Source organism: Dasypus novemcinctus, chromosome 18, assembly GCF_030445035.2.
Source record: "Dasypus novemcinctus isolate mDasNov1 chromosome 18, mDasNov1.1.hap2, whole genome shotgun sequence".
NCBI lineage: Eukaryota > Metazoa > Chordata > Mammalia > Cingulata > Dasypodidae > Dasypus > Dasypus novemcinctus.
In genome coordinates, this window is record NC_080690.1 from 16907077 (window position 1) to 16979165 (window position 72089).

Here is a 72089-nt window from a genome sequence, read left to right on the forward strand (position 1 = left end):
GCAAAAGCAGTGAACAAAGCTCTAGATCTTATCCACCAGATCACTGTTCTTTCCACTGCGCCATGCCTTTCTACACTGCAATTTCTTCTCAGTTGTCACCTTGTTCTCGAGTCCTTTATTAATAAAAATGGAAAATGTTTAAGAAGGAAAAGGCATAGGACACAACTAGATGTGACAGTACTGGTATGGCAAGTATTACCAGCACTAGGAAATAAAAGGGAAAGAATTTTGTTTCTTTCCTTAGAATTTAAACTCTAGACTTCCCAAAATTCTTCCTTCAACTTCTTTTTTCTCTAGTTCAGAAAAGCTCTGTTTAAGAACTCCCTGAAGCTTTGATCCCATCTCTTCCCACCCCCTCCCAAACAATGCTATGTTAATGTTGCCTTTTCCTTCTACCTTCCCCCAATCCTAAAATTGATCAATCCCTGAAATTCTTTCCATAACCCAAAAATTTGTTTCCATATTTCTCAAAAGCTTGGCCCAAAAATGATGCCTCTATTTTTTCTCTCAGTCTCTCCTTAACTATGTATAATTTCTCCCTCACCCAGTATTTCATTATAATTACCCCCAATTGACCCAAATGATCTGTATTTTCCTAACAGACATTTTCAAATTAATACTGATCTTTTCTCAATTATAAAAATAATACATACTCACCTGTAATATCAGAAAGTTACAAAGATGAAAATTAAAATCACATAAAGTACAACCACCAAACGATAATTACAGCTAATCTTCGGATGTAATGCCTTCCCCTTTTCCTTCTGATTTTGCTAAATACACACATACATATTTCAACACTGAAAATAGGTTTCTTCCTTAACATTGATGGTAATCATTTCCCAATGTCATTAGACATTCTTTGAAAATATACTTTTTAATACCACATAGTATTCTATACTGCACAGGTAACTTAACTTAAACATTCTTGTGTAAGGAGTCCAAATTCAGCCTACTGCCTTTCCCTGTAACCCACAAGTAAACCCTGTGCTCGGGGTTAGATGTGTTAGCCCAGCTCCTAGGACAGGTTAAGTGGGGGCTGACTCTCTTCTCAGGAGTTCCTGGAGATAAAACATCCCCTACCCAATAAGTGGCCTGCCAGTACATTCCTTCCTCTTTTTCCCCAAACATCATATAAACAATTACTGGAGACTGGCTAAAGTATGTGTATCCTATTGCACCTGGCACACGGCCATTTCTATATCTGTTTCCAGGACGGAGGGAGTGAGAACTCTCACCTACAGCATACAATAGAGGGGTGAGTGTAGACCATCTATCTCCCTGTGTTTGCTACAGAGCGAGACCCATTGGCCATAGGGGACCAATGCCCACTAGTGAAAGTGACCTTAGTTTTAAACTTCTCTATGTGAGTTATTGTTGCTCCATCCAGTGCCCATATAAGTCACTTCTTCCTTGGCAACCCCAATACCTGTACGGAGAGGGTTGACCTCTTTTCGCTATCCTCAACAGGATAGGACTCCTCCCCTGACAATGGGGGTGTCCTAGACCCGACACTGAAAATCCAGGTTGTTTCCAATATTTATTATTATAAATATATTATGATGAACTTCTGTGCATGGGCACCTATGACTATATCTGATTGCTTTATTAGGGTGCAACTCGAGAAGAGACTATCCTGATTACAACATACAAAATTTTAAAAGTTCTAGATATATATTGCTAAAGCATTTTCTAGAAAGCCTATTAATTCAGTCAATCCCAGAAATCTACTCCTGTTTCTTATAATTTACCAACAATGAATATAATTTAATTAAATAACAAAAATATCTCTCATTACTGTTTTAATTGGTATTTCATTGTCTTTTACTGAAGGTGAACATTTTTCACACTGATTAAAATGTATACTTCTTATGTGGATAACCACTTATATATCCTTTGCCAATTTTTCTACACTAGTGACCTTCTATTTACTGAATCCTGTGATATGGCACCCTTGACTAGTATATCCCCTCACCATTTTTTTTTTGAGGTAGCAATATGCCCAGCTAAAAACTACATTTCCCACCCTCTCTTGCAGTAGGGATGACCATTTGATACAGTGCCAGGAAAAGTGATATAAAAAGAAGCTACTGGGTACGGCTTCTGGAAATGTCAACTCTGCGGAAATGGGTCTTCTGTCCTTTGCCATTTCCTATCTGTCTGCCCAGAACCCAGTCTGATTTCTCATCCCAATTAACCTATACAAAAAGACTAATTTTTTATTGTCAGCTAAGATCACAACTTCAGGATTGTCTGCTGCCTATAGAATGAAATCCAGATTCCTTTGATCAAGGATCTCCACAATATGCTTTATCCCCTCTATTCACGAGGCACATTATACTTCAAACTCTCCACTTCCAAAATATGCTTTCCTTGGTTAGAGATCATCTGGTTGAATGATCAAAGACTCATTGAAAGGATGCAAGAGAATCTCATGTATTGATCCCAGATGCAGGAGGTAATTCTGGGCGTCACAGCAAACAGGAAGTCACCTGGAAGCTATTCTGCTGAATTTTTTAAAACCTTGCTACTCCAAGTATGGTCTGGGATCCAGAAACAGCAACATCACCTGGGAACTTATTAGAAATACAGAATCTTGGCACTGTAACAGACTTCCTGAATTACAATCTGCATATTTACAATACCCCAAGGTGATTTGTGTGCACATCAGTATTTGAGAAGTATTGAATTAGAACACTTCCTCCTTTCCACCTTACTTTGCTATGGACAATTGTATCCTCCTCCAAAAATAAAAATAAAAATAAGAACTAGTATATAATTCAGCACACACTATAAGTGAGGCTCTTGATGTGTATTATCTCATTTAATCCTCAATGTGTTACTTTATTTAATCCTCAACCCATGGGACAAGTACAATGACTTAACTAGTAGAATCCCATTTTCAGAGATGAGGAGCTCAAAGTCACACACCCAAGAGGTGGCATAGTCGGGATATGAACTCAGGAAAGTCTACTCCAACAACTGCTCTTAACTGCCAGGCTTGTCTACCTTTCTGTGTGAAAAGACTGCTGATTCTGTAGCCTCTACATTAAGTGGATAATGCTTTGAAAGTAGAAAAGACCCCCAAAATTCATGAATCCATTAATACCATCTGAGAAAGGTAAGACTCGAAAATTAGGATTGAAAAGCGTTAGAATGAGGTATTTGAAAAAAGATCTGTTCTTGATATTAGAAAGAAACCACGAACTGCTAAAACAGATAGGGCTTATGAGGTCTCAATTGTACGTATTTCTATAAATAACCAAATAGTAAATTTTACTCTGTACAGCTGGTCAAAAAACGTGGCAGATTTTATGCTGCTAAAATTGGCTTTCTTCCTAAAGAGTTAAACTTTCCAGCACAATGAGCAATAGTGTCTCTCTTACCAGTCCAGAGGTCTTGGGGGCCTATTTCTGTTCCAGCTGCTGGTGGAAATGGGCCCCACAGTTCACCTCCTCCTTCCAGTTGTGAGATCACAGTAGGTTTAAGAAGTGGAAATCCTGGTTCAGAAGAAGGAAATAGCAGAGGTAGGTGAATAATCCCCCACAGATGAGTTCCTAAGCCTCTGTTCATAGTATCAGCAACAGCAAGAGACAGTGAGAGTCCCAGGGGCAGCACTCATGAATGAGGATCAAGCAAGGGGATGGGAGGGGAAGAGTTTGGGAAGAGCCCAGACTGCAGACCCAGAGGCAGGGCCAATCAGGAAGATTCTATCAAAGGGAGACCACTTTTTAGCCATGAAATATTCTTTGCCTAAAATATTCTTAGGGCACAATGTCCTGAGATATTCTTAGGATACACTGACATCCTTAGAAAGACTCAAGAGATACAGGTAAGATGAGGGGGAACCTGAAGGTGCCACTGTAGAATAGGAAGTTACTTTTTCCCACACTGTGTCCAAATCACAGCTTCTACAGGGTGGAGTGAATGTAAACACCAGTCCCAATAAAGTCCTCTTTTGGCCCAAAAGTACTCCCAGAAAACCCTGAGTCTAAGGGATTTGGAATCTCAGCCCCTGGGGCTCCCACTCAGTAAAGGATCACCAGAGACCCAGCCTGCAACCTATAAGGGGGAAGGAAGTCAGAAAACCCCAAATGGCAGAGTTTGGGTCCCAGGGGGAGAGAGGCCTTACCCAGGGAGACCACATTCCCATAATTCTCCAGCATCACTTCCCTGTACAGGGCCCTCTGTGCAGGGGACAGGCCATCCCATTCCGTCCGGTTGAAGTATACAGCCACATCCTCAAAGGTCACCAACTTCTGAAACAACAGGTTCCTGCTGCCCTAGGGCCAATTCCATGGCTCAGGCCCTAAGTGAGGGGCAGAGGGAAGTATAAGGGCCTGGGGAGGGAGCTTTTCAACAGGATGAAATTAATAACAATGGAAAGATTTGAGAAAAGGCAACTGAAAAGTGAACCAGGGACTATCCAACTTCCTTCACAGCAGAGAAGGCTCATGCCATTTTTGTACTTGTAAAAGATAACATAAATTGGGAAAAAGAAAAGAAAAAATTCCTGTAACCAAATTTCCCTAAAGGAACTTCATTATTTTAGACAGGCCACTTTCCCTGACCACTCCCTCACTGGCAGGCATGTTTCAGGACTACCCAGCAGCAGTTCCCACTTCATCTCCTGAAGTCTTGGCTTACCCACCCTGCTCCCCTGTGCCTTCCTTCCACAACCCATACCTTGTACTCACCTTCAACCTTCAAACCACCCCCAAAGAACTGTCATGCTTCCACCTCATCCAGGCACCAACTGCTGCCTGATTCCCATCACAGACCTCCAACAAGAGGCATGAAGGAGCAATGTTGCCTAGGGCAGCCTGTTCTGCTTCCTGGTGGGTATCCCTGAAAACCTAACATTTTCTGGAACCCTCTCAATTTAAACCTAATCCTTTCCAACTTCACCCAGGACTGTTTCTCCAAGAAGGCTTGAGGAAGAAGGGAGTTCGGCCTTCTTGCTGGCCAGCTCCACTGCTACATTTGTGGCTTCTCTTTGTATTGCTAAGCTATGTCAGCACAGGCTGTCACTCAGGGGTCCCAGGCCCAACTCTTCCCTCTGGGAAGCTCCAGCCTCTGCCAGGTTCTCTGCCTTTGGTAATGACCTTAGGGATTCAACTGCAGGGATTTGCCTCTCAACTTCTCTCTGCCAGGATTTGTCTTGCTTAATTCTTCTGATCTCCACATTTGAACAATTCTAGTCCAACTTCTGGGCATTTCTATGAGTCACTCTCTGTGTCACCCAGGATAGGTCAAGTAACTTCTTTACACAAAATCAAATTTCTTCCCAAGTTGGGTAGCACCTCCCCCTGAATTCATATTTCAGCTGATGTTGCCACCATCCATTCAGGAAACCTCAGCTAGAAACCTGGAAACCATTTACGACTATTCCATCTCCCTATCCCCAGCCCCAACCCTTCGACTCTACATCTTCAAGACTTTTATGTCTTAAACATTACTTGAACCTGATGCCTCTGTCTTAGCAACTTCTTTGATGTAAGCATATATCACTTGGACCAGTGAATTCTTGCTGAAGTGGTCAGCAAGTGGAGATTTTGGATCCTCCCCACCCCCAAATTATTACATACACAGTTGCCACAAACCTGACCCAGTTAACTTCACTGGTTCCATAGATGCCATATGGCTGAGCAGTCAAGAACCACAGTAACTGGGTGACCCCGGGCACATTACTCAACTCCCCTTTGCCTTTGCTTCTTTATTGGTAGGATCAGCACAACTTCACACTCATCCCAGAGGGGAGCTGTCAGGATTGAACCACCCATGCAGAGTGCTTAGTATAGCATCTGCAACATAGTAAGCCTCAAACTGCTTACTGGTGTTACAGGTATTACTGGTGTTACTGTTACTAGAATTACTCCCAACCTGTAGTCCATGGATGAGCTTCAGGGAATCCATGAGGTCCTTGAAATTGTATGGAAAATTTGGTTTGCAAGTTTATTTTTCCGGGATAAGTATTCAAAGCTCTTAGCAGAGACCTAAAGTCTGAGCTACTACACCCCAAGCCTCTCAAGGACATAACAGGACTTCCCTGCCTTTTTCCTCCCTTGACCCACTCCTTGTTGGCTTCTCCCCTTTCTCTGAGTCAGAGTCACAGCCATCTTTTATGCTGCTCTGTTCCTGCCATCCTCATTCACCTACATCCCCATCATGGAGAATCCATTCTCCTCCATGTATGTCTGTGCATGGGACATTCTACATGGACAGCTTCTACCTGGCTCCCTCTGTTGGGGAAGTGCCCCATCTCAGCACAGAAACTTCTGCTTTCTGGGCACGCTCTCCTGCTGCCTCCGTCTCCTCCCTGTCCTTAGTTTCTGGCTGCCCATACCTCCACATCACCTCTTTCCATAACTCCAGTCTTGCATGTGGAAGCAAGGAGGCCCCTTCCAGCTTTCATTCACAGGCTAACTGCTTTCCCACTCAGTTTTCCTCAATTTGAAACTGTTTAGAGGAAGAGCTGAAGGACTCACAGCTTACCTGGGGCCAGGCTGTGAGAAGCATGGCTGCCATCACCTGGTCTTCCTCTTAAGAAGGGCAGAGGCTGAGGGAAAAACAGAGAAGTGTGAGCAAGTCACCTCTGCTAGGAAAAATACATCCCCATCCCAGATGACCCAAGATGCAGGTGGCCCACATCCAAATAGTAGTGAGAATGGGAAATGCCGAGGGCAGAAGGGAGCAAGCTATTCACTGGCTCAGCCCCTAGGACTCTTCCCAGCTATAACAATGATGCTCAACCACCAGGAACCCTAAGATTTTACAATTCTGACACATACCATTCCTACAGAAGTGTATATAAAATGTATGCAGAGACTAAAGAATAATAAAACAAAGACTCACATATCTACAACTCATCTCAAAAAGACAGAACATTACCAAAATCTTTAACCTATTTCTCTAAACAAGAAACAACCTCAGGGCTGCAGATCCCAGGGAGGCAGCACAGGAGAAGGGGGAGGTTGCTTGTCTCATCCTGTCCCATTCCCTCACCGAGCTCTGAGTGTCCTCACCAGTCTACCTACCTTCATGGCGATCTTAGGAGAGCAGCCTCCTGCACAGCTCAGGCTCCCCTTGAGGAAGCCAGACTGGAAGGGAGGTACCAGGTTGCCCCCTCATACTTTTCAGTCTTCTGATAGTGGAGAAACCAAGGTCTGGAATTCTGACTCTGCTCCCTGGTCACTAAAGCATCTATGGTGCCATCACCCAAACTGCCTTGTGCATTATATTAAAAAACACATGGACTGGTTAGTTTCTATAATTAGTAAGTTTCTTTGGGGTGATACTCTGAGACTATGCAAATACCCTGTTTCTCATCCTTTCACCCACTAATTTTTTTTTACACCCACTAATTTTAAAACCCATTCATGATTCTTATATGCAACAATTGTTAACTATAGAGCTTGCCAAAAGGTGGTTTTCTTTCTCTACATTAATTAGTTGGAATTCTATTGTAAAGAGCTGTTCCTTCTCTCCCATCTATTTATTTATATCAGTATAAACTCATAAATAACTTGTTTAATTCAATGGGTTAAAATCCAATACTACCATTCCTTATTGTGTATCAAACTGTTTTAGATTTGGCATCTGGGAGTTCCTTCAGGTTGGATCCTGTGTCCTCTGAACATGTTCCCACTGGTTTTCGAACATTTGCTTTCTTTCTGTTACTAGATGTTCCAGGCTCATCTTGTACTTTCCATCCTCAGCCCTGGAATCAGCTATTTTTCCAAGGAGTCCCAGGTACTTATATTGGAGAATGATACTTAGAAACCAAGATCAGGGTGTCAGGTGTGCTCATTGCAACTAGGTGTCAAGTTTCTTCCAGGTCCTCTCAGCAGACAGATGGTAAATATATGGATGTATATACTTATGTACATGCATAAACAAACATCAATATTATTTTTATATGTGTAGATCTGTATATATTAAAAACCATAAGTTCATACTGATATCTCCAAATCTAAACTATCATCACACGGTTCATTCTAACTTACCCTCTTTCCTCATTTTAATTCTTTTCCCAACAGTGAGAAACTTGGCCCTCATTATCTACATGATAGCTACTAATTTGCTCAGTCTGAGAATGCACATTAAGTAGTTTGAAAATTGCTATTACCCCTATGAAAAACAAATTTACTAACTAGAGTACAATGTTTTTTTTAAAAAATTTTTTGGACTACAATATTTGGGTACAGATCTTTTTGTCTTTAGCTTAATAGTATTTAATCAAAATGCTAATTTCCAGAGTTACTTTGTTACTTTTGTTCTCACTTCTTCAGTGTGGCTATATTATTCATTTGTGGAATAGTAAGGCTCATTTGCTTTTATTTGTATTCCATTTTGGGTCATTCCTTTCATCCTCACCCTGTCCTGGCTGATTTTATTTACTTCTTTATTGGGATATGTGAAACATTACTATGGTTATAAAAGTCAAAACTACATAAAAAAGGTTTAATCAGAGAAGTATTATTCCCTCTTCATCCCTTCTAACCCCATTTCCTTCCATGCCATTCCCATTTACCTATTCCTTTTACCTAATTTCCACCCTCATCTGAGGTAGCCACTCTTATTAGCTTCTGTTTATCTTTTTTGTACTTTTTTTTTGCACAAAACAGTAGAAACACGTATTTTTCTTATATTCTTTTGTTATTCCCTTTTTTCCTTATACCCTGAATAAAATATATTCTGGAAATCATGCCATATCAGTTAACAGAGATAAATTTTTTTAAAATAGCATCTTCAGGCTATTCATTCATATAAAAATATAACATGCCAGTTATGAAACATAGTAGTAAAATGTGCCCCACCCATGAACACACCACACAACTTCAGAAGGAGACCACTGCCAGTATTACTTCATCTAGTTGTGCACACTCCCCATCCCCAACCCAACTTGGGCCTCCCATCCCTAGAAGTAAGAGCTGTCGGGAATTTTGCATTAATCTAGTCTTACTTTAAAAAAAATAATTTTATCACAAATGCATATATCTGTAAACAATGTGTTCAATTTTGATCATTTTGGACCTTTAGAAAATTGGCATCATATCGTTTATATAGTCATCTGGGACTTGCATAACTTAACATTGTTTCTAATTTAATCCATGTTCTGGTGTGTGCTGTGCTTCATTCACTTTTGCTACTGTGTAATGTTCCATTATAAAAACCATAGAAAGGTTAATATCTATTCTCAATGGATATACTGGTTGTTTCTAATGTTTAGCTACTAAAAGAATGCTGATAATGAATATTTCTATACATAGCTCCTACATATGAGAGTCTTCAGAATTAGAAGTGTATGTTGAATTTTGCCAAATACCTTTGACATCTATTGAGATGGACAGCATGTTTCTCTTTCTTTGATTTGTTAATGTAGAAAATTATCTATAATTTTAGATAATTTATAATTATCTAAAATCTATAATTCCTAATATTGAACTTTACTTGCATTCATGGAATGATCCCATTTGGTCTTAATGAATTACTTGTGTCTATTCTTTAATATTCAGAATTTTCACATCAGTATTCATAAACGAGACTGGTTTCTAACTTTCTATCAGTCTTGTGCTGGCACCATAAAAAGAATTGGGAAATTTATTTTGCTGTGCTCTGCTGCAGTTTAAGTAGTGTTAGAATTAGTAATTTCTTAAAGATTTGCCCATAACACATATGGACTTAGTGTTTTGTAAGGATTTGCAGTTTACTGGCTGTCTCCGTTTAGTTAAATAAAGGTAATCAGGAATTACATAGAAAATCTATACTATAACTGATTGGGTTGATCTATTAGATTCAAATGGAATTATAAATTCTCCCATTATGTAAGTGTTCTTTTTAAACATCCATAGGATATGTTTTTTACTTGACCCTCTAGCCATGAAAAAAATTTAAAAATCCATAAAGCAGAAATAAATAGATGAGATTCTCTAAGTACCAAGCAGTAAGATCAGAAATCATGAATAAAGAAATTTTAAAAACAAAAACAAAAAAACCCCACAATTGATGAATGGCTATAAAATAGTATAAAACACAAAATATTAAAGTTTCTAGAATGCAACTGACTATTTAGAGGAAAATTTATGGCTTTGCAGGCTTTAATTGCCAAATCAGAAAGAGTGAAAATCAATGAATAAATCCTCAAGAAGAGGGAAAAAAAGGCTCTTGTAGTCTGGCTTCCCCCAGAAGCACAACATGGGGCAAAGATTTACATGTAGGTAGTTTATTTGGGAATGTGATCCCAGGGGCAGAACAAGAGACAAGGTGAGAGAAACAGTGAAGAGGGACAGCCAATACAAGGATGCATTGTCAGGTTGGCCACACTGCAGGCAACTGGCATTCTGTCTTGCAGGATCTTTGAGGAACCTTAAGAGTCTCTTGGCAAAGTACTGGAAAGACATATGGGGAGAACACTTATCCAGTGCCCTCGTTCCCTTTGGTCAGGAGTGGCTGGAAACAGGATTATCTGCATAATCTCAAAAAGTATCACCTCAAAAGAAATTTACTAATTGCAAAGGGAAAAATTGTAACTTTACAGTGGAAAAAGCACCTGAACCAAGGGATCCGAATTAATATCACCAGTAATGAGAATTATCAATACCATATACTCTGATATGATGTGCTGAGAACACATCATCGCTTCTACTGTATTATTGCTAAAAATACATGACCCAAATTTGTTTATGAGGAAACACTAGGCAAAACTAAAAGTAGGAACATTAAAAAAAAAAAAAAAAAAAAGACATCTAGCTACTTTTCAACAGTGCCCAAGTAATGAAACGCAAAGACTGAAGAATTGCTCCAAAGTGGAGAAGACTTTACAGACATAAGAATTTAATGCAATCTGGGATCCTGGCTTAGAACTTGAACCAGAAAATGAAAATTAGTAAAACTGAATAGGGTCTAAAGATTAGTTAATTGCATATTGCACCTATATTCATTTCTAGTTTTGTTAATTGTTCTATAGTTACATAAGATATTAACATTCCAGGAAGCTAGAAAAAAGAAATACAGGAATTCTTTGTACTATTTTTGCAATGTTTTTGTAAGTCTGAAAGGATCCTAAATCAAAAAGGTAAAAAAAAAAGTTTCAGATTTAGAACAATTCATTTAGTGTGTTCAACAAACACTGAGTGCACAATGCATATGCCATGAACTGTTCTAGGAGGAGATACTGAGTGAATAATGAAAAAGAACTCTCAGTAAAACTGGAATCAATGGATACTTTCTCAATAGAATAAAGAAATGCATACATATGGACACACACATATGCTTCAAACCAAAAGAGAACTGCAAAATTTTCATTATTTGTACATATGGCTGCATACCCTGAAACATATACATACACACACACACACACACAAGCAAATGGAAACCTAATAGAAATAATAAAGTTAAATGCAGTCGATGCCATGTTATAAAAATAATATGAATATATGAATATTTTACTACTATATCAAAAGTAACCAATTAGAAATCGTATGGAAGTGGGTGTAAGCTCAGGTAACTGAGCTCCCGACTACCACACTGGAGATCCAGGGTTCAGTTCCTGGTGCCTCCTAAAAAGAGAAGACCAGCACACAACAGACACAGCAGACACAAAGGGTGAGGGTTGGGGAGAAACATACAAATAAATATTTTTAAAAAAAGAAATTGTAACAGAGGTAAAAGAAAACAAGACATACAAATATACCTAAAAGAAATGTACAGTTCCCACATGAGAAAACCCTAAACCCACTAAGAAACAAAAGAAGCCATGAACTAATAGCTACTTCTTTTTTTTTTTTTTTTTTTTTTTTTTAAAGATTTATTTATTTATTTAATTTCCCCCCCTCCCCTGGTTGTCTGTTCTTGGTGTCTATTTGCTGCGTCTTATTTCTTTGTCCGCTTCTGTTGTCGTCAGCAGCACGGGAAGTGTGGGCGGCGCCATTCCTGGGCAGGCTGCTCTTTCTTTTCACGCTGGGCGGCCCTCCTCACGGGCGCACTCCTTGCACGTGGGGCTCCCCCACGCGGGGGACACCCTTGCGTGGCACGGCACTCCTTGCGTGCATCAGCACTGCGCATGGCCAGCTCCACACGGGTCAAGGAGGCCCGGGGTTTGAACCGCGGACCTCCCATATGGTAGACGGACGCCCTAACCACTGGGCCAAAGTCCGTTTCCCAATAGCTACTTCTTATACGTTGCCCTTGGACAGAAAGACTCAACACTGTAAAGATGTTAATCCTCCTTAAATTAAAATGCAATCTCAAATAAGGTTTTTCTAGAAACTTAACAAAGTGATTCTAAAGTTCACCTAGAGAAATAACCAGACAAGAACCACCAGGAAAATTAAAAATATTTTTGAATTGCAGTAGTATGGTTCTAGCAGGGAAACACACCACTGGTACACCAAAAGAGTCTAGCATATATCACTTTGTGGCTTTATACAGTAATCTTTTTTTTTTTTAATGTTAGCAGGAAGTGAAAAAGTGTAAGTAGCAAGCATAGGCAATGCTTCCAAAAAGTTTTGAAGAGTTGAAAATGAGAAAGATGGCATGCTATCTAGAGATACTGGCTTACATAATAGGGTCCTGGAACTTTTTTTAAAAGGGAAAAGTGGGAAATAATATATAAACTAAGGGGAAGGATTCTGTAAAGAGGCAGTTATAAATGAGAGAGAATAACTAATAAATCACTATCTTCGAGGAGATAAGGGGGAAAACGAAATCCTGAGACCAGGGAAACAGAAGAGTGCCTTAGTTCTAGGCCAGGGATGAAAGCATGAAGTAAAATAGTTAATTACAGCCTACATTGCCTGTAAGTAAGAGATCATGTGATTACGGGAAGAAAAGGTGGGAGAATAGTGACATTTTCAGAAAAGAATGGAAACGAACTAAAAATACACAAAGGGCTGTCCTAGAGGCCAAGTGGTTGGCTGTCGTGGTCTCTGTACTGCACCCGGAATACTCATGCGAGTGTTCCAATCTCCCCCGAGGAATGGCTTGTGGAAAAGCCAAGTCATTCCTGTCACCCCAAAGACCGAACGAGACAGAGCCGAATTACCTTTTACAGCTCACATCGCTAGGAGACAGTGCCCTCCAAAATCCAGGTTGCTTCTGCTCCCGGGTTACTGGGAGGGTCTCTACTTTCTTCGCTCCGTATCGGCCTAGATTCATGACCCTAGGTCAAGAGCCAGGGAGTACACCGTCCAAACTTGAAATGCTTAGGTAAAAGCCTCTTAACATGGCAAAAGACGGGTAATATCACCTCAGGCCGCTTCACTCCTGCAAATATTCCACCCTTTAGCTGCACCGACACTTCTTCCCAAAAGGCTATCAGCATTTTCCCTTAACAGATCAAGCGCTAAATGCTCAGTGCCGTGGCTGTGACGGTTAATAGACTTCGCTTTTCACTGGATCGAACCTATTCTGTTATGCCCAAAGTCTGCGTCGAAGAGGAGCGGAAGAGAACCCCGGGTCCCCACCCGGTCCCTCCCGTAGGCTCGGCCTCCCGGCAGGGCCAGAAAAAAAATACGCAACCTCCCCAAAGACGAGGGCGCGTTCTACCAGCACCCACAGCCTTGCGGCCAGGGTGCTGCCACGCCGCCCACAGCCCCACACTCACCAACGCAGCAAGCGTCTCCACGGCGCGACCGGAAGTGCGTCACCGGCCGCCGGCCGCACCTCTCTAGGCGCTGGGCCGTCGTCTCTCGGTGTATTCTCATCCCTTAACCCTCGATCAGTTCCCCTGGTCCCCTTTCGCCCGTCATCTGTCACCCTTGGATCTGACCCGAGAGGATCTTTCGCCCTCGGAGTAGGCTGGGAAATGCAAAAACCAGAGCAGAGCTTCGGGCGCAACCCGGAGAGTAGCGGCGGGAATCGGTTCTTAGTAAAGCTGCAGGCGCAGCCAGTCTCTGGACTGGCTGTCAGATCCAATGCCCCTTTTTTTGTAACAAATATTTTGTAATGTCCACTTAATTCTCCTGTAATGAAATTAATAGTAGCTTAGAAAACCATAGATAATATACACTACCTATATTTTTTTTAAAATGTGCCTTAACTGTAACAAAGAAAAACTAAAAGGAAAATATATTATAATAAAAACATATTTTGACATGTAAAAGTTAGATCATTTCTGTTGTAGGAGGTCTAATGAAGTGGTCAAATATCTGTCCTTACACAGCCAAGTCTGGAGACCAAATAGGCTTTCCACATGTAAACTTCTTAGCTTGGCACACTGCACATAGTAGGGGTTCAATTATTTACATATTTTTCCTTTTATTAAAGGAATTTGTTTTTGGAAACAAAGACAAAATCCTGGACTATTAACAGCCCTGGAGTGACAGGAAAAACATTTTTAAAAACCCTTTTGAAATTAAACCCTGAGTATCAATGTTGGTTCATCAGTTTTAACAAATGTACTAAATGAATGCAAGTGGTTAATATGGAGGACACTGGGAGGGGTGGTGTGGGAGGAAAGAGGTATACTGGAACTCTGTAATATCTGCTCAATTTTTCTGTAAACCTAAAACTGTTCTAAAAACTAAATTCTATTAAAGAGATTTAAAGAAATATTAAAATCTGTGAAAAAGGAAAAAATACACCCTTCAACAAATATTCATAGGATTCCTACTTAATACAAGCCTTCAATTACAAAACCACAAGGAAACAACCCACTGTTACAGAAGGCCAACAGGAACAAAAACCAAGAAATATGACTGTCCCCTTAAAGAAGTACAGATAATTCCTTATATAAATCATAATGAATCAGGAACAAGATTCTTTCAAAAGAGACAAGTCAGGGGACTTGTCTTCTGCTATAATGGAGTAACAGAGACTAGGTTTAATTCCTAGAAAATGAATAAATTATATAAAATTATATTTCAACTGAAAACAACTGTTTTCAGGCATTGGAAAACATGCAGTACAGAATAGGACTGAGAGAAGAGAAAAACAAAATGAGCCTCATGATCACTGTCTTTCTGCCTGCAGACTCTGGAGCATTACGGAAGAACGTAAAACCGAGCAGCTCAATGGTTTCACAAAGTTAAGTAGGATCAAAGTTCAGGAAGGCTGAAGCAGCTCAAAGTCCCAGGGCAGAGAAAAAATATATTTAGAAAAAGTTCAAGAAATCTGCATAGGGATCCAAAATAGTATTTGCTGTATACTGATAGGCATTTATAGAGCAAAACCCCATGAAGCCATGCAAAAAATGCTTGGAGAGGTATGGCTTGCATAGTTCCCAGAGCTTACAAAAGTCCTTGAGTGTTATTCAGCCAGGGTGAAGAATCCTCTTGATCACTTGGGCATTCAGTAGAAATCCTAGAAGAGCTATGCCTTAGTTGTAAGGCTAAACTATCCCTAGAGTAAAGGCTACTCTAGACCTCTCCTAAAAAGAAAAGAAAAAAATAGCTTACAAACAAGCCTGATAAGGATCAAACTAAACTACAAGTAATATAACTGACTACAAAATAAAGCCCAAGACTTTTTAAAGAAAAACAATAAAAATCCAGACCCTCAATAAGGTAAAATTCTGTGTCCAGCTCCAATAAACATTTGCAAGGCATTCCAAGAAGCAGAGAAAGTAATCCATAATAGGAAAAAAATCAGACAATAGGAAAAGAAATAGAAATGATGGAGATAATAGAATATATCAAACAATGATCTTTGAAAGTTTTATCTATGTTCAAGTATTTAAAAGAAAATATGAACATAGCAAGGAGAAAGTGTAAGATATTAACAAAAACTAAGTGTATCTTCACAATGTCTAAAGTGAAAATTTCACTGGATGAGATTAACAGCAGATTTGATACCAAGGAAGAAAATATTAGTGAATTTGAAGCAATAGAAACTATTGAAAATAAAGCATACCTTTCACTTCTTATTAAGATGGGGTAAGATAAACCAGATTTACCCTACTGCTTGAAGCTACCAAAAGAATGAACAAAATATATGACCAAATGGTTTGTAAGACCTTGAACTTCAGGCAATAGTGGTCAGTGATTCTTGAAAGACAAGAACCAAATAAGGTGAGTTCTACAAATGCCTCCGCTTATTGCCCTGAGAGAGTTTCCAAGATGTGGTACAGAGAGAATTAACTAAGGCAGAATCTCGAAAAGTTCAAGAGATGAAGCCAAAAGTGAAAGAGACCAAGATGACTAGCCCCCACAGGACAGAAAACTGGACAGGACAGAGTAGCACATGTAGAGAACTCCAGAAATCTACAGAGAGTTCCCTCTAGTATTCAGCTGAGTACTGAGATCAAGTGCATGTATATGAGAAAACTACCCACAACCAGGGAAAGAAGACCCAAAAGGATTAAAGGTAAACATGTGCGGCACATACGCAGGGCCAACAGACTGGAAATCCTCAAGTTAGGTAACATACACAGAAGTCTCTTGTTTCAGCAGTAGGGAATAATTAGCCCTAGGCTGGCCACTGCTCCAATATTACCTTTTAAAATCTTAAAAGCAGGACCCAAAACAGTTTTCTAGGTTCTTAACTTCATCTAAGAACAAAGATCAAGAATCATTTTAGGAACATAAAAATACTAAGCACCCAAAAGATAAAATTTACAATGTCTAGAATCTAACTGAAAATTACCAGGCAAGCAAAGAATCAGGACAATATGACTCCTAAACAGAAGATCAATTAATGTCAAAATCAATTTTGACATTAAATCTAGAGATGAAAACTATAATATATGATGGAAAATACACTGGATAGCAAGAAAAACAAAGGTATCCAAATTGGAAAAGAGTAAAACATTCCCTATTTTCAGATGACATGATCCTACATATAGAAATCCCAAAAGAATCTACAAGAAAACTACTAGAGCTAACTTAAAAATTCAGTAAAGTGGCAGGTATTACAAGATCAACATGCAAAAATCAGTGGTTTTCTATACACCAGCAATCTACAATCCAAAAAAAAGGAATCCGTTCCATTTAAATAGCAACTAAAAGAATAAAGTATCTAGGAATAAATTTAACCAAAGATGTGAAGGAACTGTACATGGAAAATTACAAAATATTGTTGAAAGAAATTCTAAAGAAAACCTAAATAAATGGAAAGACATTCCTTTTTCATTTCTCTGGGATAACTGTTCCCAGAGTGCTGCCTTTAGGGGATAACCATTACCAGGCAAAAGGGAGTCAGAAGTCCAGAAAAATACCAGTGCCTTACACTTACGTGTGTTTAGAATTGCTGAAAACAGGCAACCTATGGTGCTGTCCAAGGTGCTAGCTTTACATCATTAATTTGGTTATGGAACTCTCCAAGGTTCTGGGGTCTGATCTCAAAACCATCGTTCGCCAGCTGTATTTTAACCCTGGTCTCTGGGCACTTGTCTCAACCTACCTTTCTCTGAACCCAGATGGCCTAAACTTGACCCATACCACCTAGTCCCCCGGCCCCTGCTTGTATCTGCCTATTACCCTCACTTAAAATCCATAAAATTCCAAGAATTTACTGCACACCCAAATGGTCAGGGAAGGCTTTGAGGAAGTTTTCTTAGATCATAAAGATTTATATAAAGAGTAACCATATACACATAAGCATACACACACACACACGCACACACAAATACAGGGTTTGAAAGTTGAAGGCAGAGATTAGTATTCCTGTTGGTAATAATAAAAATAACAAATTACCTCAACATAACTTAAACATGACAAAACTGCACACTTTAAACATACTAAAAGTGTAATAAAATTGGATAATTCATATACTCTAATTTTATTTGGCTACCTTGAATCTTGCATGCAGGTGTACTGAGTTATAAAGGCACCTTTCACTTCAAAACATACTACAAAGCTACAGTAGTGAAAACAGCATGGTACTGGCATAAGGAGAGACACACAGACCAATGGAATCGAATTGAAAGTTCAGATATAGAACCTCATGTATATAGCCATATAATATTCGATAAAGCCACCAAACACTCTCAACTGGGAGAGAATGGCCTATTCAACAAATGGTGCCTGGAGAACTGGATAGCCATATGTAGAAGAATGAAAAAGGATTACCATCTCACACCTTATACAAAGATCAACTCAAGATGGATCAAAGACCTAAATATAAGAGCCAAGACCATAAAGACCTTAGAAAGCAGTGTAGGGAAACATCTACAGGACCTTGTAATAGGAAATGGCTTCATGAATATCACACCAAAAGCACGAGCAGCAAAAGAACAAATAGATAAATGGGACTACCTCAGAATTAAAGCCTTCTGCACCTCAAAGGAGTTTGTCAAGAAAGTAAAAAGGGAACCCACACAATGGGAGAAAATATTTGGCAACCATATATCTGATAAGAGACTTATAACTTGCATATATAAAGAACTCATATATCTTGAAAACAAAAAGATAAACAACCCATTTAAAAAATGGGAAAAAGACTTAAACAGACACTTCTCCAAAGAAGAAATACAAATGGCTAAAAAGCACATGAAAAAATGCTCCAAATCTCTAGCTATCAGGGAAATGCAAATCAAAACTACAATGAGATACCATCTTACTCCCATAAGATTGGCAGCTATGAAAAAAACAGTAGAATACAAATGCTGGAGAGGATGTGAAGAAAGGGGAACACTCATCCATTGCTGGTGGGAATGCAGAAGGATCCAACCATTCTGGAGGACAGTTTGGTGGTTTCTCAAAAAATTATCCATAGCCATATGACCCAGCAATACCACTGCTGGGTATATACCCATCAGAACTGAAAACAAGGACACAAACCGATATATGTACACCAATGTTCATAGCAGCATTGTTCACTATCGCCAAAAGTTGGAATCAATCCAAATGCCCATCAACAGACGAGTGGATCAATAAAATGTGGTATATACACACAATGGAATACTACTCAGCTGTAAGAACCAATACACTACAATCGCACGTGATAACATGGATGAACCTTGAGAATCTTATGTTGAGTGAAGCAACCCAGGCATTGAAGGACAAATACTATATGACCTCAATGATATGAAATAAGTTAACTGCCTCAGAGAGCTAGAGTCTGGAAAAGTGGCTTACAGGAAATCGGGGGGGTGGAGGAAGGATGTGAGTTAATGTCTGCAGGGGTGGAATCTGTGATGAGCTGGCGGTAAGTATGAGCACAAAGAAGGGACAAAATGGGGGCAAGGGGTTACCTTCGGGTGGGGTTTTCTGGGTTTGAGGGGGGCTGGGGATGGGAAGAGGGGTAATATTGTCCAAGAAATAGGTGGGAGGGAGGGGCAACATACGAATATGGGAGAGTGTCAGAAGTTCGTTGAGAACTAAATGTTGAGTAAAACGTATCAAAGTATAAGTAGGAGGGTTACCTGGTTAGGACGCTCAGGGGGTATGGTCTGATGCGTGACGGACTCCGGACGGAATAGCTGAAGGCTCATTTTGCCAAGGTGGGTTCTACCATTGGGTGGGGTGGACCCATATCCTGGGGAAGACTAATGCCGTCGAATAGAGAGAACTGTATCTCTCGTGAGAAAGGACGGCTCCCAGGGTATTAGATTGGCAGGCGTTGTGGGCCCTAAGGGGAGGGGAAAATGGATGTGGAATGGATGGAACAAAGGTAAATAAGGGGGCAAAAGAGGAGTTATGTGAGAGTACACGGGGATGAATAAAAAACAGCTAATATTACACCAAAAACATATCGGGGACGACAGACTAATAATGAAAACAATAAGACAAAACATAGGATAACTAAAAAATTTAGAAAACTGTACAGCCTAAAGTATGGACCACATAGTAAGCACAAATGTCACCTTGTTTGAAAACTATAGTGTTGGAATCTGTACATCAGTTTCAGGAAATATGATATGAATAAGTTAAAAGATTATTGCTGTGCAAGGGAAAAGGTTTTATGGTGGATCTGGGGAAATACTGTATATTGTATATATGAATTTCAGTGATCTAAGACTCTTCTGAAGCTGACATTATGTTGGGATTCACTTTACGGGAAGTTTTGGATCACAGAGTGGTTCAACAATGGCAGCGGAGGAATACTGATATGGGATGTTATTGACAGGATATATATGGTTGACAGGGAGTTATACAGGACATATGCCCAGGGTATATGGTAATGTCTATATATACTCATAGTGGAAACAAAAACAACAGCTGGGGGGGTACTGGGCTCCTGGCCGGGGGGTCACTGTTGTGGGCCCTGGGAGAGCAGCGGCAATCCTCCAGGTGCAACGGCAAGAACCAGGAAGGAAGGAGGGCCCAACAGTGGGCTCGTGATACTAATGGTTACACTTTTGAGCCTATACACCTGCAATAAGAACAAGGCCTAGAGTAGCACTGTGCCTGGGGGTTTCCTCCTGACAGCCTGCATGTTACTCAAATGTGGCCACTCTCACAGCCAAACTCAGCATGTAGATGCAATGCATTCCCCCCAGCGTGGGACATGACACCCGGGGATGAGCCTCCCTGGCACCGAGGGATCACTACCACATACCAGCTGAAGAAGCAACTATAAAATGACCTTGAATTAAAGATTCAATGCGGAACAGCAGAATATACCTGTCTACATATAATAATATGACTTCGGGAAGCTGTTAGACCTAATGTAAGGGGGAAATGGAAAGGAGAAATGAGATTATAAGGCTGTGAGTCTCTAAAAAAGAGTCTGGAGGTTGTCAGAAGGAATACCCCTATGTACAACTGAACAGAGTCTAAGAGACAGATAAGGTAGATACAACCCCAGGTATTGGTTCTTTTGAGGGATAAAGAGACCCACGGGTTCTATGGTCATGGCAGAAGGGGTTCACTGCCATGACAGATAGCCCTTCTTTGGACCTGGTGTTTCTGCGTGATGGAATTGGACTCAGAGGGGATCTCTTTTCACAAGACTTGCATGCTACTTTATTGGAATTGTAGTCGGTGCTGGGTTTAAGATATATGTAGGGGATTTGAATCTCTGGACTGATAATATGACACCCAGGCCCAGAGCCTCAACAGACTTCAGCTCCTACACTTTGATTTATTGGACTTACTCCACTCAGCTAACATGGAGTTGAAGAAGGTCAACCACCACAACATGGAGCCTAGAGTGTCTACAACTGGAAGCGGGAGGAGTGCATCCAGTACCCATATGGAATCTAAGCCCTCACTTGACATAGATGTGCAATGGACACAACCAATCCAATGTCCACAGAGAAAATGTGGAATGGGTGTGGGAACGGTAGCCATGGTGGCTGCTGGGTGTGGGGAACGGAAGAGATGAGATGTGGAGGCGTTTTCGGGACGTGGAGTTGTCCTGGATAGTGCTTCACGGACAATTACGGGACATTATAGATCCCCCCAGGGCCCACTGGATGGAACGTGAGAGAGTCTGGGCTATGATGTGGACCATTGACTATGGGGTGCAGTGATGCTCAGAGATGAACTTACCAGGTGCAATGGATATGTCATGATGATGGGAGAGAGTGTTGCTGTGGGGGGAGTGGGGGGTGGGGGCGGTGGGGTTGAATGGGACCTCATATTTTTCATAATGTAATTTTAGAAAATAAATAATTTTTAAAAAAAAGGCACCTTTCATTTGAACTGTACCTTACCAACCATTAAACACTTAGATGTATATTAAGTATTTATTCACATCATCCTGAAGATGATGCAGAAAAATAAAGCCCTATTTTATAGATGAGGACAAACAGCTTACAGGTTACAGTCCCCAGATCATAGGGTATAGTAGAGGAAAAAACATTAAATAAGTTAGCATCCAAATAAATATATCATTGTAAGTTTTAATTTATGTGATGAAGATAAAGGGCAGAGTGTTTAAAAGAGAATATTAAAGACTTTTTTTTTTTTAACTTGGAGTCAATGTAAAGTCTTTCTGAGGAAGTACATTGAACTGAGTCCTAAAAGACAAGATGAGATACCTAGGCAAATAATCAAGGGAACAGAATTCCAGGCAAGGGGAATAATACATGTGTAGCCCCTACAACATGTTAAAGCTTAACACACTGTTGACAGGAGGAGGAACTAGTACACTATCAGGTCATATAGAGCTTTGCAGGCCATGTTAGAGTTGGCTTGTATTCTAAGTGCATTAGGAGGCCATTATAATTTTTTTTTTAAGTAAAAGCATGCCATGATCTGTTTCACGTTTCTAAAAGCTCACTCTGACTGATGCTTGGCAGATGGACTAAAGACAAGCAAGGTCAGACATGGGAAGACTATTTAAGAAGCAAATGTGGTAATCCACAAAAAATTTTGTTGATTTGGACCAGGGCTGTAGCAGCAGGATATGGAGAGAAACTCTATTTTGCTCACCAGTAATATGTTCCTGTCACTGAGCATGGTGCTGAAGTTGTCACTAAATAAATGTTGAATTAATACAATCATTTAACAAAGAACATATGGCACATATCTAAGAATCCAGATAGTTTGTGAATCCAAACCCTTATATTAGATAGATAACCTGAGGTAGTTATGCATCACTAGATTCTCTTTACAGGCCAATCACTATTACATTTGCATGATCTAGCTACATCCAGAGCTACAGTTAAAATAAACCACATAGCCTACTGAAAATTATGTGCTTCAGTATTACACAGAAAAATATTGTGTCCCATAAGACAGATGCTTTCTGAGGAAGCTTCTTTGAAGTAAAACTTAGAAATGTACATTCACAGCTGAAAATAAAATGGGATTTCATCATTAAGGGCACTTGCCACCAGAAGCTCCTGCAGGCCAGCTAATATCTACAAGATACCCCTTGAGTAGCTTGCTGATATCCATGACTGGAATATAAGACACTTTCTCACTGTCTGCAGGTTTTTGTCTTCCCCTCTTTAGTTTGGGTTCCCCTGAAAGCAATTGCAACATGGAGACTATTATTACACATACTCTATAAAATTTTTGCACTACATGAGTAAATCTGTGTAGGTTAGGAAAATGCCCAATATGGTGTATTAAAAATATTACTGCTGCTATCATTTATTAAAGGGCAGCTGAAGCTCCTGCAGCAAGTGAAAATAACAGTCCCTGAATCTGGTTATTTTGACCCGTTTCTTTTCCAGGTGACTTAGATTTTCTGCCTTCAAAATGATTACACCAGAAATAACCCAAATGTCTACCGACAGAAAGGCAAATTGTAATATATCCATATAAGGAAATAATCTGCAGCAATGAAAATGAATCTATACTGATCACCTACACTGATGATTCCATTTAGATAAAAGTACAAACAAAGGCAAAATAATTTCTGGTGATATGTCAGAACAGAAGTCATCTGGAATAATGACTGGGATGGAGTACAGGGAAATTTATGTGATATCAGTAGGTTGTATTTCTCAATCTTGATGCTGATTTTAAGACTATGTTCTTTGTAAAATTTCAAGTTGTATAACTATGAATTGTGCACTTTCATGCATGTGTGCTATACTTCAATTAAAAAAAAGATTCTCCAGTCTATTATTCATTAGTCAATGCAAGCATGTGATACAATCACTCATCCAACTGCTGGCAAGTAAGAAAGAAGTGGTGAAGCCACTCAGGAGCTAGACTTCAGGGAGCAGGTAAAGTCTAGAATTAGGACTGGAATTAGGAAGGGTGATTTTAACACTAGTTGGCAGCTGAAGGGTACATGGAAGAAAAAGAGGACACAGATTACATCCATCACCCAAAGAAAAGGGCCAGCATTTTGTTTTCCTATTGAGGCACAGTATCTCTTAGGATTGAGAACAAGAGTACTGCCTTGGTTTGAAAGGCCACTAACCATGGACAGGGTGGGCATGTTATCCTAGGCATTAAACTATAAAAGTCCATATCGATCCATTTCAAATAAAAACTGAGTAAACAGACAATTCGAGCTTTAAGAGTGAAGGATTTTGGTTTCATAGTAAGACTTTTCTTTAGAATGGAATTAATGATGCAGGAGTAGTTTTACAATAACACCAAAACTTTTGTGTAACCTAAACGGTTAGAACTTCTATCCACTGGTATTACCCTGATGCAGCCCTACACTCTAACGTGTTACATGAAAGTTTCCCATTCTCAATACAGTCACAGGGTTTGTCCCTGTGGGGGTTGCCAGGGCTAAAGCTAATGACTCCCACACCATCATAAGCACAAAACTTTTCTCCATGAACAGGTTCATTATTCCTGAAGATATTTAAAACTACCGATACACTGACAATGTACTGTAAAACCTCCATTCTAAGAAAAGAAAATGCAATGTAATCTTGCTTAAGTTAAACAAAAGTGGAATTCAAAAACCCAGATGCAACTCTTGCTGCAGATATAGTTTAATGCTATTCAAACAATAACTTTACAATATGATTGTTCTCCAACTATGACATCATGTTATTTTGTTGATTTTATTCTCAGGCTCAAGAACCCAAGGAGCTCCTCCCAACTTCAAGTCCAAAAGAGTATTTCTTCCTTTTAGCTACTGCAAATCTTAGGACTCGAACTGAATCATTTTGAGTCACCTACTGATGTATGAACCAATAACTATGGCCTGAGAGAGAAACTTGTAATTGCTCCAGGCCAATATCACACATTCTACTCCTGAGCAGAGGATGGAAAGGAAATTTAGTGTATTATTACCAGTAAAAGGGGATAAAAAATTCTGGGAGGCCAAAATGACCAATGTCCAACACAGGCTTCTCTCCAGGGTGGACATACTCATGATGACCTGGCTGGGAAGAAGACCTAAAGGTTTTTTTCATAATTACTCCACTCACAGGGTTTCTCTCCTAAATAAATTCTCCAATGCTGAAGATTTCTTTCATTAATGAAGGTTTCTGGACTCCTGAACATGAATTCTTAGATGCCTTTTTAGTTGTTCCTTAACACTAAAGGCTTTTCCACAATCTACACACTTGAAATGTTTCCGCTCACTGTGGATCCTCTGATGCTGGGTTAGTTTTGCATGAAAATTGAAGGCTTGTCCACATATTTTACAAGTAAAAGACTTTTCCCCTGTGTGAATACGCTGATGTTGGCTAAGATGGGAAGCCCGTCTGAAGCTTTTGCCACACTCGTTACACTCATATGGTTCTCTCCAGTGTGGATTTTCTGATGCTGAATTAGAGGGGAATTACCAACAAAAGCTTTTCCACACTCATTACATTCATAGGGTTTCTCCCCAGTGTGGATTCTCTGATGTATAACAAACTCAGTACTACTTGTGAAACTATTTCCACACTCCTTACAGTGATAGGTTCTGTCCCTACTGTGGATTTTCTGATGCCTGATCAGATTTGCATTATCATTAAAGGCTCTCCCACACTCCTCACACTGGTAAGGCTTCTCTCCAGTGTGGATTCTCTGATGCCGAATTAATGAAGCCTTTCCATTAAAGGCTTTTCTACACTCATTACACTCAAAAGGCTTCTCCCCAGTGTGGATTCTATGGTGTCTAACAAAGTAAGAAAAATAGTTGAAGCATTTCCCACACTCCTCACATCGGAAGGGTCTCCTCGCACAGTGGATTCTCTCATTCTTTCCTCCAATATTTTTCACTATGGGGATTTCCTGGTGCTTCTTGAGTTGACATGGTTTTGAAAAGTTGATTCTCCAAGGAACACTCTTTTGCAGCTCACATGATATTATCCTGTCTCTTTCTTCAAAAATTCCCTGTGTTGATGTGGACTCAATGCCAATGCTAGTCTCAGCACCTGACATAAGAAATAGAAAACACAAATGCCACCTGAGAATTATACAGGAAACAACAGAGCATCAAAAATGATAGGGCTTTTAAAGATTATCATTCCAATTCCCACATTAGTCTACCAGAAAAGCTATTAAAATGGAAATGCCAAATACCACACAGGCAAAAAATGGTTTTGAAAGTATCCTTTCCAGTTTACACATCATTGCAGATTGCTTCCTAAGCTTTTCCAGACACTATGTGAATGATTTCTTCCCAGTATGTCCTAGTATCTTTTGACTTCATGGTACTTACAGCAGTACAGAAAGAAGAAACAGGCACTAAGAGCAAGTGGTGACAAGGCTGACAAGATTAAACAGAATCACAAAGCAAAAGCTTAAAAAAAAAACCTACCATACCCTGCAGATGTCCCAAAAAACTAGAGACACTGAGCATTAAGGGCACTAGTTTGTGGCAAGGCAGAAAGACAAGAGGATCACAGAAGTACTCACAGGACATCATTCCCATTATGCTATTAAGATCATCTAGTTCAGATGTTCTTAACTGCAGGTACATAGATGGGCTAGAGGAGGATGAGTGAACACCCTAAACCTGTTTACAAATGCTATGACTTGTTATTAGACTCTCAAAAAAGTCTGAACCTCAAATATGCAGAAAAACTTTTGTCCTAGACTTTGCCTATTTGAAAAGGGAGGGACACTGTTTCCTTAGCTACACCAAGGTTGCAGAGTATTCTTTCTCATATTAGCAAAAAGGAAACAAGCAACAGCAGTATGCAAAATGGCATTTGTGTGCTAAAAATTGGATATTTTAAATATGTTTAAAGTTGATCAATTTTATAACAAAATGTTGGACTAATTTTGTTTTAACATTAAATTTGGTTATCCGGGACTCCTCTGTTGGTTAATCAAGCTCAGCCTATGATTACAAAATAAAGGACTGAAGAGAGTGTGGGGAGAGGAGAGATCTGAGACTGGCATAAACAGGGTGACCATCTGAAAAAGAGTGACCAAGACAACCGAGAACCTGGTGGTCTGTTCTCACATGCCTTTTTTTTGCTACTAGGCTGCTCAGTCTCATAAAATAGGATTGAGGGAATAAATGACAAAAAAATCTCTATATTTCCAAGTTGACCATATTCCCATCACCCACCTTCCTAATTCTCCAGTCATTATCACCTCCTGCTGAAAGAGACCAAAGCTGCCCAGCTCCAGTGCCCTCAAATTCCTTCCTTTCCACTTCCACTTCCTTCCATCCCAAACTGCCTTCTCAAGTCTTACACTTCCAAATCATCCCTGATGCTATCTCCCACTTCCTCTAATATACTTCTCTATAGCTATAACTTTTCTTCATCTTCATCCTCCTTCCTTAGATTCTCCAATCCAACTGAACATAATGATCATCTCTTCAATTCCCATTGTTTCTTAATGTTTTTCAAGCTGTCTAGCCATTAGTTACAAAACTGATTTAGTGTGTCACTACCAAACAACTTTTAAAAATGAAACATACCAATTTACATTTGAATAGACTAGAAGACATTCACACACACTGGAATGGTAAGGGTAAATTCCTAATACTCTGGTTTTAGTTATATACGAGTGTTCTGATACAGAATATAATGCCTACTGAGAGTCACAACCAAAAACAGTTTGAAAACACTTGCTACCATTTACTGTATTTTCTATCATTTCCTAAACTTATTAAAATAAGATAATGTGCTGCTTCAACTTTGTCATCTCCCATTTACTCCCTCTCTGCAAACCATATACCTGAAATTCTTACCCTTGACATCCATTTCACTGCTCATTCTTGGGGGCCCTCCTCTAAGTACTTTGCTGTACACTTTCTCTTCCCTCTCTCACTAAAATGAAGTATCTCTTAATATTTAAGATTCAGCCCATCTTTTTTCTCTCTGGGATAAATTCAACCAAAACTCTGGATGAGGACACTTAACATCTCTATTTTCAGATCTAACAATTATCTCAGACTTTAAACCTGCATTCTCAACAGTCTGCTCTAGAGCTATCCACTTACTTATTCTAAAGGAACCTCAGACTATATATTCAGATCTAAATTCGTATGAATTCAAAAAGCTCTTCCTATCATGACTTCCCAATGTTATCTGACTCAATTCTTCCCTCTTATGGCTCAGTTTTGCTACAGTCTGGTCAGTTCTACCTCCACTCTCTCCTTCACATTCCATTCCTGCATAACCATTGTCCCCAACCAAATTTATGCACTGGAAAGTTAATACCTGATATATATGAATAATAATAGTGTAGCAACACTTTATATTTTCAATTTCTCCTCAGCCCAATCAAATCACAAACTAGGTCAAGCTAACATTTCTAAGCACAAAGATTAGGGGCCTGTGTGCCTAGTGGCAAGGTCACTGCAGCACGAGTTACTGCTCCTGCTCCACATTCTGTCTTGCCTGCTACCGTTTCCTATTCCCATGCCATAAGTTCTCCAGGACAGAGCCCTTCAGGTCCACCACAAGCTCTGCATTCTAAATTTTCCACACATTCCAGTCTCGAAGCCAAACTCAGCATGTAAATGCAATGCCTTCCCCCCAGCGTGGGACATGACACCCGGGGATGAGCCTCCCTGGCAACGAGGGACCACTATCAACTACCAACTGATGATGCAACTGGAAAATGACCTTATACGGAAGGTTCAATGCGGATCAGCAGAATATCCATGTCTACATAAAATACCATGACTTTAAAATGCTGTTTGACCTAAAGTAAGGGGGAAATGGAAAGGAGAAATGAGTTTATATGGCTACGAGTTTCTAAAAAAGAGTCTGGAGGCTGGCAGAAGGATTGCCCTCATGCACAACTGAGCAGAGTCAGAGAGACAGATAAAGCAGATACAACCTCCAGATATTGGTTCCTTTGAGGGCTAAAGAGACCCATGGGAGTATGGTCATGGCCGATGGGGTTAACTACCAGGTCAGATGGCCCCTCTTTGGAAAGGGTGTTTATGTGTGATGAATCTGGACTCAGATGGGATCTCCCTTCATAAGACTTTCATGCTAATGTGCTGGAGGTGCAGTTAATGTTGGGGTTTAAGATATATTTAGGGGATTTGAATCTCTGGACTGACAATGTGATAGCCAGGTCCTGAGCCTCAACAGACTCCAGCACCTACAATCTGATCTATTGGACTTACCACACTCAGCTAAGATGGAGTTGAAGAAGGACAACCACCACACCATGGAGCCTAGAGTGATTACAACTGAAAATGGGAGGATTGCATCCAGCATCCATGTGGAATCTGAGCCTCCTCTTGACATAGAGGTGCAATGGACACAACCAATCCAATGTCCACATAGAAGAGGTGGCATTGGATTGGGAAAAGTGGACATGGTGGACGATGGGTATGGGGAAAGGCAGGAAGAGATGAGAGGTGGAGGCGTCTTTGGGACATGGAGCTGCCCTGGATGGTGCTTCAGAGGTAATCACCGGACATTGTAAATCCTCACAGGGCCCACTGGATGGAATGGAGGAGAGTATGGGCCATGATGTGAACCATTGTCTATGAGGTGCAGAGGTGCCCAAAGATGTACTTACCAAATCCAATGGATGTGTCATGATGATGGGAACGAGTGTTGTTGGGGGGGGGAGAGGGGGGGCGGGGGGGTGGGGTTGAATGGGACCTCACATATATATTTTTAATGTAATATTATTACAAAGTCAATAAAAAATAAATAAATAAATAAATAAATAAATTTTCCACACAAGGCAGGGTGGATAGAAGCAACAACCTATTTTCATCTACACCATTGGCTAAGGGAGCTGAAAGGTTCTAGATTTTAGAAAACAGATTACAGAAAGTCCTGCTTAGGCTTTTAGTCCCAAGCTTTATGCTTTTGTACTGCTTACTAGAAGAGACAGAAGAATGCTTAAAGGCAAGCTCTAAAAATATACATTTTAAAATATGCTCCCCAGGTGATTCCTCTGCACATTAATCTGCAAAGCAATCACAGTGATTTATTGGATTCCCTATTCTCTTCCTCAGGTCAGACTATCTACAATCTTTTCCCCATCTGAAACCACTGTGATCTGTTAATTTGGAACAAATGGTCCCACCACTGAAGGGACTTACTTTATCTTCCAAATCAGCATTGCTCTAACCCCTCCTTTTGCTGTGTTCCCACAGTTCACTGCTTATATATTACGAGGAGCACTTCACATATTCTTTCTCATTTTTTTTTAAGCTCTTTACATCTGCCTCCATACACAACCTGTATCCTCCAGAGTTTCTAAAATAAAGCATGGCATATGCCAAGTCCTTAGAAATTGCTCTTGAATAAACCCATCATGTTCAAGGAAGCAGGGCCACTAAGGTAGGCAATGTTGAGACTGAGAAAGCAGTAATGGATTCAAGAATTGTATATAAGATATATTAAGCAGTAATATGTTGGTAAGAGTTAAGACTTGTGGGAAAGGTTTAAAATTTTACCTATTAGCAGTAATCATCTCTATTATTCAAATCGTGCCCTGTGTAGGTCATTCTGAAACACACTGTTCTGTACAGCATTATGGGTGCCAGTTCTAAACCTGTCTCGCTTACCTTTACAGACATTTTTGGTCCTCTCTGCAGGTGGATCATTTTGTGCCTCCAGGTCCCAAGGAAAATCCCCTCCCTCCAGAAGAGAGATCAGGGCAGGTTTAGGAACTAAGTATCCTGAGAAAGGGAAAGAAAATAGCACCTGTTAGCCATGTTTGCTGTGCCAAAAGACAGAAAACCCAAAAAGTCTCAGTAAAAATAGACCCATAGATGAAGGCTCAGAACTGGAGAAGGGATTTTGATCAAGAGAAACTCAGCATTTGTGACCTCTTCTTAAAAAACCAATTAACAGTAGGTAAGTTAATGAGATCCTACAAGATGTGCAAACACAGAAAAGGCATCACCCCTTCCCTTAACAATGGGGAGCATAGCAACAAGCAGAGAACATAGTGCTGACAACAGAAGTACTTATTCCTTACTGAGCAGAGCCCCTTGGAGTAAGATGGGAAGGGCTCTTACCAGCAGACAGCAAATTCCCTACATTGAGAACAAAGTGACCTAAGATTTCTCCCTACTCTGAAACCTCAGAGGTTGGTCATTTAGTCTCCGCCCAGGAGCAACCACTCAGTGGATACAGACCGCCTCTCTCTCTCTCCACTACATCCCAGCCTTTAATAAAAGAAGGAAGAAAACAGGAAAGTACAGATCTGAGTCCCAGGAGGAAAGTGGCCTTACCCAAAGAAGTCAAGTTCCCATAGTTCTCCAGCATCACATTTCTGTACAGGGCCTTCTGTGCAGGAGAAAGTCCAGCCCATTCTGTCCAGGTGAAGTACACAGCCACATCCTCGAAGGTCATCACCTCCTAAAACAACAATTACCTACTGCCCCAGAGCAATCTCCTGGCTCAGGGCCAGAGTGTGGGACAGAGGGGACAGTGCAAGGGCCTGAGAGAGAGGTCCTATAAGGAATGGGGAATGAGAAAAGGTGAAAGGACCTGGATATTGGCACCACTAAGTGACTATTTCTCCAACCAAAAATACAGAACTCCTCTCACTACAGGAGAGCTTCCATTAGGACACAAGATTTCTTTTTATAAAACATGATACAATATTTTGAAACACCTGGAAAAAAGTCTACCACGACCTCATCTTCCTAGAGCAAAATCTCTTTGATTTTGAAAGTGCTCTTTCATTGTTGCATGTACAAGTGGACAATTAGCTTGCATAGGCCCACTTGCAGGAAGCAGCTGCTTCTCTTTATACTTCCAAGACAATAGCTTCTGCCGACCAAGTCTCATGCTTTCTCAATAGCCACCCTTTCCCCTCTCTGCTGGCTCCAATACTACCTTTGCAGAAAGCACCAACACCTGGTTTAGACATTCTACTCACTCCTCAGACTTTGGTATTTAACCTTGGTTGCCTGAATGTGCTTGTGAATATCCTCCCATCTCCCAATGTCTTACTTGATTCAGTAGATTTCCACCTTCCATAAGCCCTAGCTAGCACTGCATCAGATTTCCCAGCTGACCCAGTACATCTGAGCCACCATCCAATACCAACTTCATCTCCCCTCCAAGCTGGCCCCTTTCTAAACCCTATAAACTGTTTGGCAGGGTGAGTGACATTTTTTCCCCCTATCTCAGCCTAGTCACCTATGCAAGAAATTCTAGTTTACCAGGACTGTTATAACAAATACCACAGACTGGCTGGCTTAAATAAGAGGAATTTATAGTGTCACAATTTTATAGACTAGAAGTTCAAAATTAAAATATCACCAGGATCATGCTTTCTCCGAAGTCTGCAGAGTTCTGGTGGTAACTTGTCAGCAATCCATAACCTCTACGTCCATCACCAGGCCATCTGTCTCCTTCTGCTGACTGTATCCAAATTTCCTCTGTTTATAAGGACTCCAGTCATATTGTATTAAGGCTTAACCTGATTCAATTCAGCCTCACCTTAACTAATAAGATCACCAAAAATCCTATTTACAAAATGGGTTCACATAAATGGGACAGGCTTGAACATGTCTTTGTGGGGGACATGAGTCAATCCATAACATCATTCTAAACTCTCTCAACCAACTGTTGCTAATTTCTGATTATCAGTCAGTAATCAAATCCTGCCCATTCTATCTCCTAAGTATATTTGGAATCTGACTCATCTTCATCACTACTTCAACAGTGGACCCCTCAACAACTCCAGTTTCAGCCTTTTCCAGCACTGAGTCCATCCTCTGCCCAGTATATACAATAATGTACTTAAAATAACCTGACCCAGTCAACTCTTGACTGAATCACCACTAACTAGAACAGTGGTTCTCTAAGTGTGGCCCCTAGACCCCAAGCAACAGCAGCATCACCTGGGAACCTGCCAGAAAGGCAAATTCCCAGGCCCCACCCCAGAACAATCCATGCTTTAACAAGCCCTCCAGGTGATTTTGATGGCCTGTTCTAGAGAACAAAATCCAAACTCAGGGAAAAGCTGTGTCAGGTGACACGAAGGGGAAGGAAAAGTGCAAGAGTGTACACAGAGAAATCAGCTGGGAAGCTCTGCAAACAAACCCAGGGAATTAATGACAAACACTAAATAAGGCTACTACAGAAGATGGGGGAGCAGATATGGCTCAAGCAGTTGAATGCCTACTTCCCACATGGGAGGTCCTGGATTTGGTCCCCAGTGCCTCCTAAAAAAATAAACAAACACATGAAAAAACCAACTCAGGGGAACTGATGTGGCTCAGTGGTTGAGTGCCAGCTTCCCACATATGAGGTCCCAGGTTCAATCCCTGGCTCTGGTACCTCAAAAAAAAAAAAAAATATATATATATATATATATACACACACACACACAGACACACACACAGATATATAGATATAGATATATAGATAGATATATAGGTCAAGTGGTGAGATTGTATCAAAGGAGTACAGAATCAACAATGACAAACTTGAAGTAATCAGAAGAGCTAACAAATGTGGGAAATCTGGGATTGGCTCTTAGGATATGGTTCATGAAATTGAAATTATTTGATAGAAAAGTCCTAAGAAGAAGGAAGTAGTAAAACAACACTCAGCAATTCTTCAGTCTCAAGAAGTAAAATACAATTCAAGAAATCAATTTACCTGCCCCCAAAATATGTATTTTAAGTTCTTTGCAAATTATGTCAAAGTACAAAAATGTTAAGTGCAGATTTCCTATCAGTCCATTGCCTTCCCTAGCATCAATACTGACATGAAGGATAGGTTCTTCCTGATCTAAAGCCCAAACTTCCTTCTTTATTTTGGAAGATGAGTGGTATGTGCTCCTTATTCTTGTCTTCCGGCTCTCCCTCTGCCTCTCCACCACAATCCCAAAGAACCTGGTGACCCAGCTGATGCTGACCTTTCCCAGCATATACTGTGTAACTGATACCACCAGCCTGAGTCCCTCATCCTCCCTCTGTTGGGGGAGCTACTGAACCTGTGGACTCTCTGGCTCAGCAGAACCCTCAGACTGCAGGAGACTAGACTCCTTCCGAGGTCACTCTCTCCTGTCTCCATCCACTGTTTCAGTGGCTCTAGAACCTCTGATGGCTCAGTCCCTTCCCATCAGCTGTCTTCCTACATGCAGTCCACACTGCAGGGAATCAACAGGGGTTTTCCCACTACTTTGGCTCTAATAAGACTGGCCAGAATCATCTCTCAGTCCTTCAAATCCCATCTCTCTAAGGCTGATCTGAGGGGCCCACAGCTCACCTGGTGCTGGGCTGTCACGGGCATGGCTGCCATCACCTGGGCTCCCTCTCAGGGAAGGGCAGAGGCTGAGGGAAGGAGCAAACAGAACCAAAGAGTGAGCCCAGTCCAGTCAAAGGCTCTCCTTTAAAACAACAAACCTGCCCAAACAGCAGAAGTCATTTACTAAATGCCCACTAGGTTACATGGTATATATCTCCTGTTTTAATCCACACCACACCTTGAGGTTTGTTAATTCTGAGGAAACAGAGATTTTGAATGGATAAGTGACTTGATCTAGGTCACCAAAGCCTGAACTCACACACATTAAACAATGATGTCTTTCCCACGTAAAACAATTGGTGGGGAGGGGGATGGGAAGCCAAGTACACATAGAGCAAAACAAAAAGCAAAAGACATACGTAAAAACATAAAATTAAAAAAAAAAAAAAAAAAAACTCTAAGCCAAACTCAGGAATCTCAGACCTTTATTTTAAAAAATAAAATTTTACTGAGAAACATAAAAGGTTAAAGAAATAGAAAGGAATATCATGTTTTTGGATGAAAAATACATATCCTTGCATTCAGTCCTTGCCAACAATCCTCTGGACCTTTTCTCCTTCCCAAATGAGAATCATGAGGTTAAGGTCATTCAGCTGGTAGATGAGTGAAGTTGGATCCCAAACCAGATCTACCAGACTCCAAAAACTACACTTTAAATAATTACTTCTATATTGCTTGCAGTCATAATCTCAACAGAATTTATTTACAATCTGATAAAGTGATTCAAGGATTAATATAGAATAGATAAGAGTAACCAAGAAGATTTAGTAAAAGAATATCTGGGTAAATCTTACTCTTCTTTGACTTGGGGCAGGCAAAATTTTGTCCATTGCCCCATTCTAGGACCCAGTGATAAGCAGAAACTAATTAGCAAAGGTCTCTGAAAGGCTACCTAACATGTTACCTTAGGTATTACACCTCACTCCCTACAGACACTTTAACAGTCCTATTCTACCAAAAGGTCAGCATCTTCCCTAAAGATCTCTCACTACGTGATAGTTTCCTGCTAGCCACATCTTTTGCTACCCTCCTCCTTTCTTAGTTCAGTCACACTGGCCTTCTTTTCCTCTCTACCATACTAGTTCAGGATCTTTTTACCTGCTGTTATCCCTACATGACCACTCTTCTCCAACATTAGAACCTTCATACCTGCTATTCTGTTTGCAATACTCCCTGACCCCCCTCTTCACCTGGGTAATGTCAACTTATCCTTCAGATCTCAATCTGTCCCTACAGACCAGGTCAGATCCCTCTTACACACTCCACTAGCACTGTATTCCTTTTCCTGCATGCCACTCACCCCTGTATGATTACACATTGATTTGTTCTTTCTTCACTCAACACACATTTATCACATATATATTTAATGTGAAGATATGTGTAATACATGGGAGACACAGTGGAAAGAGAAAAAAAAAAAGGTGTGATTTTGTCCCTCATGGAACTTAGTCTCTAAAGGAGACACACATATTAATCAACACTCTCAGAAATAACTTTAAGATCACAATTAGTGACTGCTGTGGCGGTAGTGAGGCTATATCCTAGTCAGGGAAGGCTTAAGAATAAGAACTACGTTAGAAAGGAAATCTTTACAAAAGTAACAGCATGTGCAAAAGCATGTTCTAGAAGTGAAGAACCAAGAAGGCTGTAGCAGAGCCAAGGGGAGGGTGCTGCAAGACGAGGCTGAAGAAGGTGCAAGAGACCAGACCACGCGGAGCCTTAAGGAGTGGCTGCCACCTAGTGTTACAATCAAGTGGAATGAATAAGATCTTATCAGATTAATATGAGACTTTCCCATTAGGCAGAAGGTCCTGAAGACGAGGCCCACACCGCTTCTCATTCACGGCTGCACCTCGGGGACCTAGAACAGGAACTGGCATTTAGCCGCCCAATAACCAGTTTTTGAATGGAGTGGCTATGTCGGACACACATGGCTTCTCCTTTCCACCCAGCAGCCCTTTTTCATGGCCTCCACTTCCTAAAGCGGCCGCTGCAGTCTGGGAGTAACGAAGGGATCCGACGAGCGGAGAGGGCTCGGGAGCGCCACCCTAACTCCTACCCCGGTTCCCCGCGTCACCAGGGACGAAATCAACGGTCTTCTCTACAGGTGAATGGCGTATCCTAGCAGTGCCTCCGAAGGTACAAACACCAAAACCCAGCTCAGAAAAGGAGGAAAGTGCGGCGTGACCGGAAGTGCGTCACCCCGTCAGTGGCGTCACTCAAGCCTCGCGTGCTTCCTCTCTAGGATGCTTGAGCGCTCCTCTCAATGGTTCTCTGGCGTTAGTCCGTGGAGTCTGACGGTTTAACCTAAGATCGTTAGAGAGGTTGAAGAGAACAAACACTTCGTTCTTTCCACTAATCTCTAACAGAAATTTAACGTTTCCTTTAATTATGTGTTGGCAGCTAATCACAGAAATATCAGCAGTAGCAGTGACTTTGTCACCAGTAGAAATCAGAGATATTTTCATATAATATTAGTTGATGCAGAGATCTAAATTATGGGTTATTCTCATTACTAGTTTGAAATTGCCATCTTTGTTATAGACTCACTTTTAGATCTTGTCATTTCGTTTCATCACACTGGTAAAAAAGCACGTATAATACCGCACCACAAATTTATTTTTGAACGATCTGAGCTGTATTTTAATGTAGTTGGTTTCCTTCATAATACAATGTATTTTATGCATTTAAAAACTTTTTTTTTTCTGAGAAGGGATCCACAGACTGCCAAAGAGTTAATTGGACAAAAAAAAAAATTGTCACTGAGAGGTAAAGATCCAGTCACCTTAATTAAGAGCAGGGCTGAGAAGAGATACACTAAAGAACTGTTTAGGAAGTGAAAACAGCGGACATAGTAAATGACTGAAAAAGAGACATGAGGAAGAGGGAGCCATCTATGATGGCGATAAAGTTTGGATGACCTGATGGATGAAGGTGCCATTAACTAAGATCAGGAATTCAGGAAACTGGTTGCAAGCAGGAAGATTTAAGAATTTAGTTTTAGAAGTACTGAATATATGTAACTATATATATATAATATATATATATAATTTATTATATATACATGATAACCAGAACTGATGTGTTATATACAACCACTTTATTAAGATATAATTCACATACTATACAATACACCCATTTAATGGTTTTTAGTATATTTTCAGCATTGTACAATAGTCATCACAGTTTTCACCACAATCAATTTTAGAACATTTTTAACATCTCCCCAAAGAGCCCATACCATTTTCCCTGTGGTAGACATAATAATGCACAAAGAAGACACAGCAAATAGACACAGAGAACAGACAACAGTGGGGGGGTAATAAATAAATTTTTTTTAAAAAATCATATATTAAAAAAAAAGAAGAATGCTCCCTCAAAGTTGACAACATCCTAATACTCAGAATTTGTTAATAGGTTATATGACAGAGGATGGAATTAAGGTAAAAAGAAAACTACTTTCTGTCTCTATAAATTTACCTATTCTGGATTTTTCATATAAATGAAGTCATAAAATACGTGGTCTTCTGGGACAACACTGAGTTGTTGATGCTTGGCAGGCATATAAGTGGATGGGTCCTATTCATCCTTTGGATCTCAACCTAAAGGTCACTTCCTTATTGAAGTCTCCTGACTCTACAGACCAGGTTAGACCTCCTTTTTATACACTCCCCAAGCGCTGTTTTCCCTTCATCTTCTACGTTGAGATTATAAATTTATTTATGCTTCCTTTGGTGATTATTTATTGTGCTGTACCTCGTACGAGCCAATGTACTTGGCATAGGAATACAGTGGAGCAGGAAAAGGGCATGATCCTTGCTCATGGAGCTTTTGGTCTAGTGGGAGAGATACATGTTAACCAAGAATCTAATAAATAACTATAAAATGACTATAGTTCAAGGCTAAGAAAATCCAAGGAACTTCCTGAGTTAGGGAAAGCCAGGAGTTTACTTCCAGGCCGCTGGAAGCTCTGGCAGAAAATACAAATTTGATTGTCAATGGCAAAAGGATAGTGGACAAAAACATGGCAGTCAATGAGCTGTCCCAAGGAGAGCATGTGGAGAATAATAAGAACAATGATCTAAGGATAAACAAGTTATAAAAGATACCAGAAGGAGCTCGACAGAGAATCCCAATAAAAGAAATGACGAATATCCACTGAGGCTACTTACAAGGCTTTCAGTCATTATATTGATAATGTTTTCATAGTCATCAGAAACTTTGTTTACTCAAGATACCAGGAGAACTTTACTGGGGGCAGGGCATTGGGAAGAAAGGGATACTGTACTTTTTTCCTCCTCCCCCCTTCCCTCCCCCATTATGTTTGTTTATTTATTTATTTATTTATTTATTGGTGGGTTTTGGGGGTTCTTTGTTTTTGTTTTTGTTTTTTGCTGTCTGTGTCCATTCGCCGTGTGATCTTCTATATCTATTTCTCTTTTTGTCTAATCATCTTTCTCCTCAAGGATTCACTGGGATTTGATCCTGGGGATCTCTGATGTGAAGAGAGTTTCCCTGAGTTTTCCATCTCCACTGCACTTCACCTTGACTCTCCCCTTCATCTCTCTATTGTTGCATCATCATCTTGCTGCGTGACTCACTTGCACAGGCACTGGCTCACTGCCTGAGCACTTAGCTTGCTATGTGAGCACTCAGCTTACCATGCGGGCTCTGGCTTGCTGCATGGGCACTGGCTCACCACGGGGGCACTTGGCTCACAGCGCAGGCACTCAGCTCTCCATGCAGGCACTTGGCTCCCATGCAGGCACCCACATGGGCACTTGGCTCATCACACGGGCACTGTAACAGTTTGATATTATTGATGAATTCCAGAAAGAAATATTGGGTTATGTTGGTAAATTGATCTTTTCCTCTGGGCATATTAGATTATATTGGATTCATAGGTTTACTTGATTAAGTAATTATGTAAACCTCTTGTGCCAGTAGGGTGCCACCAAAGGGTGGGGACTCACAGATAAAAGGCATGGCAAAGGACAGTGTGAAGGGTTTTTGATATTGGAGTTTGATGCTGAAGCCTTAAGTTGGAGCCTCAGGCAGTAAGCACACAGAGAAAAGAGAAGCAAGCCCTGGGAAGAGAAGACCTGAGCCAGGAGAAGAACGCAGAGGAACAGAGACAGCTCCTTGGATACAGCAGAAGCCCCAGGGAGAGAGACAGAGTCATTCACCTGATAGTCTACAGCTGATCTTGTGGAGAAATAGAGGAGCTGAGCCCAGAGGAACCCAGAAAGCCTGAACCCTCACATACATCAGCAGTTATCTTGCTCCAATATGTGGAAATAGACTTTGGTAAGGGAAGTAACTTATGCTTTATGGCCTGGTATCTGTAAGCTCCTACCCCAAATAAATACCCTTTATAAAAACTAACCAATTTCCTGTATTTTGCATCAGTACCTCTTTGGCTGACTAATACAGAATTTGGTACCAAGGAGTGGGGAAGTGCTTTTGCAATTACCAAAATGCTGGAATGGTTTTATAAATGAGTAAGGGGTATTTTATGGAGGAATTGTGAGATGCTTGATGGAAAAGGCCTAGATCACTTTGAAGAGACTGTTGATAACAATATGGATACTAAAGACACTTTTTATGATGCCTTAGAAGTAAATGATGAAACTATTATTGGAAACTGGAGGAAAGGCAGTCCATGTTTTAAAGTTGCAGAGAACTTAGCAAGATTAACTCCTGGTGTTTTATGTAAGACAGAATTTGAAATGGTGAACCTGGGCATTTAGCTGAAGAAATTTCCAAAGTAAATCCAGAGAATGTGGCTTGGCTTCTGCTTGCAGCTCATAGCAAAATACTAGTTGCACAAGATAAGCTGAGCACTGAACTGTTGGACACAAAGAAACCAGAAACTAATTCTGGAAATTCCAAGCCTCTGGAAATCAAGCTCCCAGAAGAAAGTGCCCCATTGGAGGACTTAACTGAACTTGGAACTTATAAATCAGGTTTGAAGACACAGTTATGTTCAGAAAGACTTGTGGAAAGTCTTACTATCTGATGACTTCAACCCCTGCTTCCTGCCTGCTAAACCAACAGATTTTTTGAGAGAGTTGTATGAACAAAACCACTGTCAGCCTGGGAAAAAAGGGACATGGAAAGGAGAGATTGAAGGGGAAATGACTTTGAGAGGAAAACCATGGAAGCTGGGATCTGGAATTAGGACATCACCTTGGGCCAAGAGAAGAACCCTACCCATGTGTACAGAGAGGGTGAGTTTGCCCCAACAGCTGAAGAGGGTGAATGTTCCTGCCCAATGTTGTAAGGGAGTTTTGCTGCCCCAGGGTACAGAGAGGGTGGAGGACATTCCCAAGGATTAGGGCAGTTAGGGTTGGTACCCCACAGGTCTGAGAGGTATGAACCTGTTCCCCAACGGTCAGAGGCCAGGTGGTCAATTCATTGCTCTGAGAGGGTTGAACCTGTATGCCAAAGGTTAGGGGGAATGTTTTCTTCACATCACTATATGAGGGGGGTTAAGACTCTAAACCAATGTTTGGGTAAGGTATGGCAATCACCCCAACACTCTTAGAGGGAGAGGTCTGGAGCTTGGTGAACATGCAGATGCTTGATGAGGGTGTAATGAAGAAAATGGCCATTGGGCAAGCCTGTGGAAATGCTGGTTCCCATAAGGCCACAAGGAGAAGAAACCATCTTAAGAATGACTCATAGACTTTGAAATCAGAGGATTCCCTGTAGGTCTACTGAACTGTAGAGAAACCATGACTCATGTTTCCCTCCCAATTTCTCCTTATTGTAATGAAAATGTTTACCCTTTTCTGTCCATTTGTGCGTCCATTTGTGTACTGGAAGCAGATGAATTGTTTTGTAAGTTTCGGAGGTCTATAGCAGATGGGGCTTTGCCCCAAGACAAGCTGTATTTCTTTAAAATGATTGTGATATGATTTAGTACTTGCTTTGTAACTGGCTTAAGATTTTTTTGAATATTGTAGTGTCTTTTTGGAATTCAGAGGGTGGAGTGTAGCAGTTGGATATTATTGATGAATTCCAAAAAGAAATATTGGATTATGTTTGTAAACTGATCTTTTTTTTTTTTTAAGATTTATTTTTATTTATTTTTCTTCCCTTCCCCCAACCCCCCACCCCGGTTGTCTGTTCTCTATTTGCTGCATCTTCTTCTTTGACCGCTTCTGTTATTGTCGGCGGCACGGGAATCTGTGTTTATTTTTGTTGTGTCATCTTGTGTCAGTTCTCCATGTGTGCAGCGCCATTCCTGGGCAAGCTACACTTTCTTTTGCGCTGGGCGGCTCTCCTTATGGGGCGCACTCCTTGAGTGTGGGGCTCCCCTACGCGAGGGACACCCCTGCGTGGCGGGCACTCCTTGCGCGCATCAGCGCTGCGCATGGGCCAGCTCCACACGGGTCAAGGAGGCCCGGAGTTTGAACCGTGGACTTCCCATGTGGTAGATGAATGCCCTAACCACTGAGCCAAGTCCACTTCCCTGTAAACTGATCTTTTCCTCTGGGCATATTAGATTATACTGGATTCATATGTTTACTTGATTAAGTAATTATGTAAACCTCTTGTGCCAGTAGGGTATTGAGTCCCCACCCTATGGTGGGTGGGAGCTCACAGATAAAAGGCATGGCAGAGGGCAGAGTTAAGGGTTTTTTGATGTTGGAGTTGATGCTGAAGCCTTAAGTTGGAGCCCTGGGAAATAAGCTCACAGAGGAAAGAGAAACCAGCCCCAGGAAGAAGCAAGCCCTGGGAAGAAAGGAACCTTGAACCCAGAGAGATGCAAGACCCTGGAAGGGGGCGGCGGACTTGGCCCAGTGGTTAGGGTGTCCGTCTACCACAAGGGAGGTCCGCAGTTCAAACCCCAGGCCTCCTTGACCCGTGTGGAGCTGGCCCATGAGCAGGAGCTGGCCCATGAGCAGTGCTGATGTGTGCAAGGAGTGCCATACCATGCAGGGGTGTCCCCTGCATAGGGGAGCCCCACTCACAAAGAGTGCGCCCCATAAGGAGAGCCACCCAGCATGAAAGAAAGTGCAGCCTGCCCAGGAATGGCGCCACACACACGGAGAGCTGACATAACAAGGTGACGCAACAAAAAGAAACACAGATTCTCGTGCCGCTGACAACAACGGAAGCAGACAAAGAAAAAGACGCAGCAAATAGACATAGAGAACAGACAACCGAGGGGTGGGGGTGGGGAGGGGAGAGAAATAAATAAATAAATCTTTAAAAAAAAAAAAAAAAGACCCTGGAAGGGAGGAACCCAGGAAGCCTGAACCCTCGCAGCCATTGGCAGCCATCTTGCTCCAACACATGGAAATAGACTTTGGTGAGGGAAATAACATATGCTTTATGGCCTAGTATCTGTAATCTCCTACCCCAAATAAATACCCTTTATAAAAACCAACCAATTTCTGGTATTTTGCATCAGCACCCCTTTGGCTAATACAGGCACCCACATGGGCACTCAGCTTGCTGGGTGGGCATTTGGCTCACCATTCAGGCACTGGCTCACCGAGCAGGTATGCTTTCTCTTCTTTTTCACCAGGAGGTCCCAGGAATCGAATCCAGATCCTCCCATATGGTAGGTGGAGGCCTTATCATTTGAGCCACATCCACTTATTTTTAATCTGCACAGACTCAGTAAAAAGCAGGCTACCCATTGAGAAGACTTTTTTCCAATTATCTCTGGTGAATGACCATTCATAAAAGAGAAGCAGTGAGATTTAAGTTATACTTTTTAGGAGCTTTAGACAAACTGCATACTGCTCTGCCCTTCAATCCTGGCTATAATGAGCATTAGAAGATGCCTCCTAATAAGGCTTAAACTTAGCAGTCCTGTCCTCCGTAATAGTTCATCAATTTTAGGCAAGTCTTTTTTTCTTCAAACAATTTAATTCTTTTAGATTATTGTAGAAGGTAAATTATTACCCTTGGGGAGAGTTAGAAGTTAAAGAGCATTTGCCCATCTCCTGTACAGTCACATTTTTATGAATCAGAGTGTAATGTTGCTCTAGTCTCTTGATATTTAGAAGGAAACTCCTTGTAGGATTTTGCCATCTGGTTTTCCCTGACCAAGACTCTAATCCAATATCCTTAAGAAATTTTGAATGGGGAGAAGCCTAGGCATCCTGAAATCAACTTTTTGCTCAAATAGTTAGTGATGTAATTTCTTCATTAGACAGTCTCCCTGTGAGACACATGAATAATAGCTAATTCAAGCTCAATAATAATAGCTAATTATATTATTATTTCACCAGCCATTGTTCAACCTCAGAGGAAATATGTATTTATACTTATGTCTGTTACAATCGTTACTGTCACACATAATTACTTTAAAGTCTTGGCTACTATTCAGATTTATTGGAAACCACCTCCTTTCCTTCTGACTACCTTATAGCCTAAAACACCCTGCCCTCCCCCTAACTCTTAAACTTAAGCTAAGAGTAATAGAAGGGCAGAAAACCAGTCTTATTAATCTTTGATCCTCAACACTCACCTTGGGGCTCAGGATATGGTATAAAGTCACAACATTTTTGCTGTTGTTCATGACTTGAAAATGCATGGGGAAAATACCAACTTTTTCTCTTCCAGTCCTCTGAAAAGCCTTGCCACAAATGTGTTGAAGCTACAGTGGAACTTAAATATCATGCACAAACTCATTTTTTGCTTGACTGCTGAAAAAATATACAGTTTAATCAAATGTTTTATCGTAGTAGCTATATGATATGGGTTATGATGTAACTTGTCTCCCTGCAGCTGAAAACATACTTAATTGTAAAAGACAAAATATTTTCCCTCTAAGATAGGGAGCAAGGCATATATGGCTGCTCTTCCCACTCATATTTAACATCACTTCCTGTATTAGTCAGCCAAAGGGGTGCTGAAGCAAAATACCAAAAATCTGTTGGCTTTGTAAAGGGTATTTATTTGGGGTAGGGCTTACAGAGACAAGGCCATAAAGTATAAGTTATTTCCTTCACCAAAGTCTATTTCCACATGTTGGAGTGAGATGGCTGCCAACATCTGCCAGGGTTCAGTCTTCCTAGGTTCCTCTCTTCCAGGTCTTGTTTCTCTCTGGGTTAAGGATTCCTCTCATCCCAGGGCTTGCTTTTTTCCAGGCTCAGCTCCTCTTCCCAGGGTTTGCTTCTCTTTCCTCTGTTTGCTTACTTCCTGGGGCTCCAGCTTAAGGCTTCAGCATCAAACTCCAACATCAAAACTCCAACCTTAAAAAAAAGCCCAGCTCTGTCCTTTGCCATGTCTTTTATCTGTGAGTCCCCACCCACCAAGGGGCGGGTACTCCATGCCCTACTGACATGGCCCAATCAAAGCCCTAATCATAATTTAACCATGCCCAGGCTCAGACAAGTTTACAAACATAATCCAATATCTATTTTTGGAATTCATAACTATTTCAAACTGCCACACATCCTAACAAGTACAAGAAGGCCAGAAAAAAGAGATAAAAGGCATACAAATAGGAAAAAATAAAACTGCAGTTATTTGCAGAGGACGTGAATGTTACATAGAAAATTCCAAAGAATCTGCAAAAAAAGTCCTTTGAACTATTAGCAAATTTAGTAAGATCACAAAATTTTAAAAACACAAAAACACACACAAAACATGAAAAATCAAGTGTTGGATATATAAATTTCCAACAATACAATTAGAAAATTAATATAAAAACTACAATTTACAGTACCATAAAATCATAAAATATTTAGGTCTAAACCTAACAATATATGCAAGACATATATACTGAAAAATACAAAATAATGACAAAAGACCTAATAAAGGGAGAATTATACTGTGTCCACTGATTGGAAAACTTAATATTGATTAGACGGCAATTCTCCCAAATCTATATATTCAATGCAATCCCAGTCAAAATCCCAGCAAGATATTTTATAAAAATCAACAAGCTGATTCTAAAATTTATATGCAAGGGAAAGGAACCAGAATAGCCAAAACAATTTTGCAAAAGTAGAACAACGTTGGAAGATTCACACTTACCAGTTTCAAGACTTACTGTAAAGCTACAAGAATCAAGATAGTGTAGTAATGGTGAAAGGAAAGATATATAGATCAATGAAACAGAATTGAGGTTTCAGATATAGACTCATGCAAATATAATCGACTAATTCTTGACAAAGGTACAAAGCAATTCAATGAAGAAAGAACAATCTTCTAATAAATGGTACCAGAACATTCAGACATTCATATGCAAAAAATTAACCTCTAATACAAAAATCAACTCAGGTCATAGATCTAAATGTAAACATAGGGAAGCAGATGTGACTCAACTGATAGAGCATCCACCTACCATATAGGAGGTCCAGGGTTCGAAACCAGGGCCTCCTGGCCCATGTGCTGAGCTGGCCCACACACAGTGCTGCCGTACGCAAGGAGTGCCATGCAGGGGTGTCCCCCACGCACAAGGATTACACCCCGCAAGGAGAGTCGCCCTGTGCATAAAAAGTGCAGCCCACCCAGGAGTGACGACACACACACAGAGAGCTGATACAGCAAGATGATGCAACAAAAAGAGACACATTCCAGGTGCTGCCAAGAATGCAAGTGAACAAAGAAGAACACACAGTGAATGGACATGAGAGCAGACAACAGGGGGGACGGCGGGGAGGAAGGGGAGAGAAATAAATAAAAATAAATCTTTAAAAAAATTATAAACGTAAGATTACAAAATGTCTAAAAGAAAACAGAACAATTTTGTGACTTTGGGTTAGGCAAAGAAATTGTAGGCAAGACACCAAAAGCATGACCCACCCAAAAAAGAAAAATTGTCTCGGCAAAAGACCCAAAAGATAATTAAAAGACAAGCTACAGACTAAGAGGACTTATTTACAAATCACATTTCTGACAAAGAACTTTTATCCAGAACATATAAATAACTCTCAAATCTCAAGCATGAAAACAAACAACCTAATTTAAAAATGGGGGCTGCATTTATGCTCTCCCCTCTAAAAAAATGGGAAATTTTTTAACAGACATTTCACTTAAGATATACAGATGACAAATAAGCATATGAAAAGATGTTCAACATCTTTAATCACTAGGGAAATGATGAGATACCACTAAGCTAATCTATTAGAATGGGTGGGGAAAATTGGACAACTACTTTGGAAAACAGTCTGGAAGTTTCTTGTAAGTTAAACACACGTTTACAGTATGACTTAGTAATCCCATTCCTAAGAATTTACCCAAGAAAGAGAAAAACCTATGTTTACACACACTCAAAAGCTTATAAATGAAGGTTTATAGCAGCTTTATTCTTAATTACCTCAGTTGCCCCCCTCCCCTGTGTTTGTACCCACTCGCAATCTACTTTGCCATAACACCCAGCCAACACTGATCACCTCTGTAAGTCCCAGTTTTTCTCTTATGACTCTCCCTTCCTCTGCCCCAAACTTGGGCTGATTCTTAGGATTAGATTTTACTGTGGGAGCTACTGGAGCCTCAGCCATTCCTTGAAAATGTGCCATTTTCTGCTAGCTCCCATTGAGACCTGAACCTCCTCATAACTCTTCCCAGCACTTTCCTTATTCCCTAACAAAACTTCAATTCCAGGGGGAAAAGGCAGCTTGTTCTTCTCCTCAATGCCTGCTGTTCTTCTGTCCTTTTCTGGTCTCTGCCTTACCTCCATTCCTTATGCACTGGGCTTCCCCATTCAGGCCTGATACTGTCTCTACTTCCCAGGTTATATCTTCATCTTCCTGGACAATTGCACTTCCTGGATCATACTTTCCCCATCTCATACATGGGTGCTACCCTGGAAAACCTCAGCCTTCAGTAATGAACCTCTCATTTCCTCATGCCCCAAAGTTCTATGCACATTTGATTCCACAGACCTCTGTACTCCACCAATCCTGGCTTGTACTAATCATCCTCTCTGGGACATAAACCCAAACACATCCAGCCCACACGTTGCCCCCTGCTTATTATCTCCCTCAGTTGGTGGCACAACCATCCTGGCTAGAAATTTGGGTACAATTTATAGGCTAATGAATTTGTAAATGCCAGTTGGAAATTTTAAACTACCAACATTGGCTTAAGAATACATAGACAACATAACTGACCAATGCCATAGAAGAAATTGATAAAGTGGTCAGATTTCTACTCTCCTCCACATCTATCCCCAACAAGAGCACCTGGTCCAGGTAGAAGTATAAGTGAATTTCTTCAAGCTTCATAAAAGCAGATAACTGTGAGGGGCTATTCAAACTATTCCAGAGCACTCAGAAAGAGACTTAGTTTTATAATAACTTGAAATTTTTAATACAGTGCTTAAATTGTCACTTCCATCCATTTGGGATACCCGAAATGTTGACCTGGCTTACCTGAATGTTCATAGCTTTCCCACATTCATAATTCTTAAAAGCGTTTGCCTCTGTGTGAACCATGTGAATCATAGCCACAGCCTTTCTGACACATCAACATGTGAAATGTTCAATCATAGCACAATTCAAGGATGCTAAATCAGGTTCATGTTAACTCTGAAGGCTCTGAAACATCTGAGACACTGAAACACTGAAATGGCTCTATATTAGTAAGGACACTTCTACATGTGGAAGACCCACCCCCCCCACACCCCCGAAGAAAGGAATTTATTGATTCATGTTACTGAAAAATCCAGAAGTAATTTTCTCCATCTTTCAGTCTGGTATCTGTGGGAATGGGTTCATTCTCAGCCTTCTCATGGCTCAAGGCTAACAAATAAATCCAGCAGAAAAAGAATGTTGCTTCTTGGCAGGTTTTGTATGGTCATAGGGTCCATTCTGAGCAGATAAACTTGAGTCACCTAAACTTGTCATTGCAGCTAGATGGAAGAAAGACTGTGAATGGGCCAGCCTAGGCCATATGTTTTTTTCCCTGTAGTGGGGGAATAGAGCCCCATCAAATCACATGGGCTGTTCAGTGCAGGCAGAGCAGTTTGCCCCTACCCTCCAAAAAAGTAGGACACTATTACCATGAAAAGGGGGTAAAGAATGCTGGGAGGCCAAAAGAACCAAAGTTCAGAACAGGATTCTCTCCAGGGTGGGTATGCTCATGCTGATGTAACTGGGAGGAAGTCCTAAAGGTTTTCCCACACTTGCTATACTCACAGGGTTTCTCTCCATTGTGAATTCTCTGATACCAACTTAATGTCAATTTAACAGTGAAAGATTTTCCACGCTCATTACACTCATAGGGTTTCTCCCCAGTGAGGACTCTCTGATGTATAACCAACTCAGAACTACAGGGGAAGCCATTTCCACATTCCTTACAGTGATAGGGTCTATCCCCACTGTGGATTCTCTGATGCCTGATCAGATTTGCACTATGATTAAAAGCTTTCTCATACTCCTCACATTAATAGGGCTTCTCTCCGGTGATTATTTTCTGATGTTGAACTAATGAAGAATTTCCATTAAAGGCTTTTCCATGCTCATTACATTCAAAGGGTTTCTTCTCAGTGTGAATTCTCTGGTGTCTGATAAAGTAAGACAAATAGCTGAAGCTTCTCCCATACTTCTCACATCTGAAGGGTTTCCCTGCACAGTGGATTCTCTCATTCTTTCCTCTAATATTTTTCACTGCGGGGATTTCTTGATGCTTCTCAAGTTCACTCTTTTGGAGCCCACATAATGTCACCATGTCTCTTTCATCAGAAATTCCATGTTGATATGGACTCATTGTCAATGTTGGTCTCAGCATCTGACAGAAGAAATAGAAAACAGAAATAGAAAACAAATGCCACTTGAGACTCACACTAGAAACAATAGCATATCAAAAATTATAAGGCTTTCAGAGATTACCATTTCAACCTCCATGTCAGCCTGCCAGAAATACAAAACTATTATAATGGAAGTACCAAATAACACAGAGGTAGAAAATGCTAAAAGTTAAACAGGAACCTAGATTTTGAACCCCAATTAATTACACTGTCCAACACAGAAGATTGCTTCTTAAGCTTTTCCAGATCTATGCATGTCTAATAACTTATGAGTTCACAGTACTTGAAACTACATCCTGCAGATTTTCCAAAAGACTAGAGAGACTGAGCATTAAAGGCACTGGAATGTGACATAGCAGAAAGGATGAGTGCTTAGAGGACATCACCCTGGTATGTTAATAATTACCTTGACCAGCGTAGGTATATCCACAGATATGCTACAAGAATCAAGTGTACAACCTATAACTGTTAGAAATTGTTGAGCCTAGGTACGGTCATCAGACCCAAAAGTACCTATAAACCAAAGTTGGGCAGCAATTGTCTGCTGGATTGTTTGGAAAGGGAAGAGCACAAAATCCTTTCTCATTTTGAGAAAAAGGGAAACCTAAGCTAAGAAAGAGTAAAAGACTTTCCAGTGGCATTTGTATTTCTAAAGACAGGATGACATTTTAACTTGTTAGTTTAAATTCAATCCATTTTTTTTAACTTTGAGCAAAATTTTATATTCAAGTGTTGATCTTTGTCAATTTGTGCTCTTTTGTTAAATAATATTATATGTTAAAAGCAGATATTAGCATTTTTATGCCTTTTGCAAAATAAAACCATGTGCTGAGAGCTTGTTTTATTTTTCCTTTTCGTCACAAATTAGCTTTCCTTGATCTTAAACTATTAGAACAAAAGCTCAATGGCAGCAGGGACTTTATTTTCTTTCCTGCTGTATCCACTGTGCCTAGAAAAGTTCCTGCACATGGTAGACACTCAATAAAAAAGTTAAATGAATGACTGAATAATTATGTACTACTCTGTGTAAGATAGGCACACAACTTAATGTGCTGCAATAATAAAATCATTGTCCCTCAAGAATAACATTTTATAATATCATGGCTCACAAATTCTATTTTAACAGTGAATGGGGATTATCTGGGAATTCGTTGCTCATTACTCTTGTGAATCAAATTCTCTCTGTATGTGAATTAGAGTTGACTTATTCAGAAGGGAAGTGATGGGAAACAAGAGCAGGGAAACAGCTGAAACTGGTAGTAAACAAAGAACAATCTGAAAAATAGCAGCCAAAACAATGGGGAGCTTGGAGGTCAACTCATATACCTTTCTCTTTGCTGCTTGGCAAGAAGCAAGTGTCACAAAATCAAGATGACAATAGGTGACAAAGAAATCCCCATCTTCCTGCTGCCCTGAAATTCTATCACTCATATTGATTGTTCTTCCAAGCTGTCACCACTTTCCCTAAACACCCAGTTCTTCAGGAAGGAGCCCTTCAGGTCCACCACAAATTCTGTGTTTTAGTTTCCACATAAGGCAGGGTGAATAAGATGTACCACCAATGCTTTTTATGCATGATTGGCTAAATAAGGGGGCTTAAGGTAATTGATGCTCTGAAGTAGAGCAGGACTTTCCAACAGAAATATAACATGAGCTACAAATGCAAACCACATATACCTAATTTAAAATTTTCTGGAAGCCATATTTTAAAACATTTAAAAAGTAAAATATTATTATTAATCTTAATAATGTATTAGTTTAAACCAATATATCCAAATTTTTATCATTTCAGCATGTAATCAATATAAAATTATGAGAGCATATACATATTTGGACCAAGTTGAAAATCTGGTGTGTGTATTTTATATTTATAACACATCTCAATTCTGACCAGCCCCACTTCAAGTGCTGTATTAACAGGACAGAAGCAGAGAAAATACTAAGAGAAAATGCTTAGGCTTTTAGTCCTATGTTTCGTGCTTTTGTACTGCTTACTAGAAAAGACAGAAGAATACTTGCAGGTAGTCTCCAGAAATATAAATTTTTAAATACACTCACCAGGTGATTCTTCTGCACATTAGGTCATAAAGCTCTTCACAATGATTTATATTGCATCTTCTACTCCCTTCTTAGGTTAGACTGTCTGCCTTTTGTTTCCCATCTGCAAACCATTCTTATCTGTTAAACTCAGAACAAATGGTCCTCCCACAGAAGGAATGTTACTGAATCTTCTAAATTGGAATTACTCTCACTATTCCTTCTGCTGCACTCCTACAGCTCACTACTTATATACCACTTAGCATATTAACAGCACTTAACGTATTCTCCCTTTTTTTATCTCTTTACATCTCTTCTCTAACAAGGGTTCTTAAAAAGGGGTCAATGTACTTGAATTTAAATGGAAAAAAAAAAACCATATTGGTGCAGGTGTGATATAGTTATTAAATAATAGTATAGTGTGGACTTAGTAAGGGATCCATGATTTTCACTTGACTGTCAAGGGGGTTCATGGAACAAAAAGATCAAGAACCCCTGCTCTATAACTACCATGCTCCAGAGCTTCATAAACAAAGTTTGGCACGTGACAAATTCTGAAAAACTTGCAAACCACATACTTGACAAAGGCCTGATATCTAGAGTATATAAACAACTCTCAAAATGCAACATTAAAAAAAGAAACCAATCCAATTAGAAAATGGGCACAGGCATGAACAAGATATACAGACGAGAAACAAGCACATGGAAAGATATTCAATACCATTAGCCATTAGGGAAATGCAAATTAAAATCACAATGACCTATCTTCATACACCTATCAGAATGGCTGAAATAAAAAATAGTAAAAACACCAAATGCTGATGAGGATGTGGAAAAAACAGATCATTCATGCATTTCTATTGGGAAGTAAAATAGTACAGCCACTCTGGTAAACAACTTAGCAGTTTCTTATAAAACTAAACATGTGATTACCATACGATTTGACACTTGCCCCACAGACATGAAAACTTACATTCACATAAAAATCTGCCCACAAATGTTCACTGTAGCTTTATTCATAATAGCCCAAAACTAAAATTGGCCCAGATGTCCTTCAATGGATGAATAGTTAAACTTTGGTGAATCTATACTGTGAAATCCTACTCACCAAAGAAAAGATGAACTATGGATAAACACAATGACTTAGATGAATCTTGTATTAATCAGCCAAAGGGGTGCTAATGCAAAATACCAGAAATTGGTTGGTTTTTACAAAGAGTATTTATTGGGGTAGAAGCTTACTGTTCCAGGTCATAAAGTATAAGTTACTTCCTTCACCAAAGTCTATTGCCATGTGTTAGAGCAAGATGTCTATTGATGTCTGCCAGGGTTCAGGCTTCCTGGACTCTTCTCTTCCAGGGGCTCATTTCTCTCCTGACTGAGTGCCTCTGTTTTCTCCACAGGGCCAGCTGTAGACTATGAGGCTCTTTAGGTTTTGCCTCTCTCCACAAGGCCAGCTGTAGATTGTCAGGCAACTGGCTCTGTCTCTCTCCCAGGGCTCAATTCTCTCTGAGCTCAGCTGCTCTGCTCCTCTGTGTGCTTACTTCCCAGGTTCCAGCTCAAAACTCCAACCTCCTTTCTCTGTGGTACAATTTTTCTGTGAGTCCCCACCCACCAAGGGGGCAAGTACTCAACGTCCTACTGACATGGCTGAATAAAAGCCCTAAACATAATTTAATCAAGTAAAAGTGAAACCTCTAAATTTAATACAATCTATTATGCTCAGAGGAACGAGATCAGTTTACAAACATAATACAATAACTATTCTTAGAAATCATAAGCAATGTCAAACTGCCATACTGGGTATCCTGAAAATAGAGAAGAAAATGGGGCCGCAGGTGGAGTTTCACATTCATGTTCTCAAGGCACCTGGTAGCCTGTGTCTACAGAGTGAAGAGAGGAAAACTCAAACAGCTCAGTGAAGAGAAGGCTCATCAAAGGGCACTGGAGGGTGGGGAAGCCCAAGGAGATCTTCAATAAGAAGAAATCACATTTGTGATCTTTTCCTAAACAGTCATTTAGAAAATGTTAGTTAGCGAGATCCTGTGAGACATTCGCAAACACAGGAAGGAGTAATGGAAGTCTTCCTCAGACCACTGGGAGGGTTGAAGCTGGGAACTTCAACAGAAGATACTTCCTTTGTACTGTGCCCTGCACAGAGCCTGTAATAACAGCAAGTGTTCTCACCAGAGGAGAGCCAAACCTTCATTAGCCCCAAACTAGCCTTAGGATTTTCCCTCCCTGCCAACAACCTCTGGGGCTGAGGGATTAGAAGTCCCTGGAAGGAAGTGGAAGGTTATTAGATTTATGCCACAATCCACTAGTACCCTTGTCCTATAAGTCTGAGTTCCAAAGGCAAAGTAGCCTTACCCAGGGAAATCAATCTCCCATCATTCAAAAGTATCACTTCCCTGTACAGAGCCCTCTGTGCAGGAGCAAGTCTTGCTCATTCTTTCTTGGTGAAGTACACAGCCATGGCCTCAAAGTTCACCACACCCTAAAACAAAAGTTCCTGCTGCCCCAGAGCCAATCCCATGGCTCAGGGCCAGAAGGTAGGACAGAGGGGACAGTAAAAGTTTCTGAGAGGGATGGGAAATGAAGAAAGGGCAAAAGGGCATGGACAAGTGTGAGTGCTAATTGAATGACTGCATCTACAATAAAATCTGAAACTCCTCTCACTAATGGAGGAGCTCTACTTACACACAAGATTTTCTATTACAAAGGCAGTATTGGAACACAAGAAAGTCTTTCATGAATTCACCTTCTTGAAACAATACTTCTTCATTTTTGCATATGCCCTTTCAGTCTTTCAAACTTTGTACTTATGAGCAGGGGATTGGCCCCTAACTACCCTTCTCATTAGTGACATCTCAGGACCACAACCCCTCCCTACCGTGCCTGTCCCCATTTCATCCACTGAGAGTCCAGCCCATCCACCCTGTCCCTGGCATTCACAGAACGCTAGTATGTCCCCACATCACCCTGGTCTACCCCAACCCTCATTCCCATCTACCAAGAACAGAGTCATAGTTTGTCCAGAAGGGACTCTGTCCCACACAACCCTCAGCTGATGCTTGAACCCTCCTGGATGATCCACCTACCCCCCAGAGGAGTGGATGCTTCTCACCAAAATGTCTTCCATAGAAACTGCACCATTTTACATTCCTACCAACAGTGAAGGAGTGTTTCCATTTCTCTATATCCTCTCCAGCACTTAAGAGTTTTCTGATTTTTTAACAATGACCATTTTGTAAGGCATGAAATGGTTATTTCATTGTAGTTTTAATCTGCATTTCCCTAATAGCTAGTGATGTTGAGTATCTTTTCATGAGCTTTTTGACCATTTGTAGTTCATCTTTGGAAAACGTCTATTCAAGTCTTTTGCCCATTTTTAAATTGGGTTGCTTGTCTTTTTATCATTATATTATATAAAACGGAAATCAAACCCTTATCAGATACGTGGTATGACAGTTTGAAGGTCTTTTATGAATCCCAAAAAAGAAAAGGATTTTGGTTCTCAACTAATCCATTCCTGTGGCTGTGAGACACAATTGACTGGGCTACAACAGTAAGGTAAGACTCAGGTTGAATCTCCACCCTCTTGCTGGATACAAGAGAGACATACACAGAAAGAAAGGAAGCCACCATATTGATCCTGCCATGTGTGAGAAGGACTGCAGAAAAACAGAGAAGCCCTGAGAGGCTGAGAGAGGTCCTAGAGTCTGGAATCAGAAGAACACGGAGGCACTTTGGTGAGAAGCATTTATGATGGTACCTTGATTTGGACATTTCACAGCCTCAGAACTGTAAGCTTTTACCCCAAATAAATTCCCTTTATAAAAGCCAACACATTTCTGGTACTTTGCATTCACAGCCCAGTGGCAAACCGAGACATGTGGTTTCTGAAAATTTTCTCCAGTTGAGTAGGCTATCTTTTTACCTTCTTATCAAAGTCATTTGAAGCATAGAAGTGTTTAATTTTGAGGAGGTCCCATTTATTTATTTTTTATTTCCTTGTTCATGCTTTGGGTAGAAGGTTTAAGAAACCAACCACCTACCACAAAATCTTGAAGACGTTTCCCTACAATTTCTTCTAGGAGTTTTATGGTTCTTGCTTTTATATTTAGGCCCTTGATCCATTTTGAGTTAATTTTTGTACAAGGTGTGCAATAGGGGTCCTCTTTTCTTTCTTTTAGATATGGATATCGAGTTTCTCCCAGCACCATTTGTTGAATAAACTGTTCTGATTCAACTAGGTGAGTTTGATGGCCTTATCAAAAATCACTTGACCATTGATGTGAGCAGCAATCCCACTACCAGAAATGTGTTCAGAAGAACTGAAAACAAGGATGCGAAACAGATATCTGCACACTGATGTTCATATCAGCATTATTCACAATTGCAAAAAGATGGAAACAACCTAAGTGGCCATCAACTGATGAATGGATAAACAAAACACAGTATTTACTATTCAGCTGTACAAAGAAATGAACTTGGGATGCATATTACAACATGAATGAATCTTGAGGATATTATGTTGAATGTGAAATTAGCCAGACACAAAACAACTAATATTGTATAGTCTCACTCTTAGGAACTAAATATGATGAGTAAACTTACCGGGTTAAACTATAGAGTGCAGGTTAGTAGGAGACAGAATGTAGACTGAGAAGGGAGGCTGATGCTGAATGTACTGTAGAATGTTTAAGAAGGTTGATTATAAATACATAGAAATTGATAGGGATGATAACATATTGTATTAGTCAGCCAAAAGGGTGCTGATGCAAAACACCATAAATCTGTTGGCTTTCATAAAGGGTATTTATTTGGGATAGGAGCTTACAGATACCAGGCCATGAAGCACAACTTACTTCCCTCACCAAAGTCTATTTCTACATGTTGGAGCAAGATGGCTGCCAATGTCTGACAGGCTTCAGGCTTCCAGGGTTCCTCACTTTCCAGGTCTTGCTTCTCTCTGGGTTCAGGTCCTCTGTTTTCTCCACAAGGTCAGCTGTAGGCTATCAGGCAAACAGCTCTGTCTCTCTCTCTAGGATTTCTGCCATGTCTGAGGAGCCATTCTTATTTCTCTGTATATTTCTCCTGGCTCAGGCCCTCCTTCCTGGGGCTTGCTTCTCTTTCCTCTGTGTGCTTACTTCCCAGGGCTCCAGCTCAAGATTCTAGCATCAAACTCCAAATCAAAACTCCAGGGAAGCAGCTGTGGTTCTATCAGTTGAGCTCCCGTCTACCATATGGGACTCGAACCCAGGGCCTCCTTGTGAAGGCAGGCTGGCCTACACGCTATGGAGTGCTGCCTGGCCCGCAATCGCTGTGGAGAGCCAACTCAGCAAGGTGATGCAACAAAAAGGGATACAAGTAAAAACACAGACGAGCACACAGTGAATGGACACAGAGAGCAAACAACAAGCAAGCCGCAAGGGGGGAAGGAAAAAATAAATAAAAAATAAAAATATCAACACACAGAAGAACACACAGCAAATGGACACAGAGAACAGACAGCAAGAAAAAAAATCTGCGGGGGGGGGAGCGGGGTGTGGATTAGAAAAACAAACAAAAAAATTCCACCATCAAAATCTCAACTCTGTCCTTTGCTATGCTTTTTATCTGTGAGTCCCCACCCACCAAGGGGTCAGGTCTCAACACCCTACTGGCATGGCCCAATCAAAGCCCTAATCATAATTTAATCATGCCCAGTTTAGACCAGTTTACAAACATAATCCAATATCTATTTTTGGAATTCATATCAAACTGCTACACACATTATAATGAGTATAAAATTACACTGCTGATTTATAAATGTGATTGTGGCTGATAAGGGTAGTTTATGGAGGTTAATGTTATTTTAAAGACAGCTAATTTTGTGTGATCTATGTATCTTTAAAAAAGATAATAAAAATGGAAAAAATAAAATAAAGACAGCTAAAGATAATATAGGGACTTTATAACAGTGATTTCTATGGTAGATGAGGACTGTGGTTAATAATTTAAATACAAGAATGTTCCTCTATTACAATTTATATTACTCAGCCAAAGGGGTGCTGATGCAAAGTACAAGAAATCTGTTGGTTTTTATAAAGGGTATTTATTTGGGGTAAAAGCTTACAGTTACAAGACCCTAAAGAGTCCAACTCATGGTTACTTCCATATCAAACTCTGTTGTCATATGTTGAAGCAAGATAGCAGGCAATGTCTGCATGGGTTCAGCCTTCCTTTTCCCTCTTAAGGCTCTATGGGTCCAGCTTCTTTCAAAATCAGCTGTAGGCTGGTATAAGACTTATCTCTCTTCCCAGTGCTCATTTCATTCTGGGCTCATCTGCTCTGTTCTCTTCTCAAGGTCAGCTGCAATCTATCAGGCAAATGGCTCATCTCTTCCCAAGGCCTCTGCTGTGTCTATGGAGCTGTCTGTCTCTCTTCCTCTGTGCATCTTCTTTGTGTATCTACTTCTTTGTGTCTATTTATACAGCCCACCAAGGGGGTGGGGACTCACTCCTTCATACCCCAATGATGTGGTTGAATCAAAGCCCTAATCTTAGTTTAATCAAGTAAATGTAAAGCCTTTGGATTTAAATCAATCAAAGTGTATCATGGTCAGAAGAACAGACTGGTTTACAAACATAATCTGTATCTCTTTTTGGAATTCATAAATAATATCAAACTGCCACACAAGGTGTTAAGAATATGATGATACATGGGAAAATACAACTAATGTAACTTATAGACTATAGTTAACAGTAATATTATAAAATTTTCGTAGCAAAGGCAAAGAAGGTTATCTCAAGCCTAAAGGTTTTTAAAAAAGAATGTGGAATTTAGTTTTATGAGATGTGAATATGAGCAGTGAATATGCATTAAATTCAGATGAGGCCTTTTTTTTTTTCATTTTCTTCATTAACAAGGAGGTCATAGTCATGTCATTTAACCAATCTGTGCTCATTTATTCATCTTTCTGAACACTGGAGAAACAACTGCATTTTTTTTTCGGATTACATAAGATAAATGTGCCTAGACAGGATTTTTTTTTAAAGTAATGCTTCCATAGTTTGTTAAACTGCCATTGGTCTGTTATTTTATTTTTTGAAGTTGAAATAAAGTTTACTAATTTTTTTTATAAAAAGGGTGTGTGTGTGTGTGTGTGTGTATGCTGTGCTACCTCTGCTCAAGAACCTCCAGCAAAGAGAAACTCCCTGCTGCCTGGACAGCTCACTGAGCTCCAGATGGTCTTCCTAGGAGAAGGTGTTCCCTGATTCTAAATGCTTCTAGGTAGCTCTTGTGGCTGGTTCTCTCTACACCTTCAAGATAACCTGTCCTCTGCCAACCAGATGTCTCTGCGACAGCCCCACTCTCACCTTTCCAGAGAGCACCATGACCAGGTCACTCTCCTCTCCTGGGCCTTTGGTATGGACCTTGTGCAGTGATGAGCCTCCCATCCCTCCTCCAAACTCTGATGTGGTCTGCGCTGTGCAGTGCAGTGATGAGCCTCCCATCCCTCCTCCAAACTCTGATGTGGTCTGCGCTGGTCACAGCACTGCCTCAGACTCCATTCGTGCCAATTATTTTCCTAACACAGCTGAGCCACCAGCCAATACTGAGCTCATCTCCCTGCCTAAATTGGCTCCTCCTCCTAATTCATATGAACTGCTCAGCACAGGGAGAAACAAATAAAAGTATTCAAACATGATGCTGGCTATTATTTGTATTCCATGTCTCAGTTAGTATATCACCATTTTTAAGCCTGGTCTCCTATGCCAGAAACCTGAGAATCATTCTTCACTATCCCCCTAGTCACTGTTCTCTTTTGGCAAGCATCAGTAATCAAATCCTGACAACGTAATCTGGATATTTCTTGAATCTGAATCCTACTCACCGTTGTCAATTGTGACCTAGTTCAAGTCCTTAGCAACTGCAAAACTGACAATTGCCAACAGTCCCTGACTCCAGACTCACTGCTCAAGATCACTTTTTACCCAGCACAATATGACCTATAAAATTCCAACTTGACCTTATCAACTCCCTTGGCTAAAATACTTGACTGGATCACCACACAGCTAACAAGCTTACATCCAAGATTCTAGCCTAAACTCCACAGGCAACAAGCTGGGAGGCTCTGCCGACAACATCCTAGGAAAGGGCTGATAAAATTAGAAGAACCATACAAAGAAGGACACAAATGGGTGCTGAAGCAGGAACAAGAGGACTTGGATTGAATGGGTAAGGTCATCAGGGGGAGTGAAGTGTCAACAATGGTTCAGAAATCTAAAAACAGACTGACCAGGATGGTGACCTGGAGATGATAGCCAATTGGTAGGAGATGCAGGAGGAATGGGGGAGTGTGGCATTTTAATTTCATGAATCCCAAAAAGAAAAAGATTATGTTTGTAAACTAATCTATTCCTCTGGGCATGATACCTTTTGACTGCATCAAATTCAGCTGAGGGACCTTTAATTAGCTTATTTGATAATATTGCTTTGGGCTTTTGATTCAACTAAGTTAGTGGTTATGACTCAGGTTGAATCCCTGCCCCCTTGCTGGATCTGATATAGATGGACACTTACTGAGAAAGATACGAGAGAGCCCTGTCATTTTTTATCCTGCCACATGACAGGAGAATGCTCAAACAGTGAGGCCATGGGGAGAGATGAGCCATTTGCCTGACAGCTTACAGCTGAAATTGGGAAGAGAGCAGAACAGCCAAGACTGATATAGGAAGCCCTAAGAGATGAGCCCTATACCAGCTTGCAGGTGAAATCTAGAAGAAAACGGAGAAGCTGAGCCACAGAGGAAAAGCCTGGAGGGGAAGGAGAGATGGGTGGTCATCTTGCTTCAATGTGCAGCAGCTGACTTTGGTGAAAAAGCACCTCTTTTTGTTTATCTGTTTGTTTCTAAATTACTTTTTTATTACAAAATATTTCAGGCTTACAAAATTTAAATATACATACATGCATACATATATACATACATAAATATATATAAACACATCTACATACCTATTAGCTACCTACCTATATCTGCTTACATAGATGCACACACATGCACACATACACACATGGAGAGAATTTAAATTGTCTGTGAGCATCCCCCACCCAGCTTAAGCACAAAAACACAACAGACAGGTTGGACTCCTACTCTACGGCACCCTCTCCAAAGAGGGTCACATTCCTGAACTTGGTTGAGGGTTGGTTTTTTTTAATAATTTTTTTTTATTTTTAAAGAAGCTTTAGATTATATAAATGTTACACAAAAAATATGAGATTCCCAAATGCCCCACTTTCTCCCCCTCCCACACTTTCCCTTTAACAACATCCTTCATTACTGTGTTACATTTATTACAATTGATGAAACCATATTGAAGCATTGCTACTAACCATGGAATACAATTAACATTATAGTTTACACTTTGTCCGATACAATTTTGTAAGTTATGACAAAGTATACAATGGCCTGTATCCGTCACTGCAATGTCATGCAGGACAAACCCAATGTCCCAAAAATGCCCTCATATTACACCTATTTTCCCTCTCCCATCCCTCAGAACCTCTGGTGGCCCCTGCCTTTACATCAATAAGAATTCTTCCATTGCAAGAATAATAATAAGTCTACAGTAGAATAATAATAGGTCTACTTTCATCCATTGTGCATTCCACAATTTTGAGGATTTGGGGATGGTGATGTCCACTCTGCTTCTAATTGAGAGGGGCCTTAGATCCCATGGAACAGATGGATGGAACTATCTTGCTTGCTTGAAGTTGCAATGATGGAAACAGGCCGTTATATATTTTTTCATACCTTACAAAATCGTGCAGGACATAATGTAAACTATAATGTAAACTATAATTTGCAGTTAGTGGCAATGCTTCAAAATGTGTTGATCAACTGTAACAAATGTACCACACTAATGAAAGATGTTGTTAATGTTGTTAAAGTGGGAAAGTATGGGAGGAGAGAGTGGGGCATATTGAAATCCCCTATGATTTTTTTTTTAATTAATAGATCACAAGGAATGTTACACTTAAAAACATTAAAAAAAAAAAACATAAGAGGTTCCCATATAACCCACTCCCCACTCCCCACCACATCATTTTTGTAAATTGTATTTTTTTTAAGATATATACATCACACAAAAAAAGTTACACTAAAAAATATGAGATTCCTGTATACTCCCCACCCCCCACCCCACTCCTCCCACACCAACAACCTCCCTCATCATTGCAGCACCCTCATCGCACTCAGTGCGTACTGCTGCACTACACAGATAATAGTTTACCCTGTAGTTTGCACTCTCCCCCAGTACATGATATAAAAAGTCCTGCATCTGACCCTGCAATATCATTAAGGCAACTCAAAATCCCAAAAATGCCCCCACATCACATCTCTTCCACTCTCTCCCTGCCCTCAGCAACTACTGTGGCCACTTTCTCCACCTCGATGCTAAAATTTCTTCTGTTACTCATCACAATAGTTTTATAGTAGAATACCAGTAAGTCCACTCTAGTCCATATTTCATCCCTCCAATCTGTGGACCCTGGGATGGTAATGTCCCCTCCACCTCTAGATCAAGAGGGGGCTTAGATTCCACATGGATGATGGATGCAATTCCTCTCCTTGCAGTTGCAGGCACTCTTGATTCCCTGGTGTGGTGGTTGACCATCTTCACCTCCCTGTTAGGTGACCTGGGTAAGCAATGATCCAGAGAGTAGGAGTGGCCACTCTGCTGAGGCTCAGGGCCCAGAAGAGGCATGTGTAGAAAAGTCACATCTGAGTCCAGCTCAGTCACACTCAGGAGCACAAATTCCTAAGTAGGGCCCTCTGACACGACACAGAGCTCCAAATCCATCTGGCATGATTATATACCCTGTGGATCTCCGTAGCCTTCGGGAGAACCAGTACCTAGGGTTGTATCTATTTTGGCTTTTTCTGGGGTCCTGCTGAGGTGTGCATAAGCGTGACCCCTCTAATGACCTCCCGACTCTTTTTGGAAGACTCTTAGCCATATCAACTCATTTGTCTTTGCCATTTCCCCCTTTCACTCAAGGTCAAAGAGTAGTTTTTAACACTTGATCCAACATGTCAGCTGAGATATTCTGCTGGTCTGAGTTGATCCTTTTATTCAAGGTCTCTTTGTAGTTGCTTCTCCAGTTAGTGATTGGTAGTAATCCCTCAGTGCTAGGGAGGCTCATCCCCAGGAGTCACGTCCCACGTTGGGGGGAAGGTAATGCATTTACATACTGAGTTTGGCTTAGAGAGTGGCCACATTTGAGCAACGTGGAGGCTCTCAGGAGGTAACTCTTAGGCATCCTACAGCTCTAGACCTAGTTCATATTTCAGGCACACAGGCTCCTAAGCATAGTCATCAGTATCAAGTGCTCATTATTGGACCATCCTTCCTTGTTGATCTTTGCCATTGCACTTGGGGGATTATTGTTGTTCCATTGGGGAATGTGACAGAGCACCCCTGGGTGGGAACTCAGCACTCCTTCACTTGACATTCATAATTGTAACTACTATAAAAATACCCAACATATATCCTTACATATTTATGTTTCCTATATACTTGCCCTGGAGAACTCCCCCCCACCTTTGTACACCCCAACATAAAACCCCACACCAGAGTTCCTCCCCTGCCATAGTTGAACCTCTCTGTGATCCAAAACTTCTTCAACAATGAATCCTAATGTAATGCCAAATTCAATTAATAGGAAATTGAAATACAGTGATGGGTTTAAAGTTTAGAAATAGAATACATAGTAATTCAGAAATACTAACATAGAGTAAAAATAAATTGGTGTATTAATAAAATGAAAAATATTATAAAGCTTTGTTTCTAACGTTTTGCCTTTCATCACTGTAATAGGTGTTGCCCTGTATGTACAGTGGCAAGACACTTTCATTTCTTCCTTAGTGTCTACATCCCTTTTTTTTCTAATTTTTAATTTTGTCTTCAAAAATGTTTAGATCACAGTAATTCATATACACAATATAGGGGACTCCCAGATATCCAACATCAAACCCTTTTCCCCTTTCCCCAGCAATGATCTCTTTACATGTTCATGTCATATTTGCTGCAGGTGATGTATTTTTGAAACATAGCTATCAAACATGTACCATTTTGGTTTACATTATTGTTTATATTTTAGACTGTACAAATGTCTAAATTTTTTGTTTCCTCATGTTTTACATTATAGTTTACATTTTAGTTTATAGACTTTTATACACTTTACATGTAAGTTGACATGTCCATCATTGCATGATCTTGAGGAGCACTTCCAGTTCCCTGCTTCCATCAGTTCCCTTCTTCCCCCAGTCCCCCAGTTCCCTGCTTCCATCCATGCTATACCTCTCTTCCCCTCCCCTCAGGGCACACCATGACACTCAGTCTTCACTACTTGAGGAACTTGAGGAACCAGATTTACAGATACTGCAACAATGCTGAGGGCTTGACATACTAGCCTGCCCTAACTAATTGGGAGCCAGCAATCCTCTCGGGAGATACAATTCCCTCTCTTTGGGAACATCAGGTCTCCCCAGGATGTGGGTACACCTTCACACTCATTGTACACCCAATGATACAACACATTATGACAAAATGAGCACTCACATACTCCCTAGAAGCTTGCCCCTGTACCAGATGCCCCCCCAAGCACCTTAAATACGTGATCCTTCCTTATTATATTTTCTAAAGAGTTTTCTCAACAGTATAGTTTCAACAATATACCTGACATTCTCCCATATTTAACAGTTCCCCCCCAGCCTTCCCCCCAATTCCTTGGGTCATCTGACCCATCTTCCCAACCCTAGCCCCCCTCAAGCCCATAAAGCACCACCTGAAGGTATCCCTATGCCCCCATCTTATCCCTTCCCTGTACAAATATTTACCTCCAGCTTGTCATAGACTTCACTCTTGTTGGCATCAGCTCACAAACTTCCTCATCTCCCCAGATTCCTTTAAGCCTTTCTTCCAGTCTTTAGCTCTCTGAGACAGCTCAGTTTGCTTGTTTCATATCAGAGAGGTCATGTAGTATTTGTCCTTCAATGCATGGCTTGCTTCACTCAACATAAAGTCCTCAAGATTCATCCATGTTATCACATGTGTTTGTACTGTATTCCTTACATCTTTGGTTAAATTTATTCCTAGGTATTTGATTTTTTTATTTACTATTGTAAATGGTATTTGTTTCTTGATTTCCTCCTCAGATTGCTCATCATCAGTGTACAGAAATGCTACTGATTTTTTGTGCATTGATCTTATACACTGCGACTTTACTGAACTCCTAAGTTCTAGAAGCTTTGTTGTAGACTTCTCAGGACTTTCTATGTATAGGATCATATCATTGGCAAATAGGGAAAATTTGACTTCTTCCTTTCCTATTTGAAATCCTTTTACATCTGGGTCTTGCCTCAGTGCTCAAGCAAGTACTTCTAAGACAATGTTAAATAGAAGGGGTGAGAGTGGGCATCCTTGTCTTGTTACTGATCTTAGAGGGAAAGATTTTAGGATTTCACCACTGTAAATGATATTAGCTGTGGGTTTTTCATATATACCCTTTACTATGTTCAGAAAGTTTCCTTCTCTTCCTATCTTTTGCAGTGTTTTTATCAAGAAAGGGTGCTGTATTTTGTCAAATACTTTTTCTGCATCTATAGATATGATCATGTGATTTTTTTTCCTTCAGTCTGTTTATGTGGTGTATTACATTAATTGATTTTCTTATGTTGAACCATCCTTGCATACCAGGAATGAAGCCCACTTGGTCATGGTGTATAATTTATTTAATGTGTTGTTGAATATAATTAGCAAGTATTTTGTTGAGGATTTTAGCATCTAGGTTCATTAGAGAGATTGGTCTGCAATTTTCCTTTCTTGTGGTGTCTTTGTTTGGCTTTGGTATTAGGGTAATGTTGGCATCATAAAATAAATTAGGCAATGTTCCTTCTATTTCAATTTTTTGGAAGAGTTTAAGCAAAATTGGTGTTATTTCTTTCCTGAATGTTCAGTAGAATTCACCTGTGAAGCCACCTGGCCCAGGGCTCTTCTTAGGTGGGAGGTTTTTAATGACTGATTCTCTCTTTAGTTGTGATTGGTTTGTTGAGATCATCGATTTCTTCTTTTGTCAATGTAGGCAGATTATGTGTTTCTAGGAATTTGTCCATTTCCTCTAAATTGTCTTTCTTATTGGAATACAGGTTTTCAAAGTATCCTTTTACAATAGCCTTTATTTCAGTGGGGTCAGTGGTAATATCACCCTTCTCATTTCTTATTTCATGTATTTACATCTTCTCTCTTTTTTTCTTTGTTAGTCTAGCTAAGGGTTTGTCAATTTTATTGATCTTCTCAAAGAACCAGCTCTTTGTTTTATTTTTTTTAACTTTTTAAAAAAGATTTTATTTATTTATTTCTCTCCCCTTCCCCTCCACCCCACCCCCACCCCAGTTGTCTGTTCTCTGTGTCTATTTGCTGCATCTTCTTTTGTCTGCTTCTGTTGTCAGTGGCACGGGAATCTGTGTCTCTTTTTGTTGCATCATCTTGTTGTGTCAGCTCTCCGTGTGTGCGGTGCCATTCCTGGGAAGGCTGCACTTTCTTTCACGCTGGGTGGCTCTCCTTAAGGGGCGCACTCCTTGCACGTGGGGCTCCCCTATGCAGGGGATGCCCCTGTGTGGCAGGGCACTCCTTGCGTGCATCAGCACTGCACATGGGCCAGCTCCACAAAGATCAAGGAGGCCCGGGGTTTGAACCGCAGACCTCCCATGTGGTAGACAGATGCCCAAACCACTGGGCCAATCCCACCGCCCCTGTTTATTTATTTATTTATTTTTTGAGTGCTTTCCTATTTTCTATTTTAGTTCTGCTCTGATCTTTGTTAGTTCTTTCTTCTTTCTCTGGGGTTAGTTTGTTCTTTTTTTACTAATTGTTCAGTTAGTTCTTCAATTTTAGCTCTTTCTTCTTTTTTGATGTATGAATTTATGGCTATGACTTTCCTTCTCAGTACAGCTTTTGCTGCATCCCATAAGTTTTGATATGTGTTACCATTTTCATTAGTTTCAAAGTAGTTACTGATTTCTTTTGAGATTTCCTCCTTGACTCACTGTTTTTCTAAAACTGTGTTGTTTAACTTCCATATCTTGGTGCCAAATCTGGGTCTCTGGCCCTTGCAGATTTCCAGCTTCACTCCACTGTGGTCAGAGAAATTATTTTGTATGATTTCAATCTTTCTGAATTAATTGAGTCTTTCTTTGTGGCCTAGCATGTGGTCGATCTTGGAGAATGATGAATGTGCACTTGAGAAAAATGAATATCCTGCTGTATTTGGCTGTAATGTTCTGTATATGTCTATTAGGTCCAGATCTTCTAATATATTGTTCAAAGTCTTTGTTTCTTTATTGATTCTCTTTTGAGATGTTCTGTCCAATGGTGATAGTGGCGTGTTAAACTCCCCCACTATAATTGTAGAGGCATCTATTCCTTCACTTAGTTTCTCCAGTGTTTGCCTCATGTATTTGGAGGAGCCCTTGTTAGGTGCATAAATGTTTATGATTATTCTTTCTTCTTAAAAGATTATCCCTTTCACTAATATGTAGTGGTCATCTTCATCTCTCACAACAGTTTTGCATTTAAAGTCTATTTTGTCTGATATTAATATAGCTAGACCTGCCTTTTTTTGGTTATTCTTGGCCTGTAAGATTGTTTTCCAGCCATTCATTATCAATCTCCTTGAATCCCTGGGTCTAAGATGAGTTTCTTGTAGACAACATATAGATGGGTCATATTTCCTTATCCAATCTTGCAATCTGCATCTCTTAACAGGTGAGTTTAATCCATTGACATTTAGTGTTATTACTTTCAAGGAATTACTTATATTAGCCATATTTTCTTTGGATTTGTGTTTGCTTTATGTTGTTTGATTTTTTTTTCCTCTTTTCATAGTTTTAGTTGTTCTTACACTCTACTCCAACTCTGTCTCTCCTGTTTTTTTCTTTCTTTCTGCAGAACTCCCTTTAGTATTTCGTGAAGGGCAGGTTTCTTGTTGGCATACTCTCTTAGTTTCTGTTTATCTGTGAATACTTTGAACTCACCATCATTTTTGAATGCTAGCTTTGCTGGATAGAGTATTCTTGGTTGGAAATTCTTTTCTTTTAGTACCTTGACTATGTCATACCACTGCCTTCTTGCCTCCATGGTTTCAGATGAGAGATCAGCACTTAATCTTATGGAGCCTCCCTTGTATGTGATGATTCTCTTTTCTCTTGCTGCTTTTAGTATTTTCTCTTTTTGTCTTGTGCATTGGATAATTTGACAAGTACATGTCTTGGGGTAGGCTTGTTGGGATTTATGCTGTTCAGGGTGCGTTGTGCTTCCTGGACATGTACATGCATCTCCCTCAACAGGTTTGGGAAGTTTTCAGCCATTATTTCCTCCAACACCCCTTCTGTCCCCTTTCCCTTCTCTTCTCCTTCTGGGATGCCTATAATGTATATGTTTGTGCATTTTGCATTGCCATTCAGGCCCTTAAGTCCCTGCTGGATTTTTTCTGTCTTTTTATTGATTGATTCTACTGTCTGACTTCAGATGTACTGTCTTTCACATCACTAATTCTTTCCTCTGCCTCTTCAAATCTGCTGTTTGCTGAGAGTGTATTTTTGATTTCTTGGATTGTGTCATTGATCCCCACCATCTCCGTGATCTTTTTGTGCATATCACAATTTCTTCTGTATGCTCTCCAAGTGTTCTCTTAATATGCTTAATCTCTTCCTTCACTTCATTGAATTGGTCCATTATACATGTTTTGAGAGCTTTAATTACTTGTTCAGTATTCCACTTCTCTTCCTGGTTTTTAGTTTGTTCATTGTATTGGGCCATGTTTTCCTGATTATTGTTGTGGTCTGTAGTTTTTTGTTGCTGTCTGGTCATCATTTTATCTTGTTGGATTTATTCTGTTGATTATCTTATTCTAGTCTTGTGGTTTAATTCGTTGTTGTTTTTGTGTGTGTGTTAAGTCTTCTCTTTGTCACTTTTTTCTTCTTATTCTATTTCCTTGTTGTTAGCTAAGTTCCTTCAAAGGAAAATATTAGGTCCAGAGAAAGCAAAAGGGGTAAGAAAAGAAAAATATAATAGTAGTATTGATAGTGAGTATTAGCAGAAGAACCATGTGAGATCTAGGAGAGTGGATACAGAACTCATGGAAGCTGTGTATAGTTATGACCATAAAAAAGTGGAGTACCTATAATGAGATATTAAACTGAATATGGGTAGGAATATACTATGAATTAAAAGGTCAGTGTGGGGAAGTGGACTTGGCCCAGTGGTTAGGGTGTCTGTCTACCACATGGGAGGTCCATGGTTCAAACCCCGGGCCCCCTTGACCAATGTGGAGCTGGCCCATGTACAGTGCTAATGCGCGCAAGGAGTGCCCTGCCACGCAGGGGCATCCCCCGCGTAGGGGAGCCCCACGCACAAGGAGTGCACCCTGTAAGGAGAGTCACCCAATGCAAAAGAAAGTGCAGCCTGCCTAAGAATGGCGCCACCCACACGGAGTGCTGACACAATAAGATGACGCAACAAAAAGAAACACAGATTCCCATGCCACTGACAACAACAAAAGCAGACAAAAACAAGAACATGCAGCAAATGGACACAGAGAACAAACAACTGGGGGAGGGGAGATAAATAAAATAAATCTTTTAAAAAAAAAGGTCAGTGTGGTCAGGAGAGAGGGAAAAAGAAAAGAGAGGACAATAATATAAAGAGTGAATAAAGTATAGAAAACAGATTAGAGGTATTAGAGATAAAAAGTCAGGAATATTGGGGGCTAAACAGAGAGAGGTGGAATGTAAGACAAACAATAAATAATGGAGGAGAGAATGATGTAAAGGAAACAGGATAGCATTGGTAGCCAAAATCAGTACACATAGGAAAGAGAAAATTGAGGATGAGGAAGCACAGTAAATAAGAAATGTTGCCTGTAGCACTAATATAAAAGAAAAAGAAAAAAAGGGGAAAAATGAGAGAGAGAAAAAAAAAGCAGAGAAGAGAGAGAAAAGAAATAAAAGGGAAGTGGGGGGGTGTAAAGAGGAAGAAAAAACAAGAAAACAGACCAAAAAAAAAAAAAAACAGACAAGGCCTCAGGCAAAGAACCCTCTTTGCAATTGAATAAACTGCTTAGGAGTCTGACCTTCCCCCTTTCTCCCTTCCTCTCTTCCTTCTCTCCCAAGGCAGCAGGAAGGCTGTGTGAGGGCTCCTGCAGGAAATTCAAATGGGTCCCTGGTGAACCAACTCACCTGAGAAAATAATGACTCTTAATTTCTTGAGAGAGAACCCACCCCTTGCCAGGAACCCTAAATATGCTATTGAAAGCCTGTAAAGCACGTCCTACTGTCCCTCTCCCTTAGGTGTGCTATAAGGGGGCTGGTTAATTTTCTGATTCCACCGTCTCCCAGACCAAGTTTCCTATCCCAGGGCATTTAGGTTAATTGGGCTCTCTCACCAGATTGACCTCTCCTCTCCTAGACTTTCCCCAAGTCAACTGATAGGCTCCTCCAAACTCAATTAAAGGGGGGGACCAGAAAATTGAACCTGCACTCCTTGGCCCCTCTGCACCTCCCACCTAAACCCTCCTGCTCCCGGACTTAGTCTGCGACTGGAGGGGTAGGGCAATGTCGGATTTCCAGGAGTGCTGGGCTCGGGAAACAGAGGCCCAGGAGAATGTGAACTCAGGGTATGTAGGCCTGTGAAATGTGAGCCACAGGGGTTCAGGGGGCACAGGCTTGGGTTCATGCATTTGGGAACTCGGGGCTTGGGAACTCTACCCCACAACTTGCAGTTCTCAGTGAACGCCACAGCTCTTAGCCCAAGAGGGAAGGGATGTACCATCCCACAGCTTCCGAGTTCAGTGTTAGAAACCTACAGTTCGACCCTGAGCAAACACCACTTCTGCTTCAGTCTTGCCAGATCAATGTCCAGACACCTGTCACCCTGCAGGTTCCCAAAACAGCCTGTTCCAGTAGGACTCCGTCACCACACAGCCAGTCATTTGTAAGAGAGATGACGACAGTGTACTTACTCAGATGCCATCTTACCCTGCCTCCCACTGAAATCCCTTACATTTTTTATGTAACATTTATGTAAGCTAAAGTTTCTTTTAAAAAAATAAAAATATATAATAAATGAAAACAAAAACAAAAAACTATTTTGTCCAATATTAGTATCACTACTCCAGCTCTTTTTTGGTTACTATTTGCATGGAATATCTTTTTCCAAGATTACACTTTTAATCTGGTTGTGTCCTTACATCTGAGGTGGGTCTCTTGTAGACAACATATATAGATAGCTCATATAGTTTTATCCATTCTATCAGTCAATGTCTTTTGACTGGGAATTTCAAGCCATTAACATTCAACATTATTACTGTAAAGGCATAACTTACTTGATCCATTTTGACCTTTGGCTTTCTGTTGTCATATTGTACTATCTTCTCTCTTTTTACTCTAACTTTCTCTTTTAATAACCTTCATTTCTACACTCTTCTCATTCTCTCACCCTTGTTTTTCCTTTCAGGCAGAATTCCCTGTAGTATATCTCGTAATTCTGGTCTTTGATAATATAACAGTTTTTGTTTGTCTGTGAAGACTTTGAACTCCCCTTCATTTGTGAAGGACAGCTTTGCTGGGTACAGAATTCTTGGCTGGCAGTTTTTCTCTTTCAGTACCTTAAATATATCATACCACTTTCTTCTCTCTTGCATGGTTTCTGATGAGAGGTCAGCACTTAATCTTATCAAGGTTCCCTTGGATGTGATGCTTTGCTTTTCTCTTGCTGCTTTCAGAATCCTCTCTTTATCTCTTATATTTGTTATTCTGAATAGTAGGAGTCTAGGGATAGGTCTATTCAGATTTATTATGTTTGGGGTGTGTTGTCCTTCTTGGATATTGGTATTTATGTCTTTCATAAGGGTTGGCAAGTTTTCTGTCACTATTCCCTCAAATATTTTCTGCCCCTTTTCCATTTCCTTCTCCTTCTGGGATACCAACAACACGTATCTTTTTGTGTTTTGTGTTGCCATTCAATTCCCTGAGACTCTCTTTCATTTTTCCATTCTCTTCTCTTTCTGTTCTCCTGTCTTTTCCAGTTCAGATGTTTTGTCTTCAAAATCACTAATTCTGTCTTTGAGCAATTCAAATCTGCTTATGTACCTCTAATGTATTTTTAACTTTCATCCATGTTTTTCATTCCCATAAGGCCTGCTACTTTTCTTTGTAGACTTTCAAATTGTTCTTTATGCTCACCCAGTGTCTTCTTAATATCCTTTATCTCTTTAGTCATTTTCTTTCAATTCTTTAAATTGATTCAGAAGAGTTGTGTTTTTATCATTGATTAATTGTCTTAAATCCTGTATCTCTTCAGGACATTTGGTTTGTTCCTTTGCCTGGGCCATCTCTTCCTGTTTCCTAGTATGGCTTGTAATTTTTTTGGTGATGCCTAGCCATCTGAATATGTTTGTGAATTTACTCTGATGGCCAATTTCTCTTTCTTACCTATTGTTATTTTTTCAAACCTCCTCTTTGATATTTGGTTCAACTTATCCTCTAAGTCTTTAAAATTGCCCAACTTAAATTATCAAAATCATGGCAGGGACTCACTAATTTGGCATAGATTTTCCCCTAAAAGTTAGAGAACAGAGAGATGCAATTGCAGTTTTTGTCCATGAAATTTCCAGATTGGCCAGCATATGGCACTTGTTGGCGCACATTTCCATAGAGGTGTACCTCACTCTGTGTTTTTGTTTTGGTCTAGCCAGAGCTGATCCTTGAAGCTGGCTCCGCTGGCTGATTTCACTGAAGAAAAGCTCCCTGACTCCCCCTCTCTTTTCCCTTGTAACAGCTGACACAGACGAAGACATCTTCTCTCCTCTCAGTCAGCTGTAATGAGCCAGGGGTTTTACCCCAGCCTAATATCTTGGAGATGGGGAGAGGAGCCCTTCCTGGCAGCTGGGAGGTTTAGTAACTGTTTTTTGTTTTGGTTTCTTGGTCTCTCTGTCCCTTGCCTTCCTGGGAGTTGTGAAGTACTGTCCTGGTCTGCTGACCCACAAAGCAGATCCCTCAAGCAGATTTTGACTCTTTCCCTTGTTTTTGTGAGAGAGCTGAGTCCTGTCTGCCTAATCTGTCACCATCTTCCCACAATCCCCCTTTAATTTTTAAAAGCAGTTTTATTGAGATATATTAATACACCACACAATCCATCCAAAGTGTACAATCAATGGCTTTTTAAAATGAGGCACCAATTCTTGAACTCAGGTACTTGTATATGGGAAGCAGGCACTCAACTGAGCTACACCTGCTCCCCTCAGTGGCTTTTAGTATAATCACAGTATTGTGCATTCATCACCACAAAAAATTTAAAACAATTTAATTACTCCAAAACCCTGGTTTCTTGA

The 72089-nt window shown here is 40.4% G+C and overlaps 2 protein-coding genes and 1 pseudogene across 5 annotated transcripts in view; all 3 read right to left on the bottom strand.

Moving 5' to 3' along the window:
• ZNF23 (zinc finger protein 23) overlaps positions 1 to 13867 on the bottom strand; it is a 16874-nt gene extending 3007 nt beyond the window's left edge. For 2 of the 4 annotated variants that reach the window (XM_004448825.4, XM_004448823.4), the window contains exons 1-4: positions 13046 to 13615; positions 6496 to 6559; positions 4133 to 4259; positions 3387 to 3500 (exon numbers count right to left, since the gene is read on the bottom strand). In XM_004448825.4, coding sequence (XP_004448882.1) covers positions 3387 to 3500; positions 4133 to 4259; positions 6496 to 6528 — 274 coding nt within the window. In that variant the 5' untranslated portion in view covers positions 6529 to 6559; positions 13046 to 13615. Of the gene's footprint in view, positions 1 to 3386; positions 3501 to 4132; positions 4310 to 6495; positions 6560 to 13045 lie in introns of all 4 variants that reach the window. The other 2 variants (XM_058279762.2, XM_058279761.2) reach the window with 2 other exon arrangements.
• Positions 13868 to 24219: 10352 nt separating this feature from the next.
• LOC101410942 (zinc finger protein 19) lies at positions 24220 to 36077 on the bottom strand. Its single transcript, XM_058279764.2, has 5 exons — positions 35952 to 36077; positions 33854 to 33918; positions 30856 to 30982; positions 30184 to 30297; positions 24220 to 25612 (listed from the first exon to the last, which is right to left on the bottom strand). Exons 2-5 carry the CDS (start codon positions 33884 to 33886, stop codon positions 24855 to 24857), a joined length of 1032 nt encoding a protein of 343 aa, XP_058135747.1. The 5' UTR covers positions 33887 to 33918; positions 35952 to 36077; the 3' UTR covers positions 24220 to 24854.
• An 11487-nt stretch (positions 36078 to 47564) lies between these two features.
• On the bottom strand, positions 47565 to 48575 carry LOC139436943 (zinc finger protein 19-like; annotated as a pseudogene).
• Positions 48576 to 72089: the final 23514 nt, after the last annotated feature.

Bases quoted from the DNA above. Each gene is read 5' to 3' on its own strand.
- LOC101410942 (XM_058279764.2), bottom strand. From the start codon at position 33,886: ATGGCAGCCATGCCCGTGACAGCCCAGCACCAG. The intron at 30,298-30,855 runs GTAAGGCCACTT...TCCCTTTCTCAG, and splicing joins TGGGAACTTGACTTCTTTGG to GATACTTAGTTCCTAAACCT. The intron at 25,613-30,183 runs GTAAGCGAGACA...TTCTTATGTCAG, and splicing joins GACCAAAAATGTCTGTAAAG to GTGCTGAGACTAGCATTGGC.